The sequence below is a fragment of the Camellia sinensis genome, chromosome 1 (genome assembly GCF_055761805.1).
Source record: "Camellia sinensis isolate YWXY chromosome 1, ASM5576180v1, whole genome shotgun sequence".
NCBI classification, from domain to species: Eukaryota; Viridiplantae; Streptophyta; class Magnoliopsida; order Ericales; family Theaceae; genus Camellia; species Camellia sinensis.
In genome coordinates, this window is record NC_138961.1 from 87,485,703 (window position 1) to 87,557,791 (window position 72,089).

Genomic DNA, 72,089 nt, shown 5'->3' on the forward strand with positions numbered 1-72,089 from the left:
GTCCATCTTGCATTATGTATGCCATATCCATGTTGGCGCATGCTTGATCGTTGCATTGTGTATGCCTTGATTATGCCTTCGTGTATGCCCAACGACTTGTGCATTGTATATGCCATATAGCGTCATGTACATTGAATATGCCATTCGTAGTTCATAGCATTGCGTATGCTAGCTGCACCTTTGCATGCCCTTCCTTCCATGTTTGCATGTCTTAGATGCATTTCATTTAGGATTGCATGCTAGTTGTTGCATTGTGTTTGCATGCCATGCAATTCCATGTATATTGCATTGTGTTTGGAATAGGGTTTAGTCCAAACACAGGAAACGAGGGACGTTTCGTACTCCAAGTGACGAAACGTGCCTCGATCCTCGGTCGCCGACACTCCGGATTACCCATGATGGAGTTTAGGCCTTATTGTGTTCATTTGTGCATTCATTTTACATCAAGTCGTGCAATCCGACTCCTCGGCCATCACGCATCGAGATGCGTGATTGATGGCACGAGCATCGAGGACTACACTCCCTGGAGCTTGTGCAATGATGACGAGAGTGGTCATGCACACATTTGTTCAAAATACCTCGCTATGCCTCTCTCTTGCTTTGTGGTGCAGAAAACCAAGAACAGGAGGCAGAAACTGGTCGGCCGACCAGCTTTTCTGGCAGGCTGACCACCTCTTTTGGTCTCCACCACAAAAGGTGGTCGGCAGGTGGTCTCCAAGGCCAAGGGCTGGTCAGCAGCCTTCCCACAGCTTCCCAGGGTGGAGTTTCAGCCTTCTGGAGCCTTCTGCAGTGTTCTGAGGTCAATTGCAAACAAAGGCAAGTTGGAGCATTGCGATGGATTTTTCGACAAGGCGACTCGATCATGCATGCATTCCTTGTCATTCAAAACCGAGCTGAGGCAGTCCATTTTCACATGTTTTGCATGCTAGCCTATACTTTTTAGTTAATTTGTTAATTAATTAGAGTTGTGTGATAATTAACTGTAATTCGTTATTCATTCGGTTGTGTATTATTTGTTCGGACTCTCTGCGAGAGGGTGAACTTTGTAATAAGTGTGCGTGTGTGTGATGCATGTCTTCCAACCCCACGTCTTTCTCCCTTTTATTTACTAGCTTTTGATGGTTAGTTTAGGGCATGTTTCAATTAGCATACTTAAGCTCGCATGTTTGCATCATTCATTTGTATTGCATGCACCGGGCTCAGCTCATCATGCTAACTGCATTGTATTTCAATTCCAAGTTGAATACATGTATCGATTGTTGCATCTCATATGCCATCTTAGAATAGCCGAGCCTATTGTAATTGCATTTTTGCTTGTGTTGCATTAGGCATTCTTAGCATAGTTAGGATTCATGCATGATTTCTAATTAGCTTCTTTCTTTGGCTCGGAGTACTCGGTAAGTGTTTATGCTTTAGCATCCTTGCATGTGTGTGAATGACTGCCATGATAGCATTCTTGCCACGAGGCTAATTGTTTATGTGATATAACTACCTGAATGCCTGTGGGTGAAGGTTGGATTGTTTGAATTGGAACAATTCATTGATTGCGAGTTTTAAGCCCACTTGAGAGTGGCAAATCACCATATTTTTCTAAGCCCACTTGAGGGTGGCAAAATCCGCATTTTAACCTACTTGCGAGTAGCAAACCGCTTTCAAAACCAAACATGAGATGTTTTGTTCCAACTTAGGTGATCCAGTTTATACTTGTATGCTGTGCGCATCACATAGTAATTCTAGGCTAATAAACTGGAATAAGAATGCATGTGTTTTCAAAACTCGATATCATAGTTAGTTGAAGCCAATCTTTGATCGGGCGAGCAGGGGTGCTCACGAAGTGACCTTCCCCAATCGTACCCAAGTTCCCGAGCCGAGGCAACTTTGGTGATGACAGACACGTGGCCTTAGGCACAAGTCAGGGTTTCCTAAATTCTCCCAAAATAAAATATTTTGGTGGCAACTCTGTATCTGGCAAAGCAGTCCATGTTTGGCACTTCTTTCTAAAAATCAATTTTTCAAAACGATTTGCCGGATTTGGACTCTTTGATGATTCATCGGTCTTGCATTGCACTCCACGAGATTAGATACAGGACCATGGCATTGAGTCCAAACTGTAGTATGCCCAAAGGAACAAAACGGGTTTCCCTTCCGAGACGTTCGGGGACGTCTATAATTTCTGGCGACTCTGCTGGGGATTTAGAGAACTTGACTCGAACTCATGATACCTTGTTTCAACTACACTTATGTGTTTCTTTGCATTGCATTTGCATCGGTGCACCTAGTCTGCTATTCCTAAACGGTTTGCCGGAGGCTCGCTTTGAGAAGCGTGCCATAAGGCTGACCGGTTATGGGCTCTGCCACGATGGGAACACAAACCCCAGTTTTTACCGGGGCACCCTTTTTTACCATTCGACCTAGTGCATATTCGGAATCCATAGTGACTATCCAAAACTAGGACAGGTTGCTCACCCGATTATAGGTTGTTTGAAACCGCTGCGTGCGTAGTGAAACCCTAGCTCCTGACAAAATAAGACAGGGAAACCATACTCCTCCATAGGGGTGTTTTGGCTCTCACTTGCTTGCTATGTGCTTTTAGAGTGTGTCTCTACAGGAATGCATGTATCAGTTTGAAATTCTAGGTATCAGGCCTATGGGCATCAGCATCAGTAGTTTGGGGGGATCAGTTTACCCGAGGGTATCAGATTTCAGGCAGAATTTTGGGGCAAAAATCAGTAACGAGTGCAGTCATTCAGCTATGCTCATATCTGTTCTAGTGAAATCAGGCTGAGATGCTCTCTGTTTTCTTTTTTCTAGGTAGTCTTGGAACCATAGCTTCAAAAGGCTCCGATATCCCCTAGATTCATTGGACTTGTGTTGGTAGACTTTGTCAGGTCAGAGATTCAGTCCAAGGGCAACCAGTTTTCCTTCGCTAGTGGTAAGGCAAAGAAAGGTCAGATAGGGCTCATTATTTCATTTGATCCAACAGTCACCAGTCACATCATCTGCAGACCCGTGATGGCACAGGGTTCAGAAGAATTTGTGGTCGTGATAGCAGCGTTAAATCAGGGAACTACTATGCGGTATGAGACCAGTGCTGAAATGCAACGCCCATCTAGGGCATCTGCATCACATCCAGCTTCGGGACCCCAGCCGAACTTTGACCCACTTCCGCCAGCTGAAGATTTGCAGGGTCCAGATCCTCGAGAAGGGTTGGCTCAAGCCCGAGTTTTCAGACCCCTGGTGCAGCCTAATGAGAGGTTTTATCCCCTTGATGCTAATGATCTCGATCTGACCGCGGTGAAAATTGCGAACCTTGAGAAGCAATTCAAAAGGGCACAGGGCCTTAACTCCATTCTCGAGATTGAGGATGGGTACACCGAGGCTGCCGTACGGCTCCCAGACAGATTCAAAATGCCACATATTGACTGTTTCGATGGGTCTGGAGATCCTATGGTACATATTCGACTTTTCTTGGATATCCTGAAGCCAATGGGTCTGACTAAGCCACAAAAATTCTCTCTGTACGGAAGAACCCTGTCCAGTGTAGCGGCCGCTTGGTATGCCAAATTGGAGAATACAGTGAAGCAGAACTGGGAAGAGTTGGCTGAGACCTTTGTCGATCAGTATTCTTACAATACCCAAGTTGAAATGACCATGCAAGAGCTTGAAACAACCCGCCAGCACCCAACAGAGCCTTTTGTGGAATTTGTTGCAAGGTGGAGAGCAAAGGCAGCACAGATGACAGATCGCCCTTCTGAGAGGGATCAAGTGCGGTAGTGGTGCGAAACCTCGAGCATGATATGTTGCAAAAGTTGATAGTCGCTCCACCATTCACTTTTAAAGTTTGCATGAGCTGGGGGTTCAGGTCGAGAATGCGTTCAACAGTGGGATCATCCCCTGAACAAGTGAACCGACAAGGAGGGCGATTTCCAGGAGTACCAATGCTGGTGGTAGCGTTATTCCCAAACCCACCGAAATCAATACGGTTGCCACAGTCGGCCCTTTTGCCAATCCAAGCCTATAAACCACTGGCCCAGCCCGAGCTTAGGGTAGAACCTTCCCCCCCCCCCCCTCTATATGAGCCTGACTAGCGCACTAAATGTCTTGATGGAAAGAGGGTATCTCAAACCATTCAATCCTCAACCTCCGCCTAACCCACTCCCAGCCAGACATAATCCCTTCAAGTACTGTGTGTACCAACAGCAGTGCGATCATGGCACCGACCGTTGCTACCGCCTTCGTCATGAGGTCCAAAATCTCATCAACAACCGAACGATAGCTCCACCTTCAGACCCCAATGACCAAACATCCCCGACCCCCCTCAATCTCATCCATATACTGCCATCCACCTATGACCCCAGCATATACATCACCACGGCCCATCTACCCAAGCATGAGGTGTTTATCCCAAAAAGCATGGACTTATGCATGATGGGTGCACTTGAACCCCAATCATCTCAAACCCTTGAACCTATTACTTCCGAGTTGATGAGAATGATTGAAGATCTTCAAAGAACTGTGGCAGATTTAGCCTTTGGGATATTGGTTCCGTCATCAACCACACCACATACCAGGAATTTCATGTCAAAAGGCTCCCCAATCTTGGGACGGGCTGCATTTGAAGAAAGCCAAACACTTGGCAAAGTGGAGGTGAGTGGAAAGAACAAGGTAGGAGCGGGCTTGGATCCCCATGAACATCTTCTGTTGGCTGTTGAGGCTTTGAAAGCCGAGGGACTGAACAAAGAGCAAGTCCTCGCAGTTGTTGCAAAAACTGTGGATGACACTTTCGCCACTCAAGTTAGGGGCAGTTTGAATCAAGGGGCAAGCCGGGAGAAGGGCCGTTGTACCAGGAATGTTCCTTTCAGTTCTAATCCCGTGCTTGGAAGAGATCAGCAAACTTAGACAGCACCTGCCAATCCCTTTGCTGGTGCACCCAGCAAAAATCCACAAACCTTGAAGTACTAACCCTGAGGTCAGAGGGTCTTCCATGCCCTCTATATGACTTTGTCCAAAGCTCTCCAAATCCTTGTTGGACAAGGCCATCTCAAACCCCTTGAGCCTCGGCCTCTTCCGAATCCTCTTCCGGCTACGCATGATGTTGCCCAATACTGTGCCTTCCATCAACAAGCTGGCCATGGCACTGACATGTGTTTTCGTCTTAGCCACAAAATACAAGATCTGATTGACGACGGGGTCATTGTCGCGCCAAGCTCTGCAAAGTCTATCGGCACTGGATCAATGAACTTGGGGGATAATGTGACCATGTGATCGGGGGATGAACCACCTATGGATGGCGCTCAGTTTTACTCCAGATATGATGGATGGCATGCACTGTTTTGAGCACATTCGCGAATATTGTTAATTTGTACTTTCTGACTTGGGTATTGGGTCAGTCTTGTCATTTTGTATAGAGTCAGTCTTTTTGTGCTGAGTCAGTCGAGTTTGTTTTGTTGTATCGAGTCAGTCCTGCTTTGTTAGTGTCGGGTGATTTCAGGGGTGTTACCTCGGACATCACTTGCTTGTTTTGTGTTTGTCTTTTCATTTTCTTTTGAGTCTATTTCTGCCTTGGAGCTAGTAATGCCAACAGATTTGAATGAACAGCAGTGATTTTCACATTCTTGTGTTCACTTCTGCCTTGTGCCAGTTGTGCCAGAAGTTCTGAATGAAATGGCAGTACTATTCGCCTACTTTTCTGTGCCTCGAAGTCATTACATCGACCCAAGTTTTTCAAAACCTTTTTGAACATTGTGATGAAAACGAAGACGGAGGAATTCCTCGGGATTTGCAAAAAAATTTGATCAATTGAGAGAAAGAGAGGCATGCTAAGCCCTTAATGAATGAGATCATGTTTGTTAATGTGAGTACTGAGAAGGATCCTGGCTTGATCCAGATTCTTTCCTCACTGTCTTCAGCGCGAGCGACTAGTCGCTTTCTTAAAAGATTTCAAAAAATGTTTTGTGCGGTCGTGCGAAGACTTGTGTGGAATCGCTCTTGAGACTGTGCAACTTAGGATCGCTCTCAGCCCCGAGACTCGACCCCTCACTTTCAAACCTTGAACCTTAATTCAGAATGTGCAAAGGTCAACCACAATGTGAGGCCTGTGCGGCTAGATTAGATCAAGAAGGGGCAAGGAAAGTTAGATCAATAAGGTCAGACGTCGTCAAAAGAAGCTTGCAAAGCTAGATCAGAAGCACCCCTCGAACTAGGGGCAAAAATGTCAGATGCGCCCGAAGAGCCCGAAATGGATCACTCTGCAAATCAGTGAAGATCAGTAAGAATGCCAAATCCCAGAAAGGAGGAAAGAAGAAAGTATTGCTGGAAAATAATTGAGTTCCTATCCACAACACTAAGGGCAATTTCAGCACCATTGGATGGACTCTTACATCATCAGCGAACAGTAGCCATTCTCCCGGATTCAGATGACTTCAGGATATCAAAACCATTTGACATGGACAAAGCTATACTTTTACCCTTGAGAGGCTCGCTAGGCCGAAAATCCGGAAAGGCAACCCAGGAAAAAGTTAGAGCAAGAAAAAGAACAAAAAAGAAAAATGCAAAGAATGAAAAAAGAAAAAGAAAATCAAAAATGAAAAAAGAAATGAAGAAAAGAAATGAAAAGAATTGAAAAGAAGAGAAGAACAAAGCTCGCAATGTTGAAAACCCAGAAGGGCGGCCTTAGCAAAAGTTAGAGCGCAAAAGGAGAGGTTAATACCCGAGCGTACCTTAACCCCGAACTATGAAAGGCTTGATTCCCATCTTTGGGATACGTAGGAAACTTCATTCTGAAGTCCAGCCGTAAAACACTTCAAATTCGACTGTGTCCTTGTGATTGTTCTGGTAATCTTTGTCTTCTCTGTATCCGAGAGTTCGGTTGTGATTGTCACTCTGAGGACTGATTACAATGCGCTGCAGTGCTATCCAAACAAGGGACAACTTTCCATTGCCATATAGTGTGCTACAGTACTATTCAGACTAGAGCCAACGTTCAGTTGCCATGCAGTGCCATTCAGACAAGGGGCAATTTTCCATTTGTTTTGGATCTGAGGTTGTGCATCTAAAGAGTAAATTCTGCGTTGGTCGAGCAGTGGCCATTTGCAAAAATAGGTTTTGAGAATTTTTAATGAGGTTGACTAATTCTCTCAAAAATTATTCCATTTTTCTAAAACTAGACCATTTCTTGGACCCAAAAAATGAAAATTTTCAATGCTCACAGCCTGACTTGCATGATTTTAAATCAAAAAATTGAACAAGCATGTTAATCTAACTCTCATATTGGTCAGAATTGTTTTAGTAGAAAAACAAAAAAAATGGTCAAAATAATGAAACTAGGGGCACAGTTGAGTCAGGTGTTTTGTCTTTTCCCCGTTGTCAACATACTTGCCAGAAAAGGGCACCACTAAAGTTGACCGCAAAAGGGCAGAAAGCTCTCACATCCTCCAAGTAATGAGGTATCAAGCCAAGTGCGAAGTACGAACTGGAATGGGGCAAGATATTCCACTCCCTCATCTGGACAGATCTGATCACGTCCAAACTCCCCAGCAGACCATCGTCAACAGATGTCCGTTGAAGATTTGCTACATACCCAGTTGTGGCAGAACCCCTCTATGGGAGGAACTCACTGGCTATGCACAGAAAAAAGAGAATCTAGCAGCATGCTAGGGGCAAGAGCCCGCAATTTTTTGTTTATCCATCAACCACCTAGGGGAGGGATAAAAAATGAAAGATTGAAGAATAGAGAGATGTGCGCTGAGAGAAAAAGTGAGGAAAAGGGCTTTTTTAGAAAAACAGAGCCTGAGGGCCGAGTGATGTGAGAATTACAAATGAGAAAGGGTGGGAAACAATACCTGGAGAAACAGGCTCCCTGTGCCCATTTGAGTCTTGTGTTGTGTTGTGTTTCGTTTGTCTCGATTCTTGTTTTGAGTCGTTTCGAGTGTCAATAGGTGTGTTTAGGTTGTTTACCTTTGTTTTTCTTTGTTGAGCCGTGATGCGTTGTGTCCAGTCGTAGGCTCAATACCCGATTGAGAATCTTTTTCTCATTTCAATCTCAAAAATGAATCGTTTTGTGCTCAGAGTGTTGTGTCGTTCTCCATATTTGTGCAAAATAGGATTTGTTCTTTCACAAAACCGCAGGGTTCAACCCAGGTCATGTGAAAACAGTAAAACCATAACCAATTTGAAGCTATATAGGTTCCAGACTGCAAAGCAAAAAAAAATGGGAAAATTTGTGCATATGAGTGTGTTTTACCTTCAGAAAATTCCGAGATTTCATTCCATATGCACCTCCTCAGACCTTGTTAATGCTACCGAAGTATGAGTGCGCCTCTACCTCAAGTGTAAGCCTGCTTCAAGTCAAAATGGCGGTCTAAGCAGCACATGTGGTTTTCACATACAGATGTTATCTCTTGCCAACATAAACAGGGTGTACCCTTTTCGAGCTGAGTGTGTTGCAAAGCCCTCTGAGAGATAAATCGGAGGCACCAGAGTACATGTTTGATGCCCCTCTATTGCCTAGAATGTGCACTTTCATATACACTTCTGTTTCATGCGTGCCACGCATCGTTATGATTCATCCATAGAATATGCTTGCTTTCGATTCCACATAGAATATGCTTTGCTTTCAATGTTGCATAGAATATGCCTGTCTCATGCATTGTACATGCGTTCAATACTGCATAGAATATGCTTTCCATGTTGCATAGAAAATGCCCCCATACTTGCATAGAACATGCACTTTATCGCACTTCTTTTGTGCACCTTCCTCGTACTTTCTTGTGCATTGCATCTCTCTCGCACTGTCTTGTGCACTTACACTTTGTATCTCACTCGCACTATTTTGTGCATTTCAAATCACTCACGCTGTTTAGCGCATCGCACTGTTTTGTGCATTACATTTCAATCGCGCTTTTTTGCGCATCGCACTGTCTTGTACATTGCATTCATTCGCGCTATTTTGGACACCTCAATCGCACTGTCTTGTGCTTTGCATATCGCATCGCACTGTTTTGTGTAGTTTTACATTCGCGCTATTTTGTGCATTGCACTATTTTGTGTAGTTTACCACTTGCGCTGTTTTGCGCATCGCACAGTTTTGTGCAGTTTATCATTCGTGCTATTTTACGCATCGCAGTGTTTTGTGCAGTTTATACTCTCGCTATTTTGTGCATCCCACTGTTTTGTGTAGTTTACCACTCGCGCTGTTTTGCGCATCGCACTGTTTTGTGCAGTTTACACTCGCGCTATTTTGCACATCACACTGTTTTGTACAGTTTACTTTCGCGCTATTTTGTGCATCGCGCTGTTTTGTGCAGTTTACCACTCGTGCTGTTTTGCGCATCGCACTGTTTTGTGCAGTTTATCATTCGCTCTATTTTGCACATCGCACTATTTTGTGCAGTTTACACTCGCGCTATTTTGTACATCACACTGTTTTGTGCAGTTTACTTTCGCTATTTTGTGTATCGCACTGTTTTGTGCAGTTTACATTCGCACTATTTTGCGCATCGCACTGTTTTGTGCAGTTTACACTAGCGCTATTTTTCGCATCGCACTATTTTGTGCACCTTACTTGCATTGTGCATGCATTTTATCGCGTTATTTTGCGCATCGCACTATTTTGTGCACCTTACTTGCATTGTGCATGCATTTTATCGTGCTATTTTGTGCATCGCACTATTTTGTGCACCTTACTTGCATTGTGCATGCATTTTATCGCGCTATCTTGCGTACCTTACCTACACTTGTTAGTGCATTGCATTTTTGTTCGCGCTTTCTTGCGCACCTTACCTGCACTTGTTAATGCATTGCATTGTTCGCGCTTTCTTGTGCATCTTACCTGCACTTGTTAGTTCATTACATTGTTCGCACTTTTTTGTGCACCTCACTAGCACTTTTTGGTGCATGGCATCGCACTGTCTTGTGCACTCTCTGGTCGGGGAGGCCTTAAATCCTCTAGTCCGGGAGACCTTAAATCCTGCATCTTTATCCGCACTATCTTGTGCACTCTCTGGTCTAGGAGACCTTAAATCCTCTAAAGGTGCAATTCCTTTGGTGTTTGTCTTGCCCGAACGACTTCCGATAGTCTGGTGTTGCCACCTGCCTGTGTTTGCGGTGAGTTCCTAGCAGACCAACTGAGACGGTGGAAACTAGAGTTTGAATGGCTTACGCCTAGAACGCAAAGGCTCGGGATTTTCGAGACTAAAGTCTGGTTTAAATACCCAGGGGTATATCCTCGGCTTTAAATCTGTATGGCAGCCCCATAAATTGAGATAGCATGTGTATGCGCCTCAATTCTGGATACTGAACCAACCTAGTCTGTCACCCTGTTGGAAAATAGGGAAAGCGGTGACCATAGTCAGGGAGAAAAATAGTACCTGCGGTTCAACCGAGAAGAAGGGGAAGGTCCCCAGCAGCATGAGGTAGGTCATTGCCAATTGTCCTTGTAAGGTACCTTCACTTCCTAGCTATTACATTGCATTGCATTGCATAAATCCTGAATTGTCAAACCGGCTTCACTTAGCGTATAAGTCCAATCTTCAAACCGGTTTCGCGTAGTGTATAAGTCCAATTTTCAAACCGGCTTCGCGTAGTGTATAAGTCCAATTTTCAAACCGGCTTCGCGTAGCGTATAAGTCCAATTATCAAAATCTTCCTGCATAACATTTTTGCATTATTGCTTAAAAATGTTGCATTTATTGTGAATATTTGCTTCATTACAACTCGTTTTGCATGATCATGAGTTATGTTCGGCTTTGTGCATATCGTTTTGCATTTTGCCCCTGCCTGCGGGCACATCTCTTTTTATTTTGTTTATTTGTCCAAGTCTTCGGCCTTGTCAAAAATGGGTCGTCTCTGGGCTTTGACATTCACTCCCGTCACTTCTTGACGTCCGAGTTTTGCCAAAGAGGGGCAACTGTAGACACCCCATTTTTGACCGCCCTTAAGACTTGGGCACTATTGATGGTTTACTTGGTGGAGAAAGGTGTGCAAGGCAAAGGTTTAGTTTCTTCGGCAAGGAGAGAGTCAAATCTCAACTTCATACCCCTTTTGGACCAAAACAATCTTGATCAAAAGATTTTAGACCATAAAACCCTCTCTTTCAAAATGTCATGAAAATAAAGTTTCCACGATGTTTCGAAGCTCACATTTTGTTAAATGTTGCGCTTTTCGGTAAACCGAGCAAGGATAAAGTGGAAATGAATGAAAGAGAGATGAAATCTTTGAAAAATATTTCAAAACACTTTGTTTAGGGGTTTGGAGTTGAAGAAAAGAGGAGAAAAGGGAAGAAATCCAGTTGGGGAGAGAAAATGGGCATGAACCGTCAAAAGAGAGTCGAGCAGCCCTTGCTGAATCGGGCCTATTAATTTGCATATTTCGATTTCAGCTATGAGGCAACCACCGTTGGAAACCTTACTTCCAGGGCTTCATTTTGCACTCAAGAATCTCCTAAAGCCAAGTCTGGACGGGGGAGATATGGTTGGTTGAAGTATGGCATCAATAAGGTTGGACCGAATCTGCGCGACTTCACCAAAACAGGCATAACTTTTTACACAGTTGGAATTTTAATGCAAGGTTGGCGCCATTGGAAAGCTAACTTCTGGGGCTTCATCATATGAGATGGATGACCACCTTGGACATTTTGACCTGGTCATCCGACCAGGTTAAGTGGTCGGCCAACCACTTGAACCGGTCGGCCAGTTCTCTGCAGCTTTGTCTCTGTGAGTTGGTTCCAGTTGTGCCAGCTGGAGGGCACCGAATGGATCCTCCATACACGTGTATGAAGGATCTTTGGCCTTGCTTCTTGGCTTCTTGGAGAAGCTTTCGTATCCTTGGTCAATAAGGGAAGCCCTCCCTCTCCATTGCAAGGGTTCAGATTTTTGTGAAGGCTCATAGATGCATCCCTCTTTGTATCTCTCCCTTTGAGCCCTAAAAGAGTGAGCTCTTGACCCCTTTGCATACCATCTCCTAACCTAAACCCTCCACCATCACTCTAAGCATCTTAGAGGCCATTTTCAGAGGCTAAGGGATTGGTTTTGGGGTCCAGAGGCTGCTGGTTCTTGCTGTGGCACAAGGATAACCATTTTCGAGCATCATTTTTGTCCTTATTTTAGCCATACTTGCAAGCACATTTGAGCTTTGGTGTAAACTGAAAAAAGTCTTATTTTGAGCTTCTTAACATGTTTGTTTAAGGTCATTTTACTGTTGGGGGTCATCTACCTCCTTGCATGCTTGTTTTCATCTTGTCTTGAGCCGTGCATTAAGGCCTTTGTATTGTGCTTTGTTTGGCCTTTTAGCCACTGAAATCCAGTAGATTTTCAGTGGCTAGCATGCTGTTTTGAGATTCAAAATCAGAGAGGGGTGACCCTCTCACCCCTCGTCTTCTTGTTTACTAGCATTTTTGGCCTAACAAGGGAGCCCATGTGTGCATGCTTCCAAGCCTCATTTCAGGCCCTTTTTAGTAAGTTTTAGGGCCTGCATAACCTCTGCCCAGAGGTGGTTTTTCCATATTAGGTGTCCCTCTTGCATGTGTAGAACAACCCTCTTTATAGCTTATCAAAGGAGCCTATCATTCTTGCATGCATAGACCATATTTCAGTGGATTTTTGGGGTTTATTTGGCATGTCATACCTCTGAATTTTGCTGGTTTGGTAGCCTCTTTAATGCCTCACATACTTGTAGTGCAAATCCCCTTTACAAGCTTGTGTTGCATGCTATTTTGGTCCTTGATTCTAGCACTTTTTGGCCATGCCTTAAACTGATTTTGTGCATGTTTTGGACTGCCTTAGCTCTGTTTTTATGCTTCATGGTTGACTAATGTTTGCTATGCATGGTTATAGTTCAATACCCTTGCCTAGCTTTGAGTTTTAGGGCCTATTGCATGCTTGTGTTGAGGTGTTTCCAAGTTATGGGGCCATTGTATATCATATTTCAGAGCTTATTTGCATTCCATATTCCCATGTTTTCCACTCTTTAAATGCATTTGAGAGTTGTGCATAAATGCCTCGTTTCCGGACCATTGCACGAGCTTCATTTCTATGCATGTTGAGCCATCATTTTAGGCCATTTTCCCAATGTCTTGGACCTGCCTAGGGTCTGTTTGGGGTCGGTTTTTTCATTTGTGTATTTGTTTGTGTACCTCTAGTGTAATCCGCTTCACTAGTTTCGGTATTTAGGCCATCTAGCATGCATTTTGTGACATATTTGCATGATTCAGAACCATTGTGCATCAAGTTTCGGAGCTGGAAAATGTGTGTTTGTATGCCATATTTCATCCTTTTCCATGCTTTGATAAAGTTGCATTTGGTGCCTTAGGATTGGTCCCTTGCATTGGGCATGTTTGCATGAGTGCTCTTGCCTTTAATTTCACCATCATTGGCCACTGATTTGAGTCTGGCTGAGGCCCATTCATTTTAGTTTAAGTCCATCTTGCATTATGTATGCCATATCCATGTTGTCGCATGCTTGATCATTGCATTATGTATGCCTTGATTATGCCTTCGTGTATGCCCAGTGTCTTGTGCATTGTATATGCCATATAGCGTCATGTGCATTGAGTATGCCATTCGTAGTTCATAGCATTGCGTATGCTAGCTGCACCTTTGCATGCCATTCCTTGCATGTTTGCATGTCTTAGTTGCATTTCGTTTAGGATTGCATGCTAGTTGTTGCATTTTGTTTGCATGCCATGCCATTCCATGTATATTCCATTGTGTTTGGAATAGGGTTTAGTCCAAACAGGGGAAACGAGGGAAGTTTCGTACTCCAAGTGACGAAACGTGTCTCGATCCTCGGTCATTGACACTCCGGATTACCCATGATGGAGTTTAGGCCTTATTGTGTTCATTTGTTCATTCATTTTACATCAAGTCGTGCAATCCGACTCCTCGACCATCACGCATCGGGATGCGTGATTGATGGCACGAGGATCGAGGACTACACTCCCTGGAGCTTGTGGAATGATGGGGAGAGTGGTCATGGACACATTTGCTGAAAACACCTCGCTATGCCTCCCTCTTGCTTTGTGTTGCAGAAAACCAAGAACAGGAGGCAGAAACTGGTCGGCCGACTAGCTTTTCTGGCAGGCCGACCACCTCTTTTGGTCTCCACCACAAAAGGTGGTCGGCAGGTGGTCTCCAAGGACAAGGGCTGGTCGGCAACCTTCCCACAGCTTCCCAGGGTGGAGTTTCCGCCTTCTGCAGTGTTCTGAGGTCAATTGCAAACAAAGGCAAGTTGGAGCATCGCGATGGATTTTCCAACAAGGCGACACAAGCATGCATGCATTCCTTGTCATTCAAAACCGAGCTGAGGCAGTCCATTTCGCATGTTTTGCATGCTAGCCTATTCTTTTTAGTTAATTTGTTAATTAATTAGAGTTGTGTAATAATTAACTGTAATCCGTTATTCATTCGGTTGTGTATTATTTATTCGGACCCTCCGCGAGAGGGCGAACTTTGTAATAAGTGTGCATGTGCGTGATGCATGTCTTCCAACCCCACGTCTTTCTCCCTTTTATTTACTAGCTTTGGATGGTTAGTTTAGGGCATGTTTCAATTAGCATACTTATGCTCGCATGTTTGCATCATTCATCTGTATTGCATGCACCGGGCTCAGCGCATCATGCTAACTGCATTGTATTTCAATTCCAAGTTGAATACATGTATCGATTGTTGCATCTCATATGCCATCTTAGAATAGCCGAGCCTATTGTAGTTGCATTTTTGCATGTGTTGTATTAGGCATTCTTAGCATAGTTAGGATTCATGCATGATTTCTAATTAGCTTCTTTCTTTGGCTCGGAGTACTCGGTAAGTGTTTATGCTTTAGCATCCTTGCATGTGTGTGAATGACTGCCATGATAGCATGCTTGCCATAAGGCTAACTGCTTATGTGATATAACTCCCTGAATGCCTGTGGGTGAAGGTTGGATTATTTGAATTGGAACAATTCATTGATTGCGAGTTTTAAGCCCACTTGAGAGTGGCAAATCACCATATTTTTCTAAGCCCACTTGAGGGTGGCAAAATCCGCATTTTAGCTTGTTTGCGAGTAGCAAACCGCTTTCAAAAACAAACATGAGATGTTTTGTTCCAACTTAGGTGATCCAGTCTATACTTGTATGCTGTGCGCATCACATAGTAATTCTAGGCTAATTAACCGGAATAAGAACGCATGTGTTTTCAAAACTCGATATCATGGTTAGTAGAGGCCGATCTTTGATCGGGCGAGTGGGGGTGCTCACGATGTGACTTTCCCCAATCGTACCCAAGTTCCCGAGCCGAGGCAACTTTGGTGATGACAGACACGTGGCCTTAGGCACGAGTCATGGTTTCCTAAATTCTCCCAAAATAAAATATTTAGGTGGCGACTCTGTATCTGGCAAAGCAGTCCATGTTTGGCACTTCTTTCTAAAAATCAGTTTTTCAAAACGATTTGCCAGATTTGGACTCTTTGATGATTCATCGGTCTTGCATTGCACTCCGTGAGATTAGATACAGGACCGTGGCATTGAGTCCAAACTGTAGTAAGCCCAAAGGAACAAAACGGGATTCCCTCCCGGGACGTTCGGGGACGTCTACATTTTAGATCTCAAGTTCACTATTCCTCCTCTCGTGTGAGAGGCCTTTAGATTTCCAGTTCACCTGTCCCCTCTATGATTTATGTTGTGGCACATTTGTATGCGATGCACTCTCTCTGTATCATTTGTATACGATGCACTCTCTCTATTATTTGTATGCAATGCACCCCAAAGCACCCCTTATTATGCTTTATATCATTTACACGAGGCTTGCCTCTTATGTTGCCATCTTCATATTTTTATCATCATGCCATCACATTCCATTCATGAATTTTCAAAACAACAAGCTATGCGAAGCATGTAAGTCTAACTTTCAATTGCACTTCGAACATATCATTTGCATCTTGCCCTGAACTAAGCTTGTTTGATTCCTTACAAAAGGATATGTAGGCAACCCTCGGGTTCAACCAACTGCATCTGTATCTTCTTTGTTTTCCCAACTCTTACGGCCTTGTCAAAAGGGTCCTCTTTGGGCTTTGACATTCACTCACGTTATGAAATGACATTGAGTTCTGTCCACGAGAGACAACTGCAGACACCACATTTTGGCCAGCCCTAAGGCTTGTACGCTTTCTTTTGATTACCCAATGATGAAAATAAGAATTTATTTTTCACAAAATCCTTAGTAAAGAAAGATAGAATTTGAACTTTACTCTTCACCCTAAGCCTATTTTGGCCAAGTGTTTAGGTCATACTGGACACCGGAGCAAAGCTGGACTGAAGCAGAGCAAAATGGCTAACTTTCTCTCTGGCCGATCGATCGCCCGATCGACCACCTAGTGACAGATTTGCCCAAATTTTTGTTGGCTTGGGTGGGGCACTTCACAACTCCATTTTTTTTTTTACCTATTTTTTGCACCAAATGCATGTATACCTAGCCTCTATTGCCTAGTGGTTGATCCATTTAGGGTAATGTTTCATATTTGTCTTCCGTTAACTCCATTTATGATCCATTTGTTCCATTATCTTTCCTAAATGCTCCATTAGTTCTCCACTTTGTCTTCCACCATTGCTTCACTTGCATTGCCTATATAAGTAGGGCACAAGTCTTGAGTTTGAGGAGATGAATTTGAGAGAAGAAGTATAGAGAGAATGTTGAGTTTGAATTATAGTTTGTGAAAGAAAATAAAACTTTGAAAATAAGAGAGTTGTCTTGTCAAAATAGTGAAGTTACCTAGCCTCTACATATCTCATCTTCCCTTGCAAAAACCACTCAAGAACCAAGTTCTAAAGCTTTGATCAAAGAGATAGTAATTATTGCTAGGTTGAAAATGATTAAAGAGTGATCAACACACTTGTCCACAACCCTCCTTCTAGTTCAAATTCCAAGCTCTTGAATTGAGGATTGAGATTATAATTCACAACCTTGAAGGTGATCAAGAGGAAGTTTGGAAATCAAGAAGTTCAATCTTTCTTTGAAAGGTGAATTTTCAATTATTTCATTTTTTTTTTGTATTTTTTATCTTATATTTGTTTTCTTACTTTCATTTCATATTGTTTTGTTGTAATCAAATTGGAAATGGTTAGTTTTCAATTGTTTCATTTTCTTGCACTTTCTACCTTGTATTCGTATTCTTGCTTTAGTTTCATATTGTTTTGTTGTAATTTAACTAGAAGTGGTTGGTTAAGCCACTTACATATTCTTTGTTTGTTCTTTTCTCAGTGTTGTAACAAGATAGGTTTTCCTAGGCCTAGTTGGCTGGCCAGCCTAGTTGGCCGGCCGGCTAACTTCTTTTGGAAGAAATGGAGTAGTCTTCCGATGTTAAGCATACTAATTTTCGATGGTCTTCAAAGAACATGAAGCTTTTATTTTCTTTTCATTTGAGAGTTTTGTGAGGTTTTTTTTTTCTTTTTTTAATATTTTCCTCCTCTCTCTCTCATTTGGTTTGTAATTATATATTCAAAGTGTTAATAATTCTCCCGCCTTGCTCCTCTCTATCCCATTCCTTTTCTTGTTTTCCTTTGTGAATATGCATCATATTTTGTTTCTAATCATATCCATACTTTGCATCTATGTTTCATGCTTCTTAATTCGGTTAAGTTTGTATTTGTCAATTCCTATATGTGATTATGTGCACTACCTCATGTTCTTGAGATGATTCACATGACATATGTTAGAAGCCGGAAATTTAGTTGCATCTCATGTGTGAATTGCATTAGGATTCTATATATAAGATCATGCATATTTCACTAACTTTATTTTGTAGTTGTTCACGGAACGTCGATAAATATATAAGTTTTTATACTTTAGTATCCCACTTTTGCATGTTCTTCTTACTATGTTTAAGTATCCTACCATATGGCTACTTGCTTATTTGATATATATGAATGTCGGTGGATGGAGGTTGTGTCTGTCACACCCCAAATCCGGGCATGACCGGCCATGGCCCACAGGGACTTAGCCCAAGGCACACGTAAGCCTAAACATGAATCCAAAACCATAAAGAATAAATGTGATGATAGCCCAGAAATAAATAAATCAAAACTCAATCCAGTGACATGCCACAATTGAAAAACAAGTCATAACCAACTTCCTAAAAATATATATATACTAAATGGGACACAAACCGCCCACAAAATAAAATAATTCTAAATAAAATCCAACCACAATGTATGCACAAAACTTGACAAAGCAACCTAAAACAAATTAAATAAATGCCCTAGAGGTCCATGCAATTGAGTCCCCGCTACGCCATGAGTCCACTCTAAGTCCTTCTAACACCTGGAAATGGTAAACAACTAAGTCAACTGATAGCTTAGTGAGTAACAACATGGATAGTAAGTACAGTTTTGAAAACAGGGTTCAATTCCAAAATAAGATATATATCACAGAAACTAGATTGGCATACAGTTTCGTAAATACAATATGTTTCAAAAAGAAGGTTCCACAGTTCAACACTTAAAATACTCATGTCTCGCAAGAACATGATAAACGACATTTTCCACTTAAAACTGATTATAACATGAATACTAATAATTTTCTGGGTACCAATAAAAACAAATAATATACCACACAGTTCTCAAGGCTATATGCCCCGTTGGATCCAATACCGAACTAAAAGTCATCCTCAGGGTGGCACCTGGGCCTTTTCTCAAAGACGATCCGATTGAAGGTCACCTAATTGTTTTTAAAGGTCTCTTCCTCACAATCGTTGAGCACTAGAGTCATCACGGCCCAACCCGGATCTGTTCCCTAGTGGCCAGAGTCACCACACACAGTGGAATAATTTCCCTGGACTAAAAACACACATGGTCCCAATAATCAATACACATCAGTTTCGCAAAACATGGTAGTTCATCATTATAAACATGAGACCAAAACAAATAGTTTACAGTATGCCAAGTTCATACATGTTTCAGAAATAATTTGATTCAATTGATAATATAATAATTTACCAAAACAGTTTAATCATGAAACAACAATTTAATTTTCCAACAGTTCAGGGTAGGGGAACATTTATAAAAATACGTAGCATGAAACTACTCACCTGGAAACGAAATAATATAATCCTCGAATAGAGTATGAAAGTCCAACTAGTTCCCTGAACCAATATGAAAACTACACGTCACTACTAATTTAAAAATACTAAAGAATACGAACTAAGTAACCCCAAACTAAAGCACACTAACACGGCTCAACCCAACTCACCATTACTCTTAAATATTACCTAAGTTCATATTCTTCAAGGTCTAAAATCACCCAAGACATAGGTTCCGATTGAAACTTAACTAAAAATAACTTTCAGATAAAACAGTGTTTTAAACAAGTTTTCCCAATCTATTCGCTAACTTTGAAAATTACAAAACCCACTCCACGCTATTCGAAAAATTCTAAAATCCTCCAGACATCAACTAGTATATCCTAAGTTTCAAACCCAATTGGTTTCACTTGATTTTCTTATCAAAATAATTATCTACAATTTGTTATATCCAAACAAGTTTTCTGCAACACTTTAAAGAAATTGACGGTTCTCTTAATATACACGAGAAATCAACGCAAGGCCAAAAACGTACGAAACTAGACTCGTAACCGGTTCTAGTGACACTAATTTGATAACTTTTGGATTTATACCCAAAGAGAACAACACTCCCGAATTTACTGTTTCGGACTGGTTTCCTGGACAGATTTGAATACCTCAATTGATATGGATTTTGACTCCCAAAAATTATGAAAAAATTCAGATATGCAATTCAATATGTAATTGATCTACTGTAAAAATTTCAGATTAAAATTCATCCGTTTGATATGGTTTCTTGATTTTTAAAGTTTGCGATTCTGTGCAAAATTTTTGAACTAAGAATTACACCCATTCTTTACACATAAATTTAGCTCCTCAGATTTCTTAACAGTGTATACATATATATACAAAATACATAAACCTACAATCTCTCCATGAATGAATAAAATAATTACAGAATAAGGATGAAGAACAAAGAAAGAAGAGAAGAAAACCTAGGAGGGCTAACCTTTGATGATCACACACAACACAACACACCCAAAAGTTCTTTGATTGCAACATCTTCTTCTTTTCTTTTCCTTTTTCTTCTTTTCTCTCAACTTCTTTCTCCCCGTGGCTGCTGTGGTTGTTGCTATAGAATGTATTAGGCAACCTAGGGTTACATTATGTATCTACACAAAAGGCCCTAAAATATTCTCTTTTGTTTTACTTTATTTTCTAACCCATTAATTTAAATAAAATATAACTATTAATATAACAAAATATACTTACTAACCGGGCACTTAAATTTATTTATTTATTTCTTTATTTTTAAATAATAAATCTTGCCTCTAAATTAAAGATTTTCACCATAAATTTATTTTAGGTTTAAAAATTAATTAAAAGACCTTCCAAATATTTAATTTGCACTCTAGGATTCACCACCAAAATATTTGAGATTTGTAAAATTCTTATTATTTAATTATTTACTTAATTTGTATATTCGGGTTCTCGCATTCTCCCCTCCTAAAAGAAAAGTTTCGTCCTCGAAACTAACCTGAAGAAATCCTGAGAATAGATGTGGGTACTTCTCGCGCATCTCATCCTTGCGTTCCCAAGTAGCCTTTTCAACTAGATTACGCCACAGTACCTTAACCAATTTAATGACCTTTGTACGCAACATTTTCTCTTTTGAATCCAAAATCTGAATAGGCATCTCCTCATACAAAAATCCTCTCTAATCTGAAGCGGCTCAAAATCTAACCCATGTGACGAGCTATGCACATTTTTCCTCATCATAGACACGTGAAACATGTTATGCACTCCTGCCAATCTAAGGGGTAGAGCAACACGGTACGCAACCTCACCAACCTTCTCCAATACCTCAATTGGCCTAATGTATCTAGGACTCAACTTTCCTTTCTTCCCAAACTTGATGACTCCTTTCCATGGTGATACTTTCAAGAATACCATATCCCCCACATGAAACTCTAAATGTCTCCTACGATGATCAGCATAACTTTTTTTTTGTCTACTCTGTGCAATTAATAATCTCTCTCTGATGGTGATAATTTTTTTTTGTGTAGCATCCTCCACCAAATCAGTTCCAACATTTGCCTCTCACCAATCTTATACTAATACAAAGGAGACCTACACTTCCTCCCATACAAAGCCTCATAAGGAGCTACTCCCAAACTAGAATGATAATTATTATTATACGCAAACATCATGAGCGGCAAATAATCATCCCAATTACCTCTCCACTCCAAAGCACAAGCCCTCAACACATCCTCAAGGGTTTGAATAGTCCTCTCCGATTGCCCATCTGTCTGAGGATGAAATTTAATCGAGTACCTATAGCTGACTGTAACGCACCCCACAACTTAGACACAAAACGAGGGTCCTGATCTGACACTATTGACACAGGTGCACCATTCAATCTAACAATCTCCTTCGCATACAACTGTGCAAATCGAGCTAGAGAATAGTTCATCTAAACTGTAATAAAATGTGCTGACTTGGCTAATCTATCAAAACAACCCAAACTGCATCGTGATTACTACTAGTATGAGGTGAACCACACACAAACTCCATGGTAATATGATCCCACTTCCACTCTGGTATAGGTAAGGGCTGTAGTTTCCCCGCAGGTTTCTGATGTTCTACTTTAACTTGTTGACACACCAAACACTGAGCCACAAATTCTGCAATATCTCCCTTTATACCATTCCACCAAAAATGTTCGTAAAGATCCCGATACATCTTAGTACTTCCAGGATGAATGCTATAACTATAACTAAAACTATAACTATAACTAGAACTATGTGCCTCCGTCATAATCTTCTTCCTCAAATCACCACCAGCAGGAACACAAATTCGGCCACGGAATCTATGCAACCCATCACCACTAACCACAAAGTCTATATGCTTACCCTCTGCCATCTCTCCTTTAATACGCTCACACTGGGGGTCAATCTCCTGAGCTAAACGAATCTGTTCTCCCAAGGTTGGCTGAACTGTCAATTGACTACAATAAGCCCTATCACCAGGCGTAACAACCTCAAGCCTCAAACGTCTCATGTCTTCCACCAAACAACTCTCAATAGAAAAAGCTGCTACATCTCCAACTGCGACCTTCCTACTCAAGGCATCTTGTGATACCCCTGTTCTGTATTATGCTAATTGGCCCTTAATTTGTTTATGGGTATGTGTTTAGCACGATTTTGTGTGCCATTATGTGAATATATATATATATATATATATGATTTTGAAGTTTTATATGTTCATCGTAGGAATACCCGTTTGAATAGCCTGCTCTAGAAATTAAATTGAGGGCCTTATCGGCCACAGAACCCGAATTGATTACGCCATTGTGTTTGGCATAATTTTTAGAGCCTACGGTGAAATTTAATTGAAAAATTGATTTGGACCAGATTAAGTTGATTAAGTTGGTAAAATGGGTGCCCAATTACTCTCTACTAGTATATTGTGACTTAGTGGGGCTTGTTGTATATGAGCACTACTCAATTAAACTCCCTCTCTAATTCTCACTTGGCTGATATACACTCTAAGGAGAGGAGAGGGCTGGCCATTAGAGAGAGAGAAGAGAGAAAAATCTGTGTTTGATCTTGAGGGCTTGGAATCTTGAAGTCCAACTCAAATTGGACCATAGATTGAAGAATTGGACTTCTAGGTAAGCCATTGACTCTTGAAATTATGAATTGAACTTGTAATCTTGTGAGTTCAAGAGTTGTTTGTGATCAAGGGCATGTAATAAGTTGATTTTTGTTGAGTTTGAAGTCTTGGAACTCATGCATGTAAGAAGTTACTTTGAATCTGCATATTTGAGCCTGAAACACATGATTCATGTAGAGTTTTGGTTAAAGCTCATGTTGTAATCACCATTTGTACCGTCTAAGTTGAGAATGATGAGCCTCTCCCACATGCATGTACAAATCATGGGAGTATAAGTCTTGAATGTTTGAAATTGAGCATGTTGATGATGGGTTTGAGATATTTTGGGACATGCATGTAGATAAATCATGAAATTGAGCTTCCTGATGTTGTAATCTTGTATTAGTAGGATGTTAGCATGTGTAAATATGTAATTTGAGCCATTGCATGCAAGTAATGTAGTTGGAAAACCGATTTGGAGCTCAAGAACACAATCTGGGAAACCCAGAATTTTGATGTCCGCTCGAGCGGGGTAATGGCCGCTCGAGTGGGAAAATCGTGCTCCCAGCACTTTTGCAGAGTTGGACGTCCGCTCGAGCGGGAAACCTCACGCTCGAGCGTGGAGTTTTGTAGACAGGCCTTCAACTCGAGTGCTCTATTAGACGCTCGAGCGCATTTTTCAGGCAACCAGTACTTTTGCAAGCCTTAAGGGTCCACTCGAGCGGGTAAGTACACGCTCGAGCGGGGACCCTAATTTCTAGAATTTTGTTCATGCGTTCTGTGTTTCGTTTTCCGTTCTCTTTCACGTGTAATCACTCTTAGGCGTGTGTTAAACATTATAAATGAGTTAATGAGATAAGAATAAAGCCTAAAGAGGAACATGTGAATTAAGGGACGGATTGAATTGTTAATGACCCTTTTGTGTGCATGGAATGTGTAGGGTCAAGCTCCAGGGCGAATCCGCAAGCCGATCACTGTGAGTAATATCAATATTTGAAAGCTTGTCAATGTCCAATTGTTTATTCCCTTATAAACTTTATGAGTTGTTAATTGGGATTGTGGACAAAAGTCCGACAGGAATGAATGAATGGACCAAAGGTCGTTTTGATATAAATGAATGGACCGAAGGTCGTTTTGATATAAATGAATGGACCGAAGGTCGTTTGGATGTGAATGAATGGACCGAAGGTCGTTTTGATGTGAACGAATGGACCAAAGGTCGTCCTGATATAAATGAATGGACCAAAGGTCGTCCTGATGTAAATGAATGGACCAAAGGTCGTTTTGACTCATGTGAGTAGGCCAAAGGCCGTTTTAACATGAACGAGCGGGCCAAAGGCCGTTTTGACATAAAGGAATGGGCCGAAGGCCATTTTGACATAAAGGAATGGGCCGAAGGCCATTTTGACAGAAATGAATGGGCAGAAGGCCATTTCGACATAAGTGAATGGGCCGAAGGCCGTTTTGCCATGAATGTTTGGAACTGCAGTTACTTGATTTGCATTTCGTATAGTCATATATCTTTGTTAAATAGAAATATGAATTGGGCCCAAGGCCGTTCGGAGCATGTTGTTCTACATATTGTTATGTGACTGTCATGTTTGATATTATTCACTGGGCTATCGCTCACGCTCATTCATGTGTTTGTAGGTGAGCCAAGGGAAGTCCAAACCCAGCCCCAGTGAAGTCTGCTAGGAGAAATTCGAGTTTTGAGGAAGTCAACCTTACGTCTCACTCTTGAGACCTACCTTGCCTTTTTGCTATGTACTTATGTTTTGTCTTGTTGGCAAGGGCCTAGTGTATATCTGTAAATAGCCTGTCATAGGTTGACTCGTGTTGGATGATCCTGTCTATAATGAATTTTGTGATACTGTACTTTTGATGTGGGTTATTAACGTAACTGAATATGGTCTGTTTGATGTGCATATAAGCACGGCTCTATGGGCAAAGTTTTTAATTTTTGCTTCCGTTTGGCCCCTTTACTCTGACAAGTTATGTCTGTTCTGAATATGAGGCCGCAGGTAATCTCAAGATTACTGGCCGGTTATGTCCTTAACCCATAGGGGCGGGTTCGGGTCATGACAGAGTGGTATCAGAGCACGAGTTAATAACTCACACACTTGTCCAAAGAGCAATAAGTGTCTAGATAAGATCTAGGATGCATTCATGTGATAAGTACGAGTTTGGAAGCATTGATTATATGCTTAAGTGTTTTGTTATGAATAATTATATGTGTAAGTTGTGAACTACTTGCATTGCAAATTATCTAGAAATATGTGCTCCTTAGTGTATGCATACTTGTGTACCTTTTTTTATGAAATGTAATGCAAGTTTAATCAGATGGTGAGAACCAGAGGTGATGAGTTAGAGGAATCCTCTACTGCCAGACTGGACAGAATGGAAAGACTGATCCAAGAAATGGCAGAAGCTTTGAGACAGCAGCAGGAGTGGCAACAACAGTGGCAGCAACCACACCTGCCACCTCCACCTCCGGCACCACCTGTGCCAGATAATCAAAATGATGATCGGATAATCACTCTCACCAAGGAATTCAAGAAAATGAAACCACCACAATTCCATGGCGGACTGGATGCTTTGAAAGCTGAGGCTTGGGTTCTTGGGATCGAAAAACTGTTTGAGATGTTTCCGTGCTCGGATACACAGAAAGTGCTTCTAGCCACCTTTATGCTAGAAGATGAAGCGAGAAGATGGTGGATGCTGATGAGGGAAAACTACAGAGATGTTGATTGGGCGAAATTTTTGGAAATCTTCTATGACAAGTACTTTCCACAGTGTGTCCGGGATAGGAAAGTGGCAGAGTTTATGGAACTCAAGCAAGACAGCATGACTATAGCTGAGTATGAGGCCAAATTTACTGAGTTGGCCAGGTTTGCACCACACGTAATTGATACTGATTATAAGAAGGCAAGGCACTTTGAAGGAGGGCTCCGAAGTGACATCCTAGAGTGAGTGAATGTCCTGAAGTTGGAGACCTACATCGGGGTGCTTGACCGGGCCATCATATCAGAGGCTAACATAGCTAGACAAGCTAAGCCAACAACCAAATGGAAAGGCAACAAAAGACAAGGCTTCTTTTCGAAGAAGAAATTTTTGAAAAAGCAAAACACGGGCTCCTCAACTACTTCAAGTTCTTCCCGAGACACAGCTCCCATGTGCAGCATTTGTAGCAAAAGGCACCGTGGAGTCTGTTACCGTGCATCGGGAGCCTGCTTTAAATGTGGGAAACAAGGGCACATAGCTCGAGAGTGCAATCAGAACGGTGGGAAACTAGCAGCTAGTTCAACTGCATCGGTTCCAAAGCCGGGAAATACTTTGAGATCTGCTACTACTGGAGATACAGTGAGACAGGGGAGAGTTTTTGCCCTCGTTCCGGGTGATACACGGAATGCCAATGCCGTTGTCTCAGGTACTATCTCAATATGTAATCAGGATGCCTTTGTACTAATTGATTCTGGATCAACGCACTCATTTGTGACATATGCATTTGCATCTAGACTGAAAAGACCCCTAGAATTGTTGCCATATTTGTTATGTGTGTCTGCTCCATTGGGGGAATCTGTGTTATGTGACTATATATATCGGTTTTGTGACATGCATATTGAGGATACTACCCTATATGTAGATTTGTTGCCCTTAAACTTTAGACACTTCGATGTAATTTTGGGCGTGGATTGGTTGACCAAATATTGTGCCACTATAGATTGTGTGACAAAGAGGGTTATGTTTAAACCACAAGAACAGAAAGAAATTGTGTTTGTGGGAAATGGGGTAGTGCCTCCACCATATTTGATATCGGCAATGAAAGCATGTAAATTGATCAGGAAGGGATGCCAGGGTTATTTGTGTTATGTATTGACTGAACAATCCGTGAATGTTGAATTGAATGATATTCCTATTGTTAGAGAATTCCCAGATGTGTTTCCCAATGAATTACCAGGGGAAATGGTAGACAGGGAGATAGAGTTTACTATCGAGACTGTGCCAGGCACCCAGCCTATTTCTAAAACTCCCTACAGGATGGCTACCGTCGAAATGAAAGAATTAAAAGAACAGTTGCAAGACCTTCTTGATAAAGGGTTTATCCGGCCTAGCACTTCGCCTTGGGGCGCACCAGTGTTATTTGTAAAGAAAAAGGATGGTACCTTACGCCTGTGCATTGATTACCGGGAATTGAATAAGGTAACGATAAAGAACAAATATCCTTTACCCCGTATTGATGACTTATTTGACCAGTTGCAGGGATCACAGGTGTTTTCTAAGATTGATTTGAGATCTGGGTATCATCAGCTGAAGGTTAAAGCAGAGGATGTTGAGAAAACCGCATTCAGAACGAGGTATGGTCATTTTGAATTTCTTGTTATGCCATTTGGAGTGACTAACGCTCCGGCAGCATTTATGGACTTAATGAATAGAATTTTTAAAACCTACCTTGATGAGTTTGTTGTAGTCTTCATCGATGACATTTTGATATACTCTAAAAATAGACTTGAACATGAACATCATTTGAGGACTGTTTTACAAATACATCGGGAAAGGAAATTATTTGCTAAACTAAAGAAATGTGAGTTTTGGTTGGATGAGGTTGTTTTCTTAGGGCATGTGATCAACAAGGAAGGAGTTTCAGTGGACCCGCAGAAAATAGAAGCAATTGTGAATTGGCCTACACCAACTAATGTGACAGAAGTTCGCAGTTTTATGGGCTTGGCTGGGTACTACAGGAGGTTTGTAAAGGACTTTTCGAAATTCGCTGTGCCTCTTACCCAATTGACACGTAAGGGACAACCATTTGAGTGGAATAATGAAAGAGAATCAGCCTTTCATGAATTAAAGACAAGATTGACCACTGCACCAATTTTGACACTACCTTCAGGTACGGAAAATTTCGTGATTTTCAGTGACGCATCTTATAAGGGTTTAGGTTGTGTGTTAATGCAGAACGGAAAGGTTATTGCCTACGCCTCCCAACAGTTGAGGCCACATGAGAAGAATTACCCAACACATGACCTAGAATTGGCCGCAGTTGTTTTCGCTTTGAAAATCTGGCGGCATTACTTGTATGGGGCAAAGTGTGAAGTCTACACGGATCATAAGAGCCTGAAATACTTCTTCACACAGAAAGAGTTGAATATGCGCCAGAGAAGATGGCTAGAACTGATAAAAGACTACGACCTAGAGATTCAGTACCATCCCGGGAAAGCTAATACAGTGGCTGATGCCTTGAGCAGAAAATCAACAGGGAGTATGGCTTGTTTGCTTACTGAACAAAGGGAGATTTTGCAAGACTTTGAAAAGTCTGAAATTGAAGTGGTGGTATGTGAACAGGGCGGATTGATAGCCGCTATTACAGCCGAACCGGCAATTGTTGACGAAATCAAGCAGAAACAGAAAGAAGATGAGTTCCTCAGAAAGGTACTTGATGAATTTGAAGTATGCCCAAAAGCAGAGTTCAGTGTCGAGAATGGAATGTTGAAATTTCAAAACCGAATATGTGTCCCAGATATTCCGGAGCTAAGGAAGAGGGTTTTAGATGAAACCCACAGATCCGTATTTGCTATGCATCCGGGTAACAATAAAATGTATTGGGATTTGAAACAAACCTATTGGTGGCCTAAAATGAAGAAAGAGATTGCAGAATATGTGTCCAAGTGCCTTCAGTGTCAGCAAGTTAAGGCTGAACATCAAAAACCAGGCGGTCTACTTCAACTTCTCCCTATTCCTGAATGGAAGTGGGAACATGTGACTATGGATTTCGTTGTTGACCTACCTCGGACTTCCCGAGGTATGGATTCTGTTTGGGTTGTAGTTGATAGACTGACCAAATCCGCACATTTTCTGCCTGTCAAAACTACATTTACTGCTTATAGATTGGCTACTATTTATGTTGATGAAATTGTCCGGTTACACGGAGTTCCGGTGTCCATTGTGTCAGATAGGGATCCGAAATTTGTATCTAGATTATGGAAAAGTTTGCAGGAAGCTATGGGAACAGAACTAAGATTCAGTACTGCATTCCACCCACAGACAGATGGCCAGTCAGAACGAACGATACAAACTTTGGAAGATATGCTTCGCATGTGTGCTTTGGATTTTCAGGGGAGTTGGGAAGATTATTTGCCGCTTGCAGAGTTTGCTTATAATAACAGCTTCCACTCCAGCATCGGTATGGCACCATACGAGGCTTTGTATGGTAGGAGGTGTAGATCACCTATTTGTTGGACAGAGGTTGGGGACAGAGCTTTGCTTGGGCCTGAAATTGTACAAGACACCTCTGAAAAGATCAAAACTATTCGGCAAAGGCTCAAAACAGCTCAAGACCGACAGAAGAATTATGTAGACATTCGGAGAAGACCTCTTGAATATGAGGTCGGCGACCATGTGTTCATTCGAGTTTCTCCGATGAAAGGCCAGGTCAGATTTGGGAAAAAGGGCAAGTTGTCACCCCGTTACATTGGGCCGTTTCAAATTTTGGAGAGGCTTGGTCCAGTTGCTTATAGAGTTGCTTTGCCACCGGGATTCGAGCAAATCCATAACATGTTTCATGTGTCGATGTTAAGGGGTTACCTCCGAGACCCGTTACATGTGATTGATTACCACCGGGTAGCTATTGATGAGAATATGGAATACACAGAGTGGCCAGAAAGAATCGTTGACCGACGAGTGAAAGAATTGAGAAACAAGTCCATCCCAATGGTGAAAGTAGAATGGAAGGAACACTATGGGACGGATGCTACGTGGGAAAAAGAGAAGGAAATGCGACTACGCTATCCACATTTGTTTCCCGACGAAGGTAACCTAAGTTTGGAGGACCAGACTTCCTAAAGGGGGGAAGACTGTGATACCCATGTTCTGTATTATGCTAATTGGCCCTTAATTTGTTTATGGGTATGTGTTTAGCACGATTTTGTGTGCCATTATGTGAATATATATATATATATATATGATTTTGAAGTTTTATCTGTTCATCGTAGGAATACCCGTTTGAATAGCCTGCTCTAGAAATTAAATTGAGGGCCTTATCGGCCACAGAACCCGAATTGATTACGCCATTGTGTTTGGCATAATTTTTAGAGCCTACGGTGAAATTTAATTGAAAAATTGATTTGGACCAGATTAAGTTGATTAAGTTGGTAAAATGGGTGCCCAATTACTCTCTACTAGTATATTGTGACTTAGTGGGGCTTGTTGTATATGAGCACTACTCAATTAAACTCCCTCTCTAATTCTCACTTGGCTGATATACACTCTAAGGAGAGGAGAGGGCCGGCCATTAGAAAGAGAGAAGAGAGAAAAATCTGTGTTTGATCTTGAGGGCTTGGAATCTTGAAGTCCAACTCAAATTGGACCATAGATTGAAGAATTGGACTTCTAGGTAAGCCATTGACTCTTGAAATTATGAATTGAACTTGTAATCTTGTGAGTTCATGAGTTGTTTGTAATCAAGGGCATGTAATAAGTTGATTTTTGTTGAGTTTGAAGTCTTGGAACTCATGCATGTAAGAAGTTACTTTGAATCTGCATATTTGAGCTTGAAACACATGATTCATGTAGAGTTTTGGTTAAAGCTCATGTTGTAATCACCATTTGTACCGTCTAAGTTAAGAATGATGAGCATCTCCCACATGCATGTACAAATCATGGGAGTATAAGTCTTGAATGTTTGAAATTGAGCATGTTGATGATGGGTTTGAGATATTTTGGGAAATGCATGTAGATAAATCATGAAATTGAGCTTCCTGATGTTGTAATCTTGTATTAGTAGCATGTTAGCATGTGTAAATGTGTAATTTAAGCCATTGCATGCAAGTAATGTAGCTGGAAAACCGATTTGGAGCTCAAGAACACAATCTGGGAAACCCAGAATTTTGATGTCCGCTCGAGCGGGGTAATGGCCGCTCGAGCGGGAAAATCGTGCTCCCAGCACTTTTGCAGAGTTGGATGTCCGCTCGAGCGGGAAACCTCACGCTCGAGCATGGAGTTTTGTAGACAGGCCTTCAGCTCGAGCGCTCTATTACACACTCAAGCGCATTTTTCAGGCAACCAGTACTTTTGCAAGCCTTAAGGGTCCGCTCGAGCGGGTAAGTACACGCTCGAGCGGGGACCCTAATTTCTAGAATTTTATTCATGCGTTCTATGTTTCGTTTTCCGTTCTCTTTCACTTGTAATCACTCTTAGGCGTGTGTTAAACATTATAAATGAGTTAATGAGATAAGAATAAAGCCTAAAGAGGAATATGTGAATTAAGGGACGGATTGAATTGTTAATGACCCTTTTGTGTGCATGGAATGTGTAGGGTCAAGCTCCAGGGCGAATCCGCAAGCCGATCACTGTGAGTAATATCAATATTCGAAAGCTTGTCAATGTCCAATTGTTTATTCCCTTATAAACTTTATGAGTTGTTAATTGGGATTGTGGACAAAAGTCCGACAGGAATGAATGAATGGACCAAAGGTCGTTTTGATATAAATGAATGGACCGAAGGTCGTTTTGATATAAATGAATGGACCGAAGGTCGTTTGGATGTGAATGAATGGACCGAAGGTCGTTTTGATGTGAACGAATGGACCAAAGGTCGTCCTGATATAAATGAATGGACCAAAGGTCGTCCTGATGTAAATGAATGGACCAAAGGTCGTTTTGACTCATGTGAGCAGGCCAAAGGCCGTTTTGACATGAACGAGGGGGCCAAAGGCCGTTTTGACATAAAGGAATGGGCCGAAGGCCATTTTGACATAAAGGAATGGGCCGAAGGCCATTTTGACAGAAATGAATGGGCCGAAGGCCGTTTCGACATAAGTGAATGGGCCGAAGGCCGTTTTGCCATGAATGTTTGGAACTGCAGTTACTTGATTTGCATTTCGTATAGTCATATATCTTTGTTAAATAGAAATATGAATTGGTCCCAAGGCCATTTGGAGCATGTTGTTCTACATATTGTTATGTGACTGTCATGTTTGATATTATTCACTGGGCTATCGCTCACGCTCATTCATGTGTTTGTAGGTGAGCCAAGGGAAGTCCAAACCCAGCCCCAGTGAAGTCTGCTAGGAGAAATTCGAGTTTTGAGGAAGTCAGCCTTGCGTCTCACTCTTGAGACCTACTTTGTCTTTTTGCTATGTACTTATGTTTTGTCTTGTTGGCAAGGGCCTAGTGTATATCTGTAAATAGCCTGTCATAGGTTGACTCGTGTTGGATGATCCTGTCTGTAATGAATTTTGTGAAACAGTACTTTTGATGTGGGTTATTAACGTAACTGAATATGGTCTGTTTGATGTGCATATAAGCACGGCTCTATGGGCAAAGTTTTTAATTTTTGCTTCCGTTTGGCCCCTTTACTCTGACAAGTTATGTCTGTTCTGAATATGAGGCCGTAGATAATCTCAAGATTACTGGCCGGTTATGTCCTTAACCCATAGGGACGGGTTCGGGTCATGACATATCTGCTACCACATTTGCCTTTCCCGGATGATATAAAATATTCACCTCATAATCTTTTAGTAACTCAAGCCATCTTCTTTGCCTCAAATTTAGTTCCTTCTGTGTGAAAATATACTTCAAACTCTTATGATCGGTATAAATCTCACATGACTCTCCATACAAATAATGTCGCAAAATCTTAAGAGCAAAAATCATTACTGCTAACTCCAAGTCATGCGTAGGATAATTTCTTTCATCTACTTTCAACTATCATGACGCATAAGCAATCACCTGCCCATGCTGCATAAGCATACATCCTAAACCCTATCGTGAAACATCACTATAAATCACAAAACCACCTCCATCTGTCGATAAGGCAAGGATTGGAGTTTATGTTAATCTCTGTTTAAACTCTTGGAAGCTACGCTCACAATCATCATTCCACTCAAACTTTACCCCTTTCCTGGTGAGATTGGTAAGTGGCAAAGCAATACAGGAGAATCCTTCCACAAACTGCCTGTAATATCCAGCAAGCCCTAAAAAACTACGTACCTCTGTCACAGAAGTAGGTCGTGGCCAATCAACAATTGCTACCACTTTTGTGCTATCCACAGATACCCTATCTTTACTCAACACATGACCCAAAAAGGATACACTGCTCAACCAGAATTCAGATTTCTTAAATTTTGCCTATAGTCTCTTCTCCCTAAGGATCTAAAGTACTACACTCAAATGCTGCTCATGCTCCTCCTTACTTCTCAAATAAATTAGGATGTCATCAATAAACACCTCTACAAATTTATACAATTGGGGTTTAAATACTCTGTTCATCAAATCCATGAATGCGACTGTTGCATTTGTGAGACCAAAAGGCATCGCCAAAAACTCATAATGCCCATAAGGGGTTCTAAAAGCAGTCTTAGGAACATCCTCATCCCTTACTTTCAACTGGTGATAGCCTAACCTCAAGTCAATCTTAGAGAATACTTGAACTCCCTACAATTGGTCAAATAGGTCATCAATACGTGGCAAAGGATACATATTCTTCACTGTGACTTTGTTCGGTTCTCTATAATCAATACACAATCTCATAGACCCATCCTTCTTCTTCACAAACAACACAGGTGTTCCCCAAGGTGAGACACTAAGCCTAATAAAACTTTTGTCTAACAACTCATATAACTGAGTTTGTAACTCCCTCAACTCCAATGGTGCCATTATATAGGGCACTTTAGAAATAAGTGTTGTGTCAGGGACCAAGTTAATGGAAAATTCTACCTCATGATCTAGAGGAAGTCTAGGTAGATCCTTTAGAAAAACATCAACACATCACTTACTATAGGCAACTCCTCTAACTTCTACTCTGGTTGTTCGATACTCACCACACAAGCTAAATAATCATGACACCCTTTACTTAACATTCGATTAGCCTAAAAGGAAGAAGTAAAACAGATAGAAGACCCTTTCCTATCCCCCTGAAAGAAAAACTCAAGTTGCCTTGGCATAGCAAAAACTAACCTCTTTCTAAACCACTCAACAGAGGCGTGATGCTTCGTCAACAAATCCATACTCAAAATCACGTCAAAATCCTTCATCTCTAAAGAAATCAAATCCACTAGAAAAATCCAACCATCCAAGTTTACCACACAAGATCTACAGATATCTCCCAATACAACTGTTTCTCCTAATGAAGTAGACACGGTAATAAAAACATCAAAGGCTCACAAAGAATAGACAATCCAAAAAGATATCTAGGTACTAACTCTTAACCTTGAAAATTAAATAAAGAAAGATTCAACACAAGTTTAAACAAAACTAAATAAACCAAACACTACCAAGGACTATAGGGACTTGGACCTCGTCTGAATGATGAAATGCAAGTTATGCAACTCGAAAAACTATAGCTCTGATACCACAATTGTCACACCTCAAATTCGGGCATGACCGGCCGTGGCCCACAGGGACTTAGCCCAAGGCACACGTAAGCCTAAACATGAATCCAAAACCATAAAGAATAAATGTGATGATAGCTCAGAAATAAATAAATCAAAACTCAATCCAGTGACATGCCACAATTGAAAAACAAGTCATAACCAACTTCCTAAAATATATATATATATACTAAATGCGACACAAACCGCCCACAAAATAAAATAATTCTAGATAAAACCCAACCACAATGTATGCACAAAACTCGACAACGCAACCTAAAACAAATTAAATAAATGCCCTAGAGGTCCATGCAATCGAGTCCCCGCTACGCCATGAGTCCACTCTAAGTCCTTCTAACACCTGGAAATGGTAAACAACTAAGTCAGCTGATAGCTCAGTGAGTAACAACATGGATAGTAAATACAGTTTTGAAAACAGGGTTCAATTCCAAAATAAGATATATATCACAGAAACTAGATTGGCATACAGTTTGGTAAATACAATCTGTTTCAAAAAGAAGGTTCCACAGTTCAACACTTAAAATACTCATGTCTCGCAAGAACATGATAAACGACATTTTCCACTTAAAACTGATTATAACATGAACACCAATAATTTTCTGGGTACCAATAAAAATAAATAATATGCCACACAGTTCTCAAGGTTATAAGCCCCGTTGGATCCAATACCGAACTAAGAGTCATCCTCAGGGTGGCACCTGGGCCTTTTCTCAAAGACGATCCGATTGAAGGTCACCTAGTTATTTTTAAAGGTCTTTTCCTTACAATCGTTGAGCACTAGAGTCATCACGGCCCAACCCGGATCTGTTCCGTAGTGGCCAGAGTCACCACACACAGTGGAATAATTTCCCTGGACTAAAAACACACATGGTCCCAATAATCAATACACATCAGTTTCGCAAAACATGGTAGTTCATCATTATAAACATGAGACTAAAACAAATAGTTTACAGTATGCCAAGTTCACACATGTTTCAGAAATAATTTGATTCAATTGATAATATAATAATTTACCAAAACAGTTTAATCATGAAACGACAATTTAATTTTCCAACAGTTCAGGGTAGGAGAACATTTATAAAAATACGTAGCATGAAGCTACTCACCTGGAAACGAAATAATATAATCCTCGAATAGAGTATGAAAGTCCAACTAGTGCCCTGAACCAATATGAAAACTACACGTCACTACTAATTTAAAAATACTAAAGAATACGAACTAAGTAACCCCAAACTAAAGCGCACTAACACGGCTCAACCCAACTCACCGTTACTCTTAAATATTACCTAAGTTCATATTCTGCAAGGTCTAAAATCACCCAAGACATAGGTTCCGATTGAAACTTAACTAAAAATAACTTTAAAGAAAAAACAGTGTTTTAAACAAGTTTTCCCAATCTATTCGCTAACTTTGAAAATTACAAAACCCACTCCACGCTATTCGAAAAATTCTAAAACCCTCCAGATATCAACTAATATATCCTAAGTTTCAAACCCAATTGGTTTCACTTGATTTGCTTAACAAAATTATTATCTACAATTTATTATATCCAAACAGGTTGTTTTCTGCAGCACTTTAAAGAAATTGACGATTCTCTTAATATAAACGAGAAATCAATGCAAGGCCAAAAACGTACGAAACTAGACTCGTAACCAGTTCTAATGACACTAATTTGATAACTTTTGGATTTATACCCAAAGAGAACAACACTCCCGAATTTACTGTTTCGGACTGGTTTCCTGGACAGATTTGAATACCTCAATTTATATGGATTTTGACTCCCAAAAATTATAAAAAAATTCAGATATGCAATTCAATATGTAATTGATCTACTGTAAAAATTTCAGATTAAAATTCATCCGTTTGATATGGTTTCTTGATTTTAAAGTTTGCGATTCTGTGTAGAATTTTTGAACTAAGAATTACACCCATTCTTTACACATAAATTTAGCTCCACAGATTTCTTAACAGTGTATACATATATATACAAAATACATAAACCTACAACCTCTCCATGAATGAATAAAATAATTATAGAATAAGGATGAAGAACAAAGAAAGAAGAGAAGAAAACCTAGGAGGGCTAACCTTTGATGATCACACACAACACAACACACCCAAAAGTTCTTTGATTGCAGCATCTTCTTCTTTTTTTCTTTTTTTTTTCTTCTTCTTTTCTCTCAACTTCTTTCTCCCCGTGCCTGCTGTGGCTGCTGCTATAGAATGTATTAGGCAACCTAGGGGTACATTATGTATCTACACAAAAGGCCCTAAAATATTCTCTTTTGTTTTACTTTATTTTCTAACCCATTAATTTAAATAAAATATAACTATTAATATAAAAAAATATACTTACTAACTGGGCACTTAAATTTATTTATTTATTTATTTATTTTTAAATAATAAATCTTGCCTCTAAATTAAAGACTTTCACCATAAATTTATTTTAGGTTTAAAAATTAAAATAAAAGACCTTCCAAATATTTAATTTGCACTCTAGGATTCACCACCAAAATATTTGAGATTTGTAAAATTATTATTATTTAATTATTTACTTAATTTGTGTATTTGGGTTCTCACAGTGTCGCTTAATTTGGAATGATTCAGTGTGTTTGGCTTCAGTTTTCTAAATTCAATTTTTTGAAAACTAAGGTTTTTGTTTTTCGTTTTCTTTTATTTTTAGTAAATATTTTTAAAATTTTAAGCCTTTTTTTTTTAAACTTTTTTAGGTGCACCTTACTTAGATATATCTAAAAATTAAAATATCTGTGAAAAAATATTTCAAAAAATTAATAAATGTGTAAAAAATATGAAAAATATACTAAATTTTCAAATTTTTTTTTGTATTTTTGGTATTTTATAAAAAAATTCACGAAAATTATGCTTTTTAAGTGTATTTAAGTTAGTGTGTTTAAAAACTAAAAAAAAAATTGCTTAAAATATTTAAAAAATTTAGTAAAAATAAAAAAATACGAAAAATAAGAAAGTCAAATTTTTGAAAAATATTTTTAGAAAACCGAAACCACGCAAAGCGATTGATTTTTATATTTATAAACTCAAGTTCTTTGAATTGTACATCTTCAAAACTCTTTTGAAATTTATAAAATCAAATTGTTTAAGAATAAATGACATAATCTATATTTGTATGCTTTACATAGTAATTTTTAAGATTTATTAAATAATCAGGATATGGACATATAAAATTAATAAAATTCATATCATGGTTTAGTAGAGATCTATCTTTAATTGAGGGAGTGAGAGTGCTCAATTAATGATCTTCTCCTCTCATACCTAAGGTTCCGAGTCAAGCATCTTTGGTTACGATGAACCATGGCTTTGGCACGACGCATGGGTTTCGTAATTTTCTCAAAATATTAGGTGGTAACTCTAAGATCTAGTGATATACTCCATTTCTGGTAAAGATTTTGTAATAAAATGAATTTTCTATAAAAGTTGTCAAATGTGGACTCTCATCTATTTTCACATAGTACTCGTGAGACAAAATTAAAGAAGTCGAGGGTCCGAATTGTTTAACACGCATGGGTACCCCCGGGCATGTTTCACAAGTCAATTAATAATTTTTAATTATATTAAAATTTTATTTCAATTAATAATTCAGGTAATTTTATTAATGTATATGAGAGTAGTTAAAAAATTATTTTTTCAATTAATTATGTTAAATTAAAATTCTAACAATGAGATATTTTATAATTTTTCAAACTAGAATAGGCATTCCGTATTTTAAGTAAATTGGGTTCATCTCTCCTTCCTACATGTGGGTGTTTTACTTAAGGAGTGACGAAGTATTCAATTTGATTGAGAAATGATAATGGATTTGCGTCTTGATGTTCATCTTCATCATGATCTTCATTTTCGTCCTCTCTTCATCTAGGTCTTGTTTAGTTCCGAAGAGCTTCAATTACTCTCCCTTTTAAATTTAGACTGATAATAATAATAATAATAATCATAAAAGGGACAAATAACTTCAATTTAGACAAATAAGAAAAAAATTAGGACATAAATTAAAAGAATTTGAATAGATAGATTAAAAATATTAAAATAATTTAGATAGATAGATTAAAAATATTAGAACAATTTCGGTAGATTAAAAGAAAAAAAAAATTGAACACATAAGTAAAAACAAAAATTTCAACAAATAGGTGGCATTTATAGAATTAAATTTATTAATGAACTTCTGAGCAACGAATTCAAGAAAGTGGTCTTTATGTCCCAACAGATTCATTCGGTGTCTTTAATGACTTAAAGGGTTGGCAATCTCAATTTATCAAGGATTATTCCTATATTATTCATATTTTAATTAAAAACCTAATTCCATGCAGTTGGATCAAGTTATCTATTACATCAAAACTGCTAATTTAAATTTGAATTGGGTCGAATTGAGCGAGTCAGTTGAATGGTTGGCCAACCCTATTAAAAAAAATTAGTAATTTACCCTAATTTTTTTAGAAAAAATTATTAATAGGTCCTAATAGTTAGATTTAATTCCCATCAAGTCCTATTGGAAATAAATTTTGATAAAATTGTCATTAAAAATAATTTTTTTGTGACAATTTTTTATATATGTTGCTAAAAATTAACAATTGGTAATTTTTTTTGTCAAGCTTTTTATAAATTGTCGCTAAAACTTACAATTAGTGACTTTTTTTATGATAAATTTTTTCCATAAGACTTATTAAAAAATAAATTTACTTATTAAGATTTATATGTAAGTACCCTTAAAACTAGGAAGTTGAAGCATGACGTAAATGTGATGGTGAATAAGTCCTCTATTTAACTTATTTGATTCGACCATTCATTTAGATTTCATATATGATTTAAAATGCGTATGATTTTCTGAGCATATTTAATCGCTTGGCTTTACCAATTCAGTGTAATAAGATTTGATTGGTTTGATTGAGCCCATTCCACCAAACGAATAAGACACTTTTCATAAACTAAAAGTTGAGACATAACTACAAAATTAATATATAATTTAATTGATTATTATATAGACTATATATTCATATGACAAAGTCTTGAGAATGATCATCAACACATATCAATGAAAAATAAACTTGCTAAAACCTACAAGCACTAAGGTTTAAAAAAAAATAAAAATAAATAAATAAATAATAATAATAATTATGTTTAAAAATTTATCCGAATGTAAAATATATAGTGTAAATTGAAAATATGGACCACATCCAACATAAATCTAGTTTGCCCACTTTATTTTTTAAACTTGATCAGATAATATAATTTGTTTAGACTGCAAAACATTACTTCCTGAAGGCTCCTATAGCAACTCCAAATAGCTGAAGTATTAAAAAATATATTTTTTTTATTTTATCTCACAATATATATATATATATATATATATTGTGCTTCAATTATTCATACAAATTGCTTGAACAACTTTACAAGGCTATCCAAATATAACCAACTTTTAGGAGTTTTGTTAAAATAACTATTACAGTAGCTAACTTGTTGGAAGAAATAAAATAGGATGAGACTAGTTATAATAGTCAAAATGTTTCTTTTTAAAAAAAAAATCCCATTGGAGATGCTCAATTAAAAAAATGATATGCATACAGAATTTTCATATATAATTTAAAATTAAAATCTTATAATAATATCATTCTTACAATTATGAACTATAGTGGTAGAAATTTTGACTTCCAAAAAATGGACGCAAATGAAAAACATTTGAATGGAATTTTTATATAAGAATTTTGTGTAGTTAGTTACCATGACTCTCCGAAGGACTCAGTTTTGTTATAAGTTTAACTCTCAATAAGGGGGAGTTGAATAGGAAGACAAACACGTCGCGTTTTGGAAGGGTGAGGAGACTAACTTCCATAAGTGCTAATCTAACAAACTAACAGCTGACTTTTGATGATAAAAAAAACAAAAAAAAAAAAAACTTTGTTTACACAATATTATCCCTAATTAATTAGCAACCCATGGTATTAATTTTTAAATTTATTCACAATCACATGACTTTTGATTTGCTTCAAATTCAATCTAACAGTTTTGAATGAATTTAGAGATTTAAATTGTACATTTCTCTATCCTCCCCAACATTAACACCATATTACACTGCAAAGGGCATGACTTCCTAGGCTGCCACTTGTCTTCACCAAAGGACTCCACACCCTCTTTAAGGCATTGAAATATCCAAATTTTTAGTACCTTCTTCTTAGATCCACATGTTCTTTTCCTCACGTCTCACTTTTTCACATACTGGTTGTACGTCATCTTCATTCATCTAGCCCCTTTTCTTCCACTGCAAAAATGTTTAGAGGATGTTTTGGTTGCTTCTCTCAAGAAGAACCAAAAATCAGGTACACTGCTTAACTGAATAACATTTATTCACTTCCATAGATTCAATAATTTGTTATAGAAAAAAAAAGAGTCTAATATTTCTTCTTTACTTTCGTTTCTTTTTTTCAAGGATAAGTAAGTGTAGGGATTACCCATGGGAAATCTACACTCTCAAGGAGCTACTTCATGCAACAAACAACTTCCATAACGATAACAAGATCGGCGAGGGTGGATTTGGAAGCGTTTATTGGGGTCGAACAACTAAAGGCGTTGAGGCAATCATTTCCACCTTTTTATTTTTTTCATTCACAAATTCTCTCTCAAATCTATGATTTAAACACAACGTCAGTTTTTCACTTTCCGAGATTTAATGTACCATGGAATTGTCCTTCCAAAACTCTATTTTAGTAGGAGCCTTGTACATCTACATGTCAATTTGTATCATGTGATTTGGTGAGAAATGATAAGAAATTAAATGAAAAATAACAATTTTTTCATATTCAGTTAATAAGTCAAATGAGAAATGATTACAAAGAAATTTCTTTAAATTATATGATTCATTTCTGACCAAAAGTAGTAAGATTTGGTGATAAATAAGTCGAATTGTATATTTTTTACAATACAAAAATTCCCTTCAAAATACAAAAGAATAAAAAGAAAATCTCACTTATATTAATATATCACATACTTTCCTTTTTATTCATTTAAACATAAAATACAATCTTTTATTTTCTTTTTTTTACCTAGTTAACGGGCTACAATAATTTCTTTTCTTTTTCTCACTTCCACGATGAACATGGAAAAATAAAATACAAAGAAGAAATAAATTTTGATAATCCAAGGCTAAGACTAATCCAGTAGACCAATCTCATTTAAAGCTAGGCCTCAATTAAAGCCATGACTTTTTCTCTTGTACCTTCCTTCTTTCTATGAATAAATCTTTTTCTTTATTGATAAAAAAAAAATAAAAAATAAATAAATAAATTAAAGTTAAGGTTTTACCCCGTGTGAACTGACTTTTAAAAATTATTGTCACCTAAGAAGTTTCGAGTCAAAGATCATGTAGGGAGCATACCAACATACCTCAAGCTCCCGACCTTGACCACCGGATCAGCCCTTTCAAATATAAAAAGAACAAATAATGAAAATAGGTTTATGTGAGTGTGTTTGATTTTATTGATGAAGAAGTGTAATTATTTGAAGATTATGCAGATAGCAGTGAAAAGGCTAAAAGCAATGAATGCAAAGGCAGAGACGGAATTTGCAATGGAGGTGGAGATACTTGGTAGGGTAAGACATAGGAATCTGTTGGGGCTGGGAGGTTTCTATGCTGGTGGTGATGAAAGGCTTATTGTCTATGATTATATGCCTAACCATAGTTTGATCACCCATCTCCATGGCCAACTCGCTTCTGATTGTTTATTAGATTGGCCTCGCAGAATGAGCATTGCCATCGGTTCTGCAGAAGGAATTGCGTAAGTATTTTAATATTTGCTTTACCTTAGAAAATAACTCAAGTCAACAACCTCCTATCACATAATCGAATCACTTTGCTTGGTTCAGATTTTCAAAAAATAATATTTGAAAAATTTTAATTTTTAATTTTTCATATTTTTATGTTTTCAATGAATTTTTTTAATATTTTAAGTATTTTTTTTTTTAAACTTTTAGATACACTTAACATAAATACAATTAAAAAGTATAATATTTATAAAAAAAATCTTTAAAAATACACTAAATACCAAAAAATTAAAAGAAAAATACAAAAATCTAGTAAATTTTTCGTATTTTTATGTGTTTATTAAATTTTTAAAATATTTTTTCACAAATATTTTAAAAAGGTAAAAGGTAAAAGAAATTGTTTAAAATTTAAAAAATATTAACTAAAAATAAAAAAATACAAAAAATAAAAAATTTAATTTTTAAAAAACTGAATTTAGAAAACTAAAACCAAACGCACTAATTAGTTTTGTGGTGTTGGATTCACTTGAAGACGTTGTTCAGGCCTATGGGGATCACCACATATCATATTATGATAATTTGAATTATTTATTTTATAGAATCTTTTGTATATTTTATTTACATTAAAAAAAAAATTAGGTCATTCCAAAAATAGTAGCATATTCAATTTATTGTATTTTTGTTTTAAAAAATGAACGACAAATGTATTTTTAAAACTAAATTATTTGTGCTTTTCATGACAAACACACTATATTAAGGGCAAATTACTATAATTTGATCTTTGTCATTTTAGTTCCTATAATTTCAATTGTACCAATTTTGACTTTGAATTTATAATTTTGTTTTAATTTGATCTAATTGATTACAACTCTTAACATTTTTTTTTAATGAAAAATATGCATATAAGTGGCGAGCGTCATATTTTTTTAGAGTAAAATTATAAACTTACTAAACTTAATGAGTTAAACTCAACTAATTCAGTAATTATTTTTTGTCAAAAACATAAACGGCATTATCAATTGGACCAAAATAATACAAAATTTAAAATTAAGAGTCAAAATTGAACCAATTGAAAGTGAGGGACTAAAATGACACTAGGGACAAAATGTAGAGATTATCAGTGTAATTTGACCATATATTAATAGACCACGATTATCGAATTTATCTAATTTTCATATGTGGATATTATAGACTAAGGACTTTGAATGATTCAGATTATTGACATAAGACGTACGGTGACCTCAAGGACTTGAATAGTGCAATCCAATTCAAATTATGAATTCAAGGTGTAGGGGGGTTTCAAGGTTAGGAAGATAATTAGAAAGGCAAAACTATGCTAATGGTCAAACAATGGTGGAATGACTGGAGGATGAGCAGTAGTAACTGTCTGGGAAGTTGGAGAGTGTATAGCTAGGTGAGCGTGAAGCAGGTAGCTCAAGAAGAAATGTATGGCAGTGCACAAATGGGCAGCATCTCCCCTAAATCCCCTAAAAATTGTTCCTTGGACCTTGAGAAATGGGTCCTATTTATAGGTTTTTCCTTGGTACCAAAAGGGCACCAAGTGGCCAAATACAGAGAAGACAGGTGTCCTTAAGGATCACACAGAATATTCTACCTTGAGCCACCAAGTTGAAGATGCCACGTGTCCGTCTGCATGTACTGTGTACTATCTGTTTGCCTCCGCAACTACCTTTTTGAGCCCCAGCAAGTGTAGTTATGACGGGAGTGTTTGGTGCTACAACTCTCTCTCGAGCCTTTGCAAGTATAGTTGCGGCGAAAGTGTTTGCCACTACACTTGCCTTCTCAGCTCGAACCTTAGCAAGTGCACTTGTAGCGGAAAACATTACTGCTGCACTTGCCTTCTCAGTTCTATTCAGCCAGTACATGCATTCTCAAGACTCTATAGCTTGCTATCAGTCATGTTCGTGTTCACCTCAGCGAAGTTTCTACCCTTAGCCACCTAACCACAAATTCTCTAGCTTCCCAGGGCGAAGGCCACAACGAAGCCTACTATCAGCCATACCGTACCTTAGCACCAAGCCCAAGGAGGCTTCCTTAGTCTTGTCTGTGCGACCAAGGTAGGTCCATGACTTGGGTAATGGAAAGGGAGTGCCTTATGCTCGGGCTACCCTGCTCTCATGTTCGCATGATTGCAGCGGTAAACTGGTATCTCTGGGCCTGCTATCAGCTCCAACCAGTAAGTCTTAGGGCCTGCCATCAGCGCCAAGTTAAATGAACTTTGGTGCCTAATATCAGTGCCAAGGATTAGCCTCTACTTGGAGAGGGAAAGCTTTTCCTAAAGGATGCAATCACTTTGGCGGGATGTTCCTTCCGCGAGTTGGTTGCAGCGGCTATAGTTGCTACGATAGTCGTTTCCCGTTGCAATTTCAAATGACAAGACCAACAATATTAGAGATGGTGGCGCCGACAAAATGCCTCCGTAACTTGGGCGCTGGAAGTACGGCCTCTGCAACTTAGTTGTTTCGATTTTCTCTTTCCCTCAACAACTTTGGATGGCGGTGGAACCAAAGATAATAGGAATGGCGGCACTGAAGCAAAGTGCCTCAGCAACTTTCCCGATGCATGTGTTGCCTCTGCAACTTGACCGTTGCATTTGTTGCCTCTGTAACTTGACTTAGGCATTTTTCTTCGTGGAATCCGTTTGGACCCTTGGCGAGTCGGACCTACTTCAACCCACTGTTGGCCCACTTCCCCTGGGCTTTTGCCCATGCTTTTTCAGTCATTCCTAGTCGCTTTAAAGGGGCGACCCCAGCACTTAGGTACATACTTAATTTAGGGTCTAATTTTTGACCCTTTAAATTTGCCCCTTGCGCGCGTGGGGGACAAGTTCCTGGTTTCCCGCGCGTGCATGACATCAGCAAGTAACCCAAGGGTTGCATCGATTGGGTTAAAAGTTACGTCAGCTCTGTGAAGGTGCCCCTTTTGACTGACGGGTCATAATGAGCCTAGGGAAACGTGTTGGCGCTTTTTCCTGCCTTCTTTATAAATAGCCCCCCTTGGGTCCATTACTCGCCCACTTCTGCCACAACACACTTTTTGTGTCCTTGTCTTCTTCTCTTCCTTGTCTCTATTTTCCAAAGTGTTCTTTACTTTTCTTTATTTTTCCTCATGGCCAACATAAAGTTTCTACCCGACAGGGGCTGCCCCACCCCCTATTGAGTGGAGGAGGGCCCTGTACTTCGGAGGGCTGGCTAACCCCTTCTGGAAGGCAGTTGACTCCTTCATTCTTGATGCCCTTCCTCTGGAGGAGCCTCTGCTCCCTTTTGGTGAGGCTACTTTGAACGATGCTGACATGGTGAACCCAGTCTCCATACTGCGGTTTTGCGTGGAGCATGGAGACTTTCCTCATTCATACATCTACTTACAGCACTCATTCGGACCCTCCAATAGACTGGCCCCTCTGGGTTGATGACATCATTGTAAATGGTGACCTCGAGCAGCACTTGAGGGATGTTCATCTCTTCAATGCCGTTTTGATTTCGAGGGAGTTGTCAGTGCACAAGGTACAGACTAACACTGATATGTTTGTCTTCTGCTGGAGCCACGACACTCACACCTTTGCCTTGGCCATGAGGGGAGATAACCCCAACACTCGAAGATGTTGCCATCCTTCTACGCTTAAGTACCCCGTGGAGACCACCCCTTCGATCCAGTTTGCTTGACTTCCGCAGAACAAGTTGCTATCACCGCCCTCCAAAGTGCCTTTCGAGAGGCACATAAGTATGGCTCCTAGTATAATCATAAGACTGGGGAATTGCTCTAGGAGAGGCTCAAGAGAGACAAGACCACATACCTTTCTTGGCTGAAGCATTTCTTAAGGGACTTGCAACAAGTTGTGGGCGATATCACAGAGGAGAGTCGCAACTCCGTAGTTAGGCCAGGCTATTGTGGTGACTTGTACCTGGTCGCCTTTGTCAATTATTTCATCTCTTTTTTTGTTCATCCTAGCAACCCCGCTGAGAACATCAATTCTCTGGTGTTCCCTTTGGCTGTTAAACTTTGCAGCGGCAGTCAGATTCCTCTGTCCTTCCCTCTTTTTGGGGAACTTATACTTTTGCCTTAACCTTATTCACTCAGACATGGAGCGATCCATGGGCCACAATGATGTATGGAGCTTTGTAACCACTCAGTTCTTGATAGCCTTCTTCTACGAGCGATTCCTTGCTATGGGCCTCGTCCCTAAAGATCATGAGCCCTTATTCACCGATGAAGTCCTTGATGTAGAAAGTTGTCCTGTTCTAGATGCAAAGGGTCAACTTGTCACAAGAAAAGTGTGCCAATCCCTCCCTTGCATCTCTCGGTGGTCTGGTCTTGGCACCAACAGACCCTTTGTGGATTACGTCGACCGCATGGAGGAGTGTGTATTCCGCCCTTTTATCCAACTTCTTCCAAGCATTTCTGTTGTCCCATTTTATTTCTTAGAGGCTCGTCATGTTGATTTCTTCCTTGACAACGTCTAGGCTAACTCCCTTCTTATCGCTGTTATGATACACCCTGGGTTTTTGCCCTTATGCAACAAGGAGGGCATGTCTAGCATAGTATATCTACCAGACAGGGTCCTTAGACAGTTTGGTATGGATCAGGGTATTCCCCATACCCCTCCACCTCGAATAGATTTTCATCAGAGCTTCCAGAGGTTTACTCGTGACTACACCGCCTTACTTGTGGAGGATTTAGGCCTCATGGAGTTGCCTTCACTTGGACGAGAAGGTGCCTTTACTCCTAGTAACGGGCTATTCTGGCACCGCAACCTCAACTCTTTCTTCAACTTTTGCAGCAGTGCTCTTGTTGTCCCTACTATGGAACCCATTCTGCAGCCTGACTTATCCCTTCGTCTCCCCTCTGGTCGGGGGAAACAGACTAGTATATTTTGCCATTTCAAGCTTCTATCTCTACCTACAGTAGAGGAGCCTCATCCATCCGGGGCAACGTCCGTCCAACCCTTGCAAGTTGCTCTTCCCCCAATTGGTGTAACGGTACACATGACCCACTCTAGATTGAGGGTAGCCTAAGAGGCAGCAGCATCAGTTGCTGAGGCATGTGCCTCACCAAGTAGGAAGAGACTCCGAAAGGTAACCATACTTAGAAAATATTTTACATTACTTCCTTAGGCTTTTTACATTTATTTTAGTAATCACATGATATTTTTTTCATTTTTAGGGCCCATCGGCCATACAACCTTTAGGCCCTGGAGGTTCTTCTACTGCCATCAGAATTTCCTCAAATTCAGACGATGACGATGACCTTTCCATTGCTTCAAGGGTCACAAGATTCAGAACCTGCAAAATGATACTTCCATATGTTAAGGAAGGACCAAGTGTTGAGGCCGAACCAACTACTGAGGCTGAGCCAGTTGTTGAGGCTACATTAAACGAACAAGTCCCCCTTGCTATGGAAGTTACAGTGGGTGATATAGTTGCTGACGGTGCAAAACCTCCAAACCTTGTTGATTCTTGTCACTTTGACCGTTCCTCTGTCTGTGGAGATGATTTTGTTCCGAAGACTCCTAGAGAGGATCGTGGCGTAAGAGAGCCACTAGAAGTTGCACCACCCTCTCTAAGAGCTGTATCTAGAGGTTCTTTATAGTCCATTGAGTCTTCACTGGTTCCACAGACCCCACTTCTCAATGCAGCGGATGTTCCTGCTGTGGGCCCCCCAAATTTGGTCCAACTTGCAGAGGCAGCTGCGAACCTGTTTACTCATGGTACTACTAGTGTTGCTGATGCTTCTGACCCAATTGCCTCAGCAACTTCTGGGTAGCTTGTTGACTTGTACTCCACTTACTTCCCCAAGATGCCAGCTAATCTTGGGGATCACGAGACTTTTATGTGGGCATGGAAACCACTTTTCTGCCAGTTCTAAATGTTGAGGATTACCATATGGACGACTAGTTTTTGGAGCGACAAGATGGTGTAGGTAGTTTTGGCCTTTCTCACGAGGCTAGTTCGCCTAGTCGCCACCCAGTATCTATCCACTCCAATGTTGCTGGGCAATCATCTTCAGGGGAAGTGCGTCGTCTCAGTCCTTGGGTTCCTTTTCCAGTCTCCCTCCAATCATTGAAGCCGATGACAGTGTGAGAGAGTCCCCTCAGTCCTTAGGAAAAGTTTATTTTCTAAGTTATTAGGTCTCCTCCGAAGCTACCCCCACTCTTGCCCGCATCTAGGCGTTGCACCCCAGTACCTTCACTACATTTAACGTTCCTGGATCTATGGTTCAGACAGTACTACTGGAGTCACTTTCCAGCTTCATTCGTGACCTTGCTACTAAGAAGATTCGGACAACCCCCAGTAAGTTCATGGAAAGTGCTGAGGCCAACTTGAGCAGTTTTGAGAGGAACGGTTTGGACCTATCGTGGATGAGGGATAGGCTTTAGGCAGTCGATCGTTTCCTTGAACATTCAAATAATGTCACGATGATTGCATCTTTGGAGGAGACTATCAAGGAGTGTGAGGGAGCCTTGGAGCTGTATCGGCAGAACCTTGCTCGGTTTAGAGAGAAAGACTCTGAGCTGGTTGCTCAGCTACCTAGGGATGTGACTCTGATGGACTCCCTCATGAAGGGTTTGATTTGATTTAGTATGAGTCTTACTTCATTGCATTCTTTTCATTGCCTTTACATATCTTCTAGGGCTGAACAAAACTCATTCTATGAACGAAACTCTGCCATGACTAAGTTTTTACAATGCTAAAATTTCACTAAGTACGGAAAACTTTCCTCGCACTAAGTGTTTACAAGGGTAACAGGTTTACTAAGTATATGATACTTTCTTTACACTTTGCTTTGAAAGTATTAACAAGGAAACTTACAACTCTTTTTTCTGGACAAAAGAAATTAAGGAAAATACTCTTTGACATACTTGGCGTTGATAGAGCCAGTTCTGAACAGATCATCTACTCTTGTCAACTTGTAGTACCCGCTACTGCTTGCCTCAGCATCTCCCCCAAATCTCCCAAAAATTGTTCCTTGGACCTTGGGAAATGGGTCCTATTTATAGGCTTTTCCTTGGTACCAAAAGGGCACCAAGTGGCCGAATAAAGAGAAGACAGGTGTACTTAAGGATCAGATAGAATATTCTACCTTGAGCCACCAGGCTGAAGGTGCCAAGTGTCCCTTTACATGTACTGTGTACTATCTGTTTGCCTCTGCAACTACCTTTTTAAGCCCTAGCAAGTGTAGTTATGATGGGAGTGTTTGGCACTACAACTCTCTCTTGAGCCTCAACAAGTGCAGTTGCGGCAGGAGTGTTTGCCACTGCACTTGTCTTCTCAGCTCAAACCTCAGCAAGTGCACTTACAGCGGTAAACCTTGCTGATGCACTTGCCCTCTCAGTTCTATTTAGCCAGTACATGCATTCTCAAGACTCCATAGCTTGCTATCAGCCATGTTCGTGTTCATCTCAGCGAAGCTTCTACCCTTAGCCACCTAACCACAAACTCTCCAGCTTCCCAAGGTGAAGGCCACAACGAAGCTTGCTATCAGCCATATGTGCCTTAGTACCAAGCCTAAGGAAGCTTGCTTAGTCATGTCTGTTCGACCAAGGTAGGTCCATGACTTGGGTAATGGAAAGGGAGTCCCTTATGCGCGGGCTACCTTGTTCCCATCTTCGCGTGATTGCTATCTGGGCCTGCTATCAGCCCCAACTAGTAAGTCTTGGGGCTTGCCATCAGCACTAAGTTAAATGAACTTTGGGGCATGCTATTAGCCCAAGGCTAGTAATGCCTTTGTGGCCTGCTATTAACGCCAAATATTAGCCTCTACTTGTAGAGGGGAAGCTTTTTCCAAAGGCTGCTATCACCTTGGCGGGATATTCCCTCCGCGAGTTGGTTGCAGCAGTCATTTCCCGTGGCAAGTTTAAATGACAAGACCGACAATACTAGAGATGGCGGCGCCGACAAAATGCCTCCGCAACTTGGGCGCTGAAAGTACTGCCTCTGCAACTTAGTTACTTCGATTTTCTCTTTTCCTCAACAACTTTGAATGGCGACGGAACAGAAGATATTAGGAATGGCGGCACTGAGGCAAAGTGCCTCGGTAACTTTCCTGCTGCATGTGTTGTCTCTGCAACTTGACCGTTGCATGTGCTGCCTTTGCAACTTGACCTAGGCATTTTTTTTCGTGGAGTCCGTTTGGACCTTTGGCGAGTCGGACTTGCTTCGGCCTACTGTTGGTCCACTTCCTCTGGGCTTTTAGCTCATGCTCCTTCAGTCATTCCAGGTTGCCTTGAAGGGGCAACCCTAGCGTTTAGATCCATACTTAATTTGGGGTTTAGTTTCTAACCCTTTACAGAAGGGAATCCAACTCTTTTCATTTAGGGTGGACGTCTAATATAAAAAAAATTATGTCTAGTTCTATGATTAAATTTTTTTCACTAAAAGAATTCTGAAAGAAACACATGTTCAACCATTAAAATCAAGAGAACAATAGTTTTTTTAACGGTTTTTATATTAATTTTTAATGATTATTTTCAATTATGAATGTTCACGTAATTAAGATGTGATAAAGGCGTTGACAAAAAACCCAATGAAGTACACCATTTTCCCAAAAATCAAAGCTCTACCCCATTCCTTTTTTTTCTTTTTTTTTTTCAAAGAAATGTTATGTATTCATAAAATATTCACCTGCCATTAATTTGAATTCTGGTGTAGATTTATATATAGCATGGTGTGAATCACACTTTAAATGAATATAATCTATATATTTTCAGTATAAATCATATTGTTGATCCTTTTAATTTGAGTGAACATTCACGTTGATCTTGTAATTTCAATTTCATTAATTTAGATCCCACACTTTCAATTTTGTTTCAATGTAGTCCATTCATCAATTGTCATTAACATTTTGAATACAAAAATGTAGGGAATGAGACTGTAGGGACGAAAGTAAAATTAAAAAAAAAAAAACTATTATAGGAAATACTGGTGTAATTTATTTAATTTTTTTTCTTGCAAGAATTGCTAAAATTTCAAAGTTAGTTGTTGGTTGCCTTTTTCCATCTAAAATTTTACTGGCAACTAACAGATGGATTACATTGAAATGTAATCAGAAGTGTGGGTTTAAATTAATGAAATTAAAATTTTGAGAATCAAAGTGAAATTTCAATTAAGTTAGAGGGACCAATGGTGTAATTTACTCTTATATTTTTTTACACATTTTTGAATATTTTTGGATGGATATGTGACATTGCAGATTTTCTTTTTGAAGAAATCAATTTTTCTGCACACATATATGAAGAATTTTGGTCATTAATATGCTAGCTTTCCAACCTTTTCATGATATTTTCCATGTTAAATTAATTATGGTGAATATGATAACAACATGTTGATGAACCTACCAATCAAAGTATTTTTATTTTTGTTGTTTTCATGTTAAAGGTACTTGCACCATAAGGTAAATCCACATATAATACACAGAGACATAAAGGCAAGTAACGTGCTTTTAGATTCAGAATTCCAAGCAAAAGTTGCAGATTTTGGTTTTGCAAAGCTTGTCCCAGATGGAGTCACTCATATGACCACAAGGGTGAAAGGAACATTAGGGTATTTAGCACCGGAATATGCTATGTGGGGAAAGGTGTCAGAGAGCTGTGATGTTTACAGTTTCGGAATATTACTCCTAGAGATAATTAGTGCTAAGAAGCCTTTAGAGAAATTACCCGGTGGTGTTAAGCGCGATATTGTGCAATGGGCTACCCCATATGTGAAAAAAGGTTCTTTCGATCATATTGCAGATCCGAGGTTGAAAGGTAGGTATGATCACGCACAATTGAAAACAACAATTGCAATTGCCATGATTTGTACCGATAGCAATCCGGAAAACAGGCCTAGTATGTTGCAAGTGGTGGAGTGGTTAAAGAATGGGATAATGAGGAGGAAGAGAGAAGCACAAATATTGAATGATGCCGTTGAAGAAGATGAAGATGAAGATGAAGTGGAGGATGACGACGACGACGACAATACAGATTATGAAGGGCCGGGAATGGAAAGTTCGGAAATGAGCATGATCCGAAATGAGCCGAGGAGATGAAATAATGGTAATTGTATTTGTTGAATTCCATTTTTTTTCCCCCCTGTTGTTTGTTCTTTGTGTACTTTTTGAAATCGAATTGTATGTTCTTAATGGTGTGTGAGTACTTATTTATGCCATAACATACATGAGTTCACTTGCCTTGGATTGGAATGATAAAATGAATCTAATCTTCATATTTTATTTTTATTTTTAAATTATTATTTTTGACTCGGCAATATTGTTGATCCAAAAAATTCTTTCATCTTCACATAAGTACATTAATTTGTAAATTATTTGAGCTGATTTACTTTAAGGTGTTTATGTAGATGAAATTATCTGTATGTCACATATTTATACCATGTGAGTGTGGATTAGTGGCCTCACATATTCAACGGTAGTAAAACCACAGTTGTGTGATATATGGAAATTGCATACAAAAATAATGATGTGGTGGCTTGAAATCTATCACTTTAAAATAAAACAGTTATTAAAAGAGATTTTAATTATAAAAATATCATTGTTAAAAATCGTGATAGACTTTTAGGTAGCGTTTGGTTTGCTGTTCAAATTATGATTTTATTTTTAAATCATGATTTGAATGAATCATGTTAACCAACAATATTTTTGAAATATAACTCAAAATTACTTTTAAAACTCATCTCTTCTTTTTTTTTATTATTTATAATATATTATTATTAATCAATCAATCAATCACTTTTTTTTTTTTTTTTCATTTCTCCTCTCTCCTCTCACATTCTCTCACATTCTATACATCAATCAATCAGAAAAAATAAAAAAATTACAAGTCATCCCAAAAGTATTTTCAAAACTCATAACCAAACAAATTATTTTTTTTTCAAATCATGATTAAAAAATTCAAAGCTTAAAAACAACTGCATACTTAAATCATTATTCTAAAACTAAATCAAACAGATCCTTAATTTCTTATATAAATTTAGCCATTTGGAAACTTTCCAAAAAAGTCAATTTTTGTTTAAAAAATAAAAAATAAAAAATAAAAAAGTCATGACATCATTTGTCATCCGTTACAAGAGTTAAATGTTTGGGGGACTTATGTGCAAGTCTTAATAGGCAAACTTATCATTTAATAGGTGTTATGATAATTAATAGTTTTTTTCATAAAATACTATTAAAAAAGTTATTATTGTTAATTTTCAAGAACATTTTGAAAATTTTGTCAAAGAAAATGTCACTAATTATAAGTTTTAGCGATAGTTTAAAAAATCGTCACAAAAAAACGTCACTAATTTTTAACTTTCAGTTGCAGTTTCAAAAATTCGTCACAAAAACGTTACTAATTATAAGTTTTAGTGACAATTTATAAAAATCATGACAAAATATTAATTGTTAATTTTTAGCGACATATGCAAAAAATGTCTCAACAAATCATTTTTATCAATAATTTTATTAGAACTTATTTTCAATATAACTTAATGATAATTAAGTCCAACAATAAAATCCTATCGGTAGTTTACTCTGAATGTTACATCAATTTTGTTTTTACTTCTTTTCTGACTTCTCAAACGTATTAATTATAGTCACTAAAAAATTTAATTCTAAATGCCAAGTTATAGAGTTTGAAAACGAGTCAAATTAAGGTGCATAAATGACTCTTATCAAGGTATCAACCACAATATTTTGTTGCCGCAAACATATACCTTGGGGTTACGAATTGCACCGTGTATATTCTATTTCGAAAGGTTTGTCCCGACTGTAGGAACTTAATGTGGTGTCCGTAAGCTGGTATATGATACTCTGCATAACAATAAAATAAATAAATAAATAAATAAATTTGTTGACGCATCAACGTTGGTGAAGATAAACCTTCCTTTTCTAGTTTGGTTTTTCTAAAGTTGTATTTGATTTATGGATTTGGAAAAAGATCTAGGAAGAAAAGTACAAAAAAATGTGTGTGAAATTAAGTGATATGTAAACATATTTTATTCATATTTTAATTATTTTTTCTTTTCCTTTTTCAGTTTTAATTTTTTTTTCAAATTCTTGAACCAAATACAATTTAAATCAATAAGCTTAGTGAACAATCGAACCCAATAAAAAAACAAATTAGGGAGGAAGATTATCTTCACACACTTATAATTTTTATTTTTAACCGTGTGAGTGAATTTATTAAATAATATTTTCCATTATATTATATGAAAATGTTGGAGACTTTTTCACTGTGGCCAAGGCATATATTGACAAATGACTTGGGGTATTTAAAGGGAGGCCTTGCGGCTGTCGTTTAGTTTGCTTAAACGGCTGAACTTTGGGGAATCCTATTTAAATAAAATAAAAAACAAAAAAAATATTTATATATTTCAATTAGTATGTCTAATTTTTCAGTTGTTCTTATTAAGGTTAAGTTTGGGAAGTCCCAAATAATTCATTTTTTTTTTATCTTTTTATCTTTTTTCTATCAAATTACCTCTCTACTTTTCTGCACATCTTTTCATAAAAAGACAAAAAGCACACTTATTTAAGTCATCCCAAACAACCCCTAAATTATTTAAATGTATAATTTATTCTCAAGGCACATATTTTTTTTCACAAATTTCCTTTGAATAATATAATAGTGGCACTATAGCATCTCTATTCATACAACTTTTTCACACATCTTTATCTGTTCAAACACTATTACGCCATCTACAGTGGCCTAATATTTTCAAACTTGACATCAACTTACTCAGAATCTTCTTACGATCCCAATGCCACCAACCTTGCCACGAAAAACATCTCCACGCGCCTCCAAAAGCCTCGGCACGTATATTGCTTCCGCCACTCACATATCATGCTCCATCGCACACCCTTTCGCATGCACTCTATGCTTGTTGATGTCAGTTTCACGCGCGCTTCTCACATTCTTTTGTGTTTCTGACGTCAGCCCTAGCCACACCAGCCATCTCTACTGTACTGTTCTTGTCTAGCTGTGATAACCCTATTCCGTATTATGCTAATTGGTCCTTATTATGAATGTGATTATGTGTTTGATATGATTGTGAGTGTCATTTATGTGAAAATATGTGGTTTTGAATTTCTATCTGTTCACAATAGGAATATCTATTTGATTATCTGCTTTGGAATTTAAATTGAAGGCCCTATCTGCCACAGAAATCGAAATTGACTACGCCATTGTGATTAGCGTAATTTTTAGAGCCTACAGTGAAATTTAATTGAAAATTGATTCGGATCAAAATAATCAGATTCAGAATGGCTAATTAAAGCATCATTACTTAATCTTAAGTGATTTGATTAAAGGAGCCTATTAATAGGCCAACTTGCACTCACACTCATTTGTTTTGAGTTCAAAATCTGAGTTTATACTTTAGTGAGAGAGAGAGGCCGGCTATAGAGAGAGAAAGTGGGAGAATTGTACAAGGTTGGCTCAAGGCTTGAAAATTTGAAGTTAAACTCCAAGAACTTGAGTGTTTGAAGCTCCTAGGTGAGTAATCAACCCCTAATTCATGAGTTGAACTTGTGATTTTGTGAATTCAAGTGATTTGGTAGCTCATGGCAAATATTTAGTTGAAAATGAAGCTAGAATGTACATGCATGCATAGAATTATCATAAATAAGCAAGGATTGTATGATCTATCATGTAGTTTGTTAATAATGAAAAATTGAGTTGTAGGATCATACATGCAAGCATGATTTGGATGAATTTCATGTGTATAAGCATCACTTGACCCATTTGAAATGGAATTGGAATTAAAAGATTGCGTGCATGTTTGATTATTGAAGATATGGAACTCATATGAGGTTTGAAAGCATGAGCCATGATTATATAAAAATGTTGATTGATTTTGAGTAATTGGCCTCATATTGTTTGTGTACTCATGATATATAATGTATTTGCATGTTTGGGAACCAAAATTATGAGTTTTGGACCCTTGGAGGTCAAATTTGGACTTGAGGAACAATTCTGAAAAACCCAGAATTTATGATGTCCGCTCGAGCGAGGGAACCGCCGCTCAAGCGGGAAATATGAGCTCCCAAAATATTTTGCAGACATGATGTCCGCTTGAGCGGGGAAGTCCACGCTCGAGCAGGGAGCTATATAGGATGACCTTCAGCTCGAGCGTCCGACTTCACGCTCAAGCGTAAAAGTGAGGAAACCAATACTTTTGCAGACCTTATGGGTCCGCTCGAGCGGGGAAGTTCACGCTCGAGCGGAGGACCCCTGTTTCTGAAATTTTGAAAATGCCTTCTGTGCTTCGTTTTCCGTTCTTTTTCACTTCTAAGTACTCTTAGGCATGCATTAAGCATTGTAAATGAGTTAAAAGAATAAGAAAGAAGCCTAAAGAGGAATATGTGAATTAAGACGAATTGAATTATTTGTGACCCATTGTGTTCATGGAATGTGTAGGGTCAAGCTCCAAGGCAAATCATCCAGCCGATCACTGTGAGTAATATCTTAGTAAAGATATTTGGAATATGTTGTTTGTCCAATTGTTTACTTCTATGTAAGTCTTATAAGTTCGTTAATTTGAATGCTGGACAAATGTTTGCTATGTCAGAAGAATGGGCCAAAGGCCAGTTTGACACGACTGATAGAATGAATGGGCCAAATGCCAATTTGACACGAATGATAGAATGAATGGGCTAAAGGCCAGTTTGACACGAATGATAGAATGAATGGGCTAAAGGCCAGTTTGATATGAATGAAACAGTGGAAGGGCCAAAGGCCGTATGACATAAATGAATGGGCCAGAGGTCGTATGACATGAGTGAATGGGCCAGAGGCCGTATGACATGAATGAATGGGCCAGAGGCCGTATGGTTTGAATGAATGGGCCAGAGGCCGTCCGACATAAATGATACGAATGAAGTGGGCCCAAGGCCATATGATGTGTTTGGAACCGCAGTCACTTGACCTATATTTATATATAAGCTAGATAGAAATATGAATTGGGCCCAAGGCTGTTTGAAGTACGTTGTTCTAAATGCCGTTTGTGTAACTTCATTATTTGATATTATTCACTGAGTTTTCGCTCACGCTCATTCATGTGTCTGTAGGTGAGCCAAGGGAGGTCCAAACCCAGCCTCAGTGAAGTTTGTGTGGAAAAACCAAGGTTTTGAAGAGTCAGCCTTTACGTCTCACATACAAGACTCGTCTTCGCCCTTTTGCTATCCTGTGTTATTTTGTCATGTTGGCGTGGACTTTGGACATGTTTGTATATAGTTTTGATTGGCTGACTTAGACTTGAGTGATCCTATCTGTACAGAACTTTATGTCACTGTATTTTCTGATGTGAGTTATTAATATGTATATGTATGGTTTGTTATGATGTGCCATGTAAGCACAGCTCTATGGACAAAGTTTTAAATTTTGCTTCTGTTTGGCTCATTTTCTCTGATGAGTTATGTCTGGTTTGGTTTGAGGTCGTAGGTAATCTCAGGATTATTGGCTGGTTATGTCCTTAACCCATAGGGGCGGGTTCGGTTCATGACACTAGCCGCACACATCATTGCCGATGTCAGCTTCATGCGCCCTTGCCCTTCATCTGCTATTGTGCACCACACGTCTCTATCTCTACCATGGATTGTGCACCTCTTCTGCTAACGTGCGTCGCGCACGTTGATGTCATCATTACCTCTCGCTGACATCATCGTTGGTCTATTTCACACTTGGCCATCTACAGGTTTATTTTTTTGGCTATTTTTGGTCCAACTCAGCTGCTATCTTGCTATTTTCGACATTCCGGATTCACTAGGACAGTCTATGTCACCCAGTTCTACTTTGATACCGTTGGGCCTTCTTTGTGACTCATACTTTGATCACTTTGTGGATCACTCAGATAGTTCTCCTCTATATGGTGGCACTTCTGGATTCTCTGTTAGTCGACATGACTCTTTGGCTTAGTTTGCCTCTGTTGTTATTGCACCTGTCTCATCTTTCACTCACACTATTCATGATATTGAAACTATTATTAAAAAAAAAAAAGTTCTTTGTACTTTTGGTACACCTTTTAGTGCTCTCTTTGTCACCTTAATTACCTCTTCATGGTATTTTGATTCAGCTTGTTGCAACAATATGACCTCTGACCCTATATTGTTTTCTTACACTACATATCCTTCTAATTTACCTATCATCCACACTACTGATGGGTCTCAAATGCATGTTTGTCATATAGGTCAACTCTAATGTCTCTCTCCGTCACACTTATCTAATCCCTAATCTCACACTTAATCTTATCTCTATTGGTCAACTCTGTGATCTTGGCCTCATTATTCTATTTTCTCCAATTGGTTGTGTTGTGTAGGATCCAAAGATAGGACAGACCCTTGGGATATATGGTAGACATGGACGTCTATATGAGCTCATCCACCTTCGTATTTTCTCATCCAGTCCTTCCACTGTTGAGATTACTGCTTCTGCTACTACTAATTCCCCTCTTGCTTTATGGCATTCTCAGTTAGGTCATATGTCTTTTGGTTGATTACGCTCTGTACTGTCAATTGGTCAATTAGGTGTTGTTCCAAATGATAGAGTGGGCAGTCAATCTTGTCGACTTGCAAAATAGTCTGCATTGCCATTTACTACTAGTATCTCTATGTCTCACGCACCTTTTGATTTCATACACTCTGATGTTTGGGGGCCTTCACCTAATACCACAATAGGGGGATCTCAATACTTTGCAATATTTGTCGATGATTTTACTCGTTGTACCTGGTTATTTCTTATGATATCTCGCTCTAAATTACACCAAATGTGTTATAATTTTCCCACATGGTCAAAACTCAGTTTTCCTCCACCATTAAAATTTTTCGTGCTGATAATGCCCAGGAATACAAAGAAACTCATTTTTTGAGATTCCTTCGTCAAAATGGTATGCTTTCTCACTATTCTTGCCCTGGTACCTCCCAACAAAACGGTCATTTTGAGCATAAACATTGCCACATCCTAGACACTATTTGTGCTCTTTTAATCTCTTTTTTCTTGTCCTGAACATTTTTTGGAAGAAGCTCTTTTCACAACAGTCTATACTATCAACCGTGTTCCTTCCCCTACCATCAACAATCAAACCCCAGATGAGCATTTGTATGACACACCTTCTGCCCATATTGGTCTTTGTGTATTCAGATGTGCTTGTTTTGTTCTTTTTTAGCCACATGAGTGTACCAAATTAGAACCTCATGCCCATTTGTGTTGCTTCTCTGGGTATGAGATTGAATATAAAGGTTATCATTGTTGGGATCCTCTTTGTCGTCATCTTTATGTCACTCGTCATGTGATATTTTGGGAACAGAAAATGTTCTCCTCTATATCCAAGTTTTATTTGTCCACTCTTCCTACTACACCATTCTGTATAGATCATTCTCTTCTGTTTAATGGGCATGATACAAACATTACTTCCGATATGATGACTCTGGCTTATCCTGAGGATCTACTCCACCTCCTAGTCCTGTGGCACCATTCCTTGATCTTGAGCCGACCTCTGTACCTGCTCCTACTCCACTTCCTAGTCTTATCATCATTCTCTCTTCCAGTGAGCCTCATGTATCCATTGATTCCACAACATCATCTTCTACACCAAAAGTACCTCTTCATCATTCTACTCGGGTAACACAACGTTCTGTCATTCTTTGTGATTTCATTGTCGGTTCCACTGCTTTTTTCTTCTCATGAACATACTTCGTATCGAGAGGTTTGTTCTAACCTTTTTTTTGCAGTAAGCTATGTGTGATGAACTAAAGGCTTTAGATAAAACTCACACCTGGGATGTAGTTGACCTTCCACCTAGAAAGAGTGCTATTGTTATAAATGGGTTTATAATAGAAAAACCTACTCGAATGGTTCCATTGAGCATTACAAAGCTCGTCTTGTTGTCCAGGGTTTACTCAATAATATGGGATTTATTACGAGGAAAAATTTGCTCCTGTTGCTCGTCTTACTTCAGTTCGTAGCCTACTTGCCATTGCTACTTCTTGCTATTGAGGTCTTTGCCAGATGGATGTCAAGAACACCTTTTTCAATGGTGATCTCACTAAGGAAGTTTATATGTAGCCTCCTTCTTGTTCCTCAGTTCCGTCCACCAATGTCTGTAAACTTCACCGTGCTTTGTATGGTTTGAAACAAGCTCCCGATGCCTAGTTTGCTAAGTTTAGTTCTACCATTCGTGACTTTGGATTCTCTTCTAGTGCTTATGATTCTGTTCTATTTATTAGCAAGACAGACTGCAGTATTCTTCTTTTTGTTCTTCTCTATGTGGATGATATGATCATCACTAAGGAAGACACAGCGGGTATCTCTAGTCTCAAACAATTCCTCAGTCGCCAGTTTGAGATGAAAGATTTGGGTTTGCTTAGTTACTTCCATGGTTTGGAAATTTCTCATGATCCTTCTGGTTACTTTCTCACTTAGGCCAAGTATACCTTTGATCTCTTGGCTTATGTTGGTCTTACCGATTGCATGACTAATCCTATCCCAGTTGATCCTCATACGCGTCTCACACCTCTTCACTATTACCTGTTGTCTGATGCTACTTTATATCGTCAGCTCGTTCGCAGTCTTGTCTATTTCACAGTTACTCATCCAAACATTGCCTACATTGTTCACATTGTTAGTCAGTTCATGACTGCTCATCGCTTTTCGCTCTATGATGCTCTGGTTTGCATTTTGAGTTACCTCAAAGGAACTATGGTTCATGGTCTTCACTACTCAGCACACTCTTCTCTATATTTCTTATGTAGATTGATTAGGGGTCTTACTGACCGCCATTCTACTACAGGATTATGCTTCTTCTTGTGTGACTTTCTCATTTCCTGGCGTAACAAGAAACAAACTCTTGTTGCACATTCTAGTACTGATGCTGAGTGTCGTGCTCTTGCTGACACTATTCAGAAGCTAGTGTGGCTTCACTGGCTTCTTTCTGATGTTAGGGTTTCTTATTCTGCTGCAATTAATCTCTATTGTGACAATCAGAGTGGTATTCAGATTTTCCATAATGATGTATTCCATGATCATATAAAGTGGCACTGTTCGTCTTGTCTTTGTTATCTCTGCCAATCAGACAGCTGACATCTTCACCAAGGCTCATCATCCAAGACATTTTTCTGCTTCACTTTCCAAGCTCAAGTTGATATCTGCATTACCACCTTGAGCTTGTCCTAGGGGGAAGGGGAGTCTTAGCGGTATATATTTATATTACCATTTATTGTACACTACCATAGTTAGCTTTACCATAATTAGCTTTCTTGTAAGATACTCTTCCTCAGCATATATATATATATATATATAGGCCTCTTCCATTGTATTAGTGATTGTCTTATTGAATAATAATGTACACAAATTTATCTCTCTCTCTCTCTCTCTCTCTCAACCATTATGACACACCTAAATAATAACCTTAATATAATATCAATTCAAAAAAAATTCTCTCTTTTCTTCTCAGATGTGACATCTTCTTCTCAACCATTCTTGATTATTAATTATATGTTTTTAAGTGTACACATTGTTTATTATTAGTTTGCAAATGATCTCGTACAAAGAACTAATTTTTCCTGATTGTTAGATATTGACAAAAGGGTAGTCTAGGTGATTGGAGTATCAAAGGATTACATAGTAACTGTAACCAAAGGAAAATAGCTACCTCATCTTTAGACCAGCTCTATGAATCAGAGCGATTATCTAGAAAGTTCTTATTATAATCCAGAGAGCTGTGATCATAATCAACAATAGGTTTCCATTTTATTACTTCAAAAAATATTTTTGATTATTATTTTTATCTATTAATTGATTATGTTAAAATCCTTTTTTTCTATTTGCAAGTAACAACACAATAAGAAACAATGATGTTGATGATAATGGTGAGTTTTGGTGGAATGGATTGGAGTTTTGGAGTGAAGAAGAAGATAAAAAGAATTGAATATGAAGAATATATATAAGTGACACTACAGGAAATGTTTGTTTTAACGGCGTTTATTTGACGACATTTTTTTAAATGCCACTTTTTCTAATATTTAACGGCATTTTATAAACTTCAGATTTTGTGTTAATTAAAATGGTACTTTAGCTGATAGAAGTCATTTGTAAACGCCTCCAAATGTGTTACAATCTCTCACTCGCTCTCTCTATCTCTCTTGAAACACTCATTTTCTCTAAAAACTTTAGTCTCAGTAAAGAAGAAGACGCTGGGTCCCTCAAATCTCTTGCTCACTCTCTCACTTCAGCTCGGTGATTTCGATTTTGTAGAGAAGCTTCCTTCTTATAAATCAATACCTTGCCCCATTCTCCTAAATCAATATGCAACTCAGTAATTCGGCTCGATAATTTTGATTTCAAAGTTCTCTCTCTCAATTTTCAAGCTCCACCGCCACCACCATCTGCATTGTCTACTAAGGTGAGCCATCTGCATCGATTTCGATTAAATCTTAGTTTCGTATTCTCTCTCTCTCTCTCTCTCTCTCTCACTCTCAAGCTCTTCATTCCGTCGATTCTTCTCCTTCTAGGATTTAAAATCTCGAATCTCCTCCTAGGGTTTGCCTCTTGCGATTTCAAGCTGTAAATTCTCTCACTGATCTTAAAGTTGATATTTAATTATAAATTTGTTGTGAGAGATTTGAATTTGAATATGAATTTATAGTTGTCAAATCGTGAAATTCAATCTATAATGCTATAATGTTGAACTTGAGTGATTGTTCCCTCATGAATTTACTTGAGTTATTATGTGCTTGTGATCTCTAAGTCTGTATTGCAAGGCTTCCTATTCTTGACCAAAACAATGTAAATAGATTTTCATAGTAGTTACTGAAAGTCTGCCATTGCTGAATTTGTTCATAGTAGTGACAAATTTTCTTGTAGGAAATAAGCTCTTTGACAAATTTATGTGTTTTTGCTTCTTTAGCATCAGTATGTTTTATGATATGGTAATGCATTCCATGGGAAACACTGTGAGTATTGAAGGCTTTGTTTAGTATATAGGAAAGGTTAATCCTTAATATTACTCAAGAAGACCCATAACCATTGCAGTAGCAGAGCATAATTGCAAAGTAGACAATAGTGCAAAACATCTTTTAAGATGGCTTCTTCAAGTTGATCTCTTATTGTAGTAATAGAAAACTTGAAGACCAAATAGGGGGCATTTGTAAGAAAAAGTTTTGTAAAGCTAATATTTTAGTGAATCAAATTCAGATTTGTAGTGCCTAGATAAGCCTCTTTGTTGCTGTTTTTATTATCTGGTTTTGGGTAGAAATTTCTTGCATGAAGTTGAATATTTGTGTAGAAAAAAAAAATATCAAATTTGCATGTGTTGTGTTTGTGCCCTGTTATGCCCTGTTTCTGGCTTTTTTTCAAATTTATTTATGATTCTTGTGCATGTAGTTGACACCAAATCCCCCCAACACAGATTTATAATTAAAATCAATGCCTTCATAATACCTAAAAAGCAATAACACCATTAGTGAATACAATAGCTCTAGGAAAAAAAAAAAAATTAAACCTTGCTTGGTTTCCATTTTTCCAAAACACTTTTCAGAAAATTCTACTTTCTTATTTTTCGTGTTTTTTTGTTTTTACTAAATTTTTTTAATATTTTAAGCAATTTTTTTACTTTTTAGATACACCTAACATAAATACACCTAAAAAGTAAAACAATTGTACAAAAAATCTTTTAAAAATTCACTAAATACCAAAAATACAAAAAAAAAAAAAATACAAGAATTCAGTACATTTTTTGTATTTTTATGTATTTATTAATTTTTTTAAATAATTTTTCACAAATTTTTTACTTTTTAGATACATCTAAGTAAAGTGCATCTAAAAAAGTAAAAAAAATGTTTAAAATTTTAAAAATATTCAATAAAAACAAAAAAACACAAAAACCAAAAAAGTCAATTTTCAAAAAACTTAATCCAAAAAACTCAAACCAAACACAGTGAATAATAAAAAAAAATTTACTCAACTAGCATCAACAATTTCTTTTTGGTTTGTTGTGCTATCATGTAACATGAACTTTTCATAAACATTTCAATAGTAGCAAAATGAATTTGAAAATACGTAAAAAAAGTATTGATGAGCCCTCTCTTTTATTATTATTATTTTTTTAATTTTATTATTTTTTTTAAATTGACTTTCTTTGTGCTTGCTTTCATTTGAAGGCATAATAGTTTGGTCCTTATTGATTGATTTAAGAGAGCTATGTATTTCTTGAATCTCTCATAATCTATCAAGAGTATTGTAGAAACTTTTGGTTTCTTCATTAATATGCTTCATACTAGAAATGCTTCTAGTATGCTTGATGGTACTGATTTAGATTGCACCATCGGGATGCAATCATTAATGGTGGATGCATGTGTAAATAGCCTTAGACCTGTCCAAGAATTTTCATTAGAGATACCTAGTCATCTTTCATGAAGCTTTCCTTGGATTGTCAAGTTTTGACAGTTCAAGAGCGCAAGTCTATATTGTAATTCGTAGTTCTACCACTTATAGTCCATCGCATAGAGATTTTGTGTAGCAGTTCCTCATGTTCTCTGGGTGCATACTAGACAAGGTGTAGCAGTACACCTAGTCTATGTTGTGTACTTGGAGAACCATGGGGAGATGCTACTGAAATTTCATTGGAGATGAACAGAGCGGTATGAGTTGCTTTTTATAATATAGACTATGCATTCCTAAATGGGAAAGTAGGATGAATCAACACATTAGAGACTAGTTAGAGGTGAATGATGTCATGTCTCATGCATTATAATGTACTTAATTGAGGTTAAGATTAATTAAAATGAAATGGTAATTTTGAACTTTGTTGATTTGGCAGTGACATTTGTAGGCTAAGACAGAGTCAGATGGATAAAAGTTGGATAAATCAGCATCGGTTGCACCCATAATACATATAGTGGGTTAAAGAATTTATTAAATTTGCATGTAAGAATAAGCCATTGTTGAATGAGCTCACATGCCTATGTAAACACTATCGTAATGTCAAATTAGTGGAGAAAGGCATGTTAGGGGAACATTTAATGATCAATGGGTTTCTTGCAAGTTACACCAGTTGGAATTTTCATGGGGAGAATATGTCATCTCCTATGCCACACAACGTGAATGTCAGGAAAACTGATTCGAATGATGGTGATGAAACTTATGAAATGCTATACAAGAGATTTGGACTTTCTTCGCCAAGCTTTATTCATGAGGTAGCAAGTTTTGGTATTAAACAAGGTCCAGATGAAAAAATTAAAAAATTCTTCAATTTATTGAAGGAGGCTAAAAGAGAGTTGTATCCTGAGTGTTTGAAGTTTTCAACACTCTCATTTTTTGTTTGGTTATTGCAGATCAAGTGCCTTAGTGGATGGAGTGACCAGTCTTTCATGATGTTGCTTGAGCTTTTGAAGGATGCGTTCCTAAAGGGAGAAACTTTGCCAAAGTCATTTTATGCAACTAGGAAACTCCTTAAAGACTTGGGCCTCGATTATCATAAAGTACATGCATGCCTAAGAGATTGCTCACTATATTGGAAGGAAACAACTAATATGGATAATTGCATAGTATGTCATATGCCTAGATACAAACAGTTTGAGGGAAAGGAGAATGATGTTAAGAAGAAGCAACAAAGAATTCCACAGAAGATTGTCAGATATTTTCCATTGATCCCAAGGCTTCAAAGATTGTTTATGCCATCCAAAACATCTTTTTTAATGAGATGATATGCAGAGGGCCGAATTGATGACAACAAAATGAGACATCCCGCTGAATCTCTTGTTTGGAAATTTTTTGATGATTTGTATCCCAAGTTTGAAAGTGAGCCTCGCAATGTCAAACTAGGTTTAGCAGTAGATGAATTCAATCCATTCAAGGCAATGAATGTCTCTCATAGTAGTTGGCCAGTTATTGTGATGCTATACAATTTTCCACCATGAGTTCTTGGGCTCAATTTATGAATTAGAATTCCTATTTTAAGTGCAAAATTTAATTGAATTAGAGTTTGGGAAAGCAATTCGATTTAAGTCACTATGCTCTCAATCGAAAGACGAATAATTGAATGAAATGATGAAAATTGGAAATTATGACTTTGAGAGATCAATCTATAATTACAGGGTTAATTATTAGTATTAGGGTTTTAGAAATGATTACTAAACTATCGGGGTCAATTAGGGTTTGCATGGTTTTGTTTGAGATGTGTTCTTGATTCTAGGGTTAAAATTATAAGTAAACAAGGAACTAAGGGCTTTTATTATAATAATTCGAAAGTGAGGCCTTACTAGGATCTATAAAAGTTAAGGGCAATATTCACACGAACTAGTTATTATAAAGGGAAAGAGATGGTATTGACTCAACGCGACATTCTAATTTATGAAAATGCTCTTCTACGTTATTTAAAATACAAAATTATATAGAAAGTAGGTGAGGACTCAAACCCAAGGCCTTTGGTGTGGTAAATAAAACATTTACCACTCGAGTATCAAACATGTGTGTTTTTAAATCAAAATTTATATTTATATTTTTCAAATTTAGCACCACACCCATTGAGTGGGTAGACACCCCTAATATAATACTGTGTGATAAATTAATAAAAAAATGACAAAGAATTATATAAAAATGAAAAGATAGTTACAAAAAAAAAAAAAAGAAAAACCTTAAAGCTTGAATCTTTTGATTTTCATTAAGTAAAATCAATAAAACAATAGTATTTGTGGGAGCTAAATATTGGCAAAATCAAAAGGTGCGTACCTTAGAAGACTGATATTAATCGGCTATATCTTGCGAGAATAGGAAGCCGAATATAATACATGTGCCGAATAAGTGTAGATTATTAGAGCCGAATAATAGAAAGGACAATGATTAAAAAGTACGCCCTAGCCCCGAGGATCAAAAGGAACAGGTATAAATACAGGAACAATGGATTGAGAAAGGTACGTAAGAATCACTTCACTTAACTTAGTAAACAAGCCATTCTGATTGTCTGAACTGACTTGTCCGTCAGAGTGCTAATTCCGGCACCCCCGACCGGAGTGTTTATATCTTTTCAGGTGACTAGCTAAGGATCACTAGCGTCTCCTAGGATCTGAAGAGTATTTCCAAACCACTTCTCCACAATTGGCGCCGTCTGTGGGAATACTCAAATACATCCATGGCAGGCGTGACTGAAGATCCTCCGATAGCCACTAACAAGACCACACAGAGAGATGACCTCACTCCAGCAAATATGCTCGGAAAGGAAACCATCGTTGTAAGACGTGCCTTGAACTTCGACTCACCAACGACTTCAGCGCAAGAGACAACGCAAGCGATCACGGAACAAGCAAAGCAGAATGAACAAAGGCTGGAGAACATGATCGCTGAAAATGAACGTCTCCGTCAAGATTTGGCCCTGGAAGTAGCAAAGTCTAGAGAAGCCGTGCGCAAGATCTCGAACGACCTCCGAGGGTAGGTCGACGACGACCTCGAGCCCGACCAAAGGATACCGACAGCGACTCCAACTCATCACCCACGGAGCTCAACAAGAAGGGATGATCCGACACTTCCAGTTCCTTCGAAAAGAGTCTACATACAAGGAACAAGTGCTGAAGAAGCAGTTCAGACGAAGAGGACCGGCACGATCCTTTTGTCCGACGGATTGCAAGGGCGGCCCTGCCCAAGAAGTTCAAAGCTCTATTATTCACTCTTTACGACGGAAAATCAGACCCCACTGATCATATCCGCCACTACAAGCAGGCCATGACATTGCATGCGGACAACAAAGCCCTCATGTGCCAAATATTCCCCAGCAGCCTGGGGCCATTAGCTGTCAGATGGTATTGCAAGCTGGAGTTGGCTTCGATCAAAAGCTTCCATCAACTACAGAAATTCTTCAGGGCCAGGTTCATCACCAACGAGGTACAATCGAAACAGGCCGACTCTCTCTGGGCTATGCAGATCCAGTCAGGAGAAACGCTCAGAGCGTACTCGGCGCGCTATTGGGAGTGCTTCAATCTCGTTGATGACGCTTACAATGACTTCATGGCCATCACCGCCTACAAAATGGGACTACATCCTGACAGCGCTCTTTGTAGTTCCCTGACCAGAAGACCCCCCAAAACAGTCTGGGCGTTGATGAAGAAAGTTGAGGAGTATTGCAAAGTTGAAGACGATGCCTTGAGAATTAAAGCCGGACAAAGGTCAAACAAAACAGCACTCCCTGAAATTGCACAACCAATAAGTTCTGTGCCACCTCCGAGCCCTGAACCATGGTAACGCGCTAAAAGAGACAAAAGGTGGGACTCTCGCCGATCAAGAGATCAATGCCCCACTGGACGAATGAACAACTGCAAGTCGACAGCAGGCGCTCGAGGCGTGCCGACAAGAAGTACACAGAATTGTCCGAACCAATCACCGCGATAATGACCAAGGTCCAACACCTTCCATTCTTCAAATGGCCGTCCAAGATGGTAGGACCTCCTGCCACGCGAAGAAGGGATAAGCGATGCGAGTATCACAAAGGTCACGGCCACGAGATTGAGAATTGTTACGCAGTAAAGGATCACCTGGAAGAACTAGTGCAAGACGGCCGACTACAGCAGTACGTGAGAAACGGCAAGCCAATCAAGACTCTAGCCTTGAGGCAGGACTCACCCTCACTTGGCGCGATCCATTTAATCTACAGCCTGCCAGCGCCCCCAACCATTCACGCAATCCAATCGCATCCAATCCCCCAAAAGCAACATATTCCGACCGAATGGCCTAGAGAAGCTCCGACAATCACTTTCAATGACTCCGATCTTAGTGGCGCAACAGCCTCCCACGTTGATCCGTTGGTCATCAGATTATGCGTAAATTGGTTCACCGTTGAACGCATTCTCATAGACCCAGGGAGTACTTCAGAGGTTATGTATCACAAGACTTTCATCAAACTCGGCTTCGACAAGTCAGATCTGTCTCCGGCTCCTCACCCATTGCTCGGCTTTAACATGAACCCTGAGTACCCGTTAGGAAAGATCACAATTCCTGTTCGAGTGGGCTCCAGAATGGTCGAAGTAGAATTCTTGGTCGTAAAGCTCCCTTCGCCGTATAACGTCATCACGGGTCGAACCGGGTTACATATTATGAAGGCCGTTCCAAGCACTTATCATCAGCTTGTACGCTTTTCGACAGCCCACGGCATTGAAGAAATCCGTGGCTCCCCACAATCGGCACAAGAAGAGATTTTATGAAAACCTTATCATTGACCCGACCTGTGGGCTTCGATACTTGTATACATTTCACTTCTGCAATGCAAACCGTTATTTTCTCGCTCAAATTCATTCAACAACTCTTATTGCAGCGCTCGTCATATCGCCGATTTAAAGCCCCCCTTTGGTGCATGACACCTTAGGGCCGACTAAGACTCCGGATTCGGAGCGCCCTTCATGGATATCACGATTTGCCAAACTAAGTCTCCGGATTCAGAGCCCCTTTTGGTGCATGACACCTTAGGGCCGATTAAGACTCCGGTTTCGGAGTGCCCTTCGTGGATATCACGATTGGCCAAACTAAGTCTCCGGAATCAGAGCCCCTTTTGGCGCATGACACCTTAGGGCCGATTAAAGTCTCCGGATTCGGAGCCCCTTTTGGCACATGACATCTTAGGGCCGACTAAGACTCCGGATTCAGAGCGCCCTTCGTGGATATCACGATTGGCCAAACTATGTCCCCGGATTCAGAGCCCCTTTTGGTGCATGTCACCTCAGGGCCGATTAAAGTCTCCGGATTCGGAGACCCCTTTGGTGCATGACACCTTAGGCCCGACTAAGACTCCGGATTCGGAGGGCCCTTCGTGGATATCACGATTGGCCAAACTAAGTCTCCGCATTCGGAGCCCCTTTTGGTGCATGACACCATTGGGCCGATTAAAGTCTCCGGATTAGGAGCCCCCTTTGGTGCAAGAGACCATAGGGCCGACTAAGACTCCGGATTCGGAGCGCCCTTTGTGGATTTCACGATTGGCCAAACTAAGTCTTCGGATTCAGAGCCCCCTTTGGTGCATGACACCTTAGGGCCGATTAAGACTTCGGATTCGGAGCGCCCTTCGTGGATATCACGATTGGCCAAACTAAGTCTCTGGATTTGGAGCCCCTTTTGGTGCATGACACCTTAGGGCTGAATAAAGTCTTCGGATTCGGAGCCCCTTTTGGTCCATGACACCTTAGGGCCGACTAAGACTCCAGATTCGGAGCCCCCTTCGTGGATATCACGATTGGCCAAACTAAGCCTCTCGATTCGGGGCCCCTTTTGGTGCATGACACCTTAGGGCCGTTTAAAGTCTTCGGATTCGGAGCCCCCTTTGGTGCATGACACCTTAGGGCCGACTAAGACTCCGAATTCAGAGCGCCCATCGTGGACATCACGATTGGCCAAACTAAGTCTCCAGATTCGGAGCCCTTTTTGGTGCATGTCACCTTAGGGCCGATTAAAGTCTCCGGATTTGGAGCCCCCTTTGGTGCATGACACCTTAGGGCCGACTAAGACTCTGGATTGGAAGCGCCCTTCGTGGATATCATGATTGGCCAAACTAAGTCTCCGGATTCGGAGCCCTGTTTGGTGCATGACACCTTAGGGCCGATGAAGACTCTGGATTCGGAGCTCCCTTCGTGGATATCACGAGTGGCCAAACTAAGTCTCCGGATTCGGAGCCCCTTTTGGTGCATGACACCTTAGGGCCTATTAAAGTCTCCGGATTTGGAGCCCCTTTTGGCGCATGACACCTTAGGGCAGACTAAGACTTCGGATTCGGAGCGCCCTTCGTGGATACCACGATTGGCCAAACGATGTCCCTGGATTCGGGGCCCTTTTTGGTGCATGTCACCTTAGGGCCGATTAAAATCTACAGATTCGGAGCCCCCTTTGGTGCATGACACCTTAGGGCCGACTAAGACTCCGGATTCGGAGCGCCCTTTGTGGATATCACGATTGGCCAAACTAAGTCTCCAGATTTAGAGCCCCTTTTGGTGCATGTCACCTTAGGGCCGATTAAAGGCTCGAAATTTGGAGCCCCCTTTGGTACAAGACACCTTAGGGCCGACTAAGACTCTGGATTCAGAACGCCCTTCGTGGATATCACGATTGGCCAAGCTAAGTCTTCGGATTCGGAGCCCCCTTTGGTGCATGACACTTTAGGGCCAATTAAGACTCCGGATTCGGAGCACCAATCGTGGATATCACGATCGGCCAGACTATGTCTCCGGATTTGGAGCCCCTTTTGGTGCATGACAACTTAGGGCCGAATAAAGTCTTCGGATTCGGAGCCCCCTTTGGTGCATGACACCTTAGGGCTGACTAAGACTCCGGATTCGAAGCGCCCTTCATGGATATCACGATTGGCCAAACTAAATCCCCGGATTCGGAGCCCCTTTTGGTGCATGACACCTTAGGGCCGACTAAGACTCCGGATTCGGAGCGCCCTTCGTTGATATCCCGATTGGCCAAACCAAGTCTCCGGATTCAGAGCCCCCTTTGGTGCATGACACCTTAGGGCTGATTAAGACTCTGGATTCGAAGTGCCCTTCGTGGATTTCACGATTGGCCAAACTAAGTCTCTGTATTCGGAGCCCCTTTTGGTGCATGACACCTTAGGGCTGATTAAAGTCTCCGGATTTGGAGCCCCTTTTGGTGCATGACACCTTAGGGACGAATAAAGTCTTCAGATTCGGAGCCCCTTTTGGTCCATGACACTTTAGGGCTGACTAAGACTCCAGATTCGGAGCGCCCTTCGTGGATATCACGATTGGCCAAACTAAGCCTCCGGATTCGGAGCCCTTTTTGGTGCATGACACCATAGGGCCGCTTAAAGTCTCCGGATTCGGAGCCCCCTTTGGTGCATGACACCTTAGGGCCAACTAAGACTGCGGATTCAGAGCGCCCTTCGTGGATATCACGATTGACCAAACTAAGTCTCCAGATTCGGAGCCTTTTTTGGTGCATGTCACCTTAGGGCCGATTAAAGTCTCCGGATTCGGGGCCCCCTTTGGTGCATGACACCTTAGGGCCGACTAATACTCCGGATTAGAAGCGCCCTTCGTGGATATCACGATTGGCCAAACTAAGCCTCCGAATTCGGAGCCCCCTTTGGTGCATGACACCTTAGGGCCGATTAAGAATCAGGATTCGGAGCGCCCTCCGTGGATATCACGAGTGGCCAAACTAAGTCTCCGGATTCGGAGCCCCTTTTGGTGCATGACACCTTAGGGCCGATTAAACTCTCCGGATTCGGAGCCCCTTTTGGCGCATGACACCTTGGGGCC

General features: G+C 39.4%; 1 protein-coding gene across 1 annotated transcript; it reads left to right on the forward strand.

Annotated features, from left to right (window-relative positions):
* Positions 1-41,506: 41,506 nt before the first annotated feature.
* LOC114316099 (PTI1-like tyrosine-protein kinase At3g15890) lies at positions 41,507-52,093 on the forward strand. Its single transcript, XM_028262763.2, has 2 exons — positions 41,507-41,866; positions 51,245-52,093. Exons 1-2 carry the CDS (start codon positions 41,571-41,573, stop codon positions 51,894-51,896), a joined length of 948 nt encoding a protein of 315 aa, XP_028118564.2. The 5' UTR covers positions 41,507-41,570; the 3' UTR covers positions 51,897-52,093.
* The last annotated feature ends 19,996 nt before the right edge of the window (positions 52,094-72,089 follow it).

Excerpts from the sequence above, each read along its gene's own strand:
- LOC114316099 (XM_028262763.2), top strand. The coding sequence starts at position 41,571 with ATGAAGAAGTGTAATTATTTGAAGATTATGCAGATAGCAGTGAAAAGG. Across the intron at positions 41,867-51,244 it reads GGTTCTGCAGAAGGAATTGC|GTACTTGCACCATAAGGTAA; the intron begins GTAAGTATTTTA and ends TTCATGTTAAAG.